At 33.6% G+C, this 71821-nt stretch overlaps 7 protein-coding genes across 8 annotated transcripts; 4 read left to right on the forward strand and 3 right to left on the reverse strand.

Annotated features, from left to right (window-relative positions):
* Nucleotides 1-3464: 3464 nt before the first annotated feature.
* On the reverse strand, nt 3465-14686 carry LOC130614517 (uncharacterized). Of its 2 annotated transcripts, none has more exons than XM_057435945.1 (4): nt 14017-14686; nt 5554-5827; nt 4678-4838; nt 3465-4546 (listed from the first exon to the last, which is right to left on the reverse strand). In XM_057435945.1, exons 1-4 carry the CDS (start codon nt 14195-14197, stop codon nt 4473-4475), a joined length of 690 nt encoding a protein of 229 aa, XP_057291928.1. In that variant the 5' UTR covers nt 14198-14686; the 3' UTR covers nt 3465-4472. The 2 variants fall into 2 exon arrangements, with proteins under 2 accessions (XP_057291928.1, XP_057291929.1); XM_057435946.1 differs by lacking the exon at nt 14017-14686 and adding an exon at nt 6680-7591.
* A 3446-nt stretch (nt 14687-18132) lies between these two features.
* LOC130613423 (P2X purinoceptor 7-like) lies at nt 18133-18906 on the forward strand. Its single transcript, XM_057434769.1, has 3 exons — nt 18133-18394; nt 18484-18616; nt 18690-18906. Exons 1-3 carry the CDS (start codon nt 18133-18135, stop codon nt 18904-18906), a joined length of 612 nt encoding a protein of 203 aa, XP_057290752.1.
* Nucleotides 18907-22589, reverse strand: LOC130614115 (uncharacterized). Its single transcript, XM_057435519.1, has 9 exons — nt 21920-22589; nt 21493-21754; nt 21306-21407; nt 21054-21213; nt 20719-20972; nt 20257-20636; nt 19951-20180; nt 19439-19881; nt 18907-19362 (listed from the first exon to the last, which is right to left on the reverse strand). The coding sequence occupies exons 1-7, from the start codon at nt 22253-22255 to the stop codon at nt 19980-19982; spliced, it is 1695 nt and encodes a 564-aa protein (XP_057291502.1). The 5' UTR covers nt 22256-22589; the 3' UTR covers nt 18907-19362; nt 19439-19881; nt 19951-19979.
* A 9971-nt stretch (nt 22590-32560) lies between these two features.
* On the forward strand, nt 32561-33847 carry LOC130613424 (uncharacterized). The gene has a single exon (XM_057434770.1). The coding sequence runs from the start codon at nt 32561-32563 to the stop codon at nt 33845-33847; it is 1287 nt and encodes a 428-aa protein (XP_057290753.1).
* An 8766-nt stretch (nt 33848-42613) lies between these two features.
* Nucleotides 42614-43900, forward strand: LOC130613425 (uncharacterized). Its single transcript, XM_057434771.1, has one exon. The coding sequence runs from the start codon at nt 42614-42616 to the stop codon at nt 43898-43900; it is 1287 nt and encodes a 428-aa protein (XP_057290754.1).
* An 849-nt stretch (nt 43901-44749) lies between these two features.
* Nucleotides 44750-47074, forward strand: LOC130614304 (tigger transposable element-derived protein 4-like). The gene is made up of 2 exons (XM_057435730.1): nt 44750-46187; nt 46314-47074. The coding sequence occupies exons 1-2, from the start codon at nt 45814-45816 to the stop codon at nt 46627-46629; spliced, it is 690 nt and encodes a 229-aa protein (XP_057291713.1). The 5' UTR covers nt 44750-45813; the 3' UTR covers nt 46630-47074.
* Nucleotides 47075-56187: 9113 nt separating this feature from the next.
* Nucleotides 56188-70756, reverse strand: LOC130613848 (kinesin-like protein KIFC3). Its single transcript, XM_057435198.1, has 14 exons — nt 70345-70756; nt 70207-70270; nt 67596-67684; nt 66270-66713; nt 63944-64165; nt 63436-63552; nt 62825-62989; nt 61881-62159; nt 61241-61528; nt 60812-60916; nt 60068-60310; nt 59324-59453; nt 58670-58867; nt 56188-58428 (listed from the first exon to the last, which is right to left on the reverse strand). Exons 1-14 carry the CDS (start codon nt 70408-70410, stop codon nt 58289-58291), a joined length of 2550 nt encoding a protein of 849 aa, XP_057291181.1. The 5' UTR covers nt 70411-70756; the 3' UTR covers nt 56188-58288.
* Between the last annotated feature and the right edge of the window lie 1065 nt (nt 70757-71821).

The raw sequence follows: 71821 nt of genomic DNA on the forward strand, positions 1-71821 counted from the left end.
ACTTTTCTAACAATTCATAACATTCACAAGCTGAAAGCTGCGCCGTACTTTTAGAGTCAAAATTTATGTTCCAGTATTAGACGCGTATACCTCCGTTAAAAGAAAAGGTATATATATGTACCATAAGAATTGCTAGTTGTAGGTTTTGCGATTAATTACGCGTTCACGCATTTTTGTTGAATAGCAGAATTTCATAAAAAAAATTATGTTTTACCCTTATTCAATTTCCCTGAGAGACGTAACTTGGGTTGACCGTAGCTGTGATAAATGCACTTGCTAAAAATGCTCACGCCGTGGACTCAAACACGGACTTTGTGATTACGAAGCGAACTCAGTTATTATTATTATTATTATTGTTATTCTAGCTTGCAGAGGACCGAACCACGGACCTTGAGATTATAAAGTGGACTTCATAACCAATAGGCCACGCGCCATTTAGTTCATAGTTATCATGCACTTACAAATCTTATTTTCTTTTTATATTTATTGTCACTTGTCACATTGACAACAACGCTGTAAATTTTAAATCATTTTCAAGATTTACAATCTTGCAACAAATTTTAAAAATGCAGTAAAAACTTTAAGTAAATTTAATTTTTTACAAAAGTTACTTTCGCGGACAGAAACCTTCGCGTTTGATTTTTGCAAAAATATATGCTTTTGAAAATTATAAATCAACAAAACGGAAAAGTGTTTCCACGCAAAGCTATGGATATTTTTCAAGACGCAAAAGTTTTTTAATCACAAAAAAGAACCATATAACGGGAAAATCTCAAAGTTATTTAATTCTCCTTTTATCATCAACTACAATAACATCTAGTATTTTCATTCTTTTTTAGTGCTACGAACATGCCTCGGATATCCTGTTTCCTTAAAACAGTAATGATTGCAGATTTTTGATTATACTAAAATACCTCATATTCGATTAACCGAATATAAATTGATTTCTTGGGTTTTAGCCTTTCGAGAAAGATTTTTAACGTAAGACCGTACCTTATTTTAAATTCGTGAAAGTTTTTTTCGCACAATTTGTTCCAAGCATTGCTAAATGCGATTTTTTTTTTACTAAAGATTTCTGCTCTTAAACTAGAACCAGTCACCAAGGTTTTATCTGGTAAAAATCTTGTCTATACTTTAAAAAACAGACTGAAAAAATATAATATTTTCACGTGGAGTAGAATCTCAATTTGTTATCACCAGGAAGGTAGTCAAGTCATCATAAAACATTGCCCGTTACCAATGCTAGGACTATATCATGTTACGTATGGGGAAATTGAGTAATATGAATTATACCTAGTTAATGCCTTAAGATCACAGGACCCATCAATAACAGTGTTACAAACACAAAGTGTTACAAACACGAAATTGTATAATCATGATGAAATAAATCATTTTAATTTAGTTCTTTAGTAAAGTTACCTCATCCAATACTAAGATATAACTAGTCCTTAATACTATTTTAAAACATGTAAACAATAAGAACTCATCACACACAAGAAGCAAAACCATTGATATTTTAACTTTTCGTTGCAGATCACACCAAGTTTGTCAATTAGATGTAATATACCAAACTCAATGTAATGGTGGATGCAGAATGTTTGATTTGGTTTATTTGTATGTAAAATTGGCTATAGATACAGTGTGTTTATTTTTGATTTGTTTTTCACTTGGAATCATCTACACAGCTGTATCTGTTTCCACAAACAATAAAGGTAAGAGAAAAAGTTCATCGAAATTACGTAAACAAAACAGCGCACAGATCATTTTTTTGAGCAAAGGTACTTAGAATGAATAACACAAATAACCACTTTTTTATTAATTCTTTCTCGGTAGTTTTATTAACTACTGCTTCAAATAATTCAATTCTTAACTCGAGTACCCTTATCAATAAATCTCAGACAGTAATTTTGTCAACGTCACTAAAAGCAAACTTTATCACAGTTCTTTTAATAATTTATTACCATACAAGAAATTACAAGACAATAAGTCAATGTCTCGCTCAAGCAAAACTTCTCAGATGCCATGTATCCACATTCTGCCAGATAAAAATAAAGAGCTCGATGAAAAAATCCTCTTTGGAGATATTCATTGTTTACATAAGTTTCTTTTTCGTTGTTATAAAAAGTTGAAGATATTGTGGAATACATTACCATCATGCTGAATGGCAAAGCGTGAAGTAAGCACAAATGGAAGATTAAAATAAAATGTAAAAAACACTTCTCATCATCGCACAAGATAATCAAGATAATGACAGTTTTAACAATGCGATACTATAGTGTTCAGCAGTTAAATTTGCAGGAACAAATTTGTAAAAATTATTACTTTGATTTTATGCTAATTAAACCTCTTATCTTCTTTTTCGTGGTGGAACGTGATACAGTATCTTAAACATATCATTCTTTATTACCCGTCCTCCCCCCCCCACAAAATAAAAAAAAAAATAATAATAATAAAAAAATAAAATATAAAAATAAAAGCAGTCAAAGAAATTCAATATTATTCGTTGATTTAACGTCATATCCATATGGTGCAGCTTAACTTTTTCAACTCAAATTATGTTTGCAAAATATCTAAGGTTTTTTATTATTTTTACAACGGGCTGTGTATGTTCCAGGCACTACAAGTTTATCTTCCAATTTCCTGTGAACAGTTGGAAGGTTGGATGGAAGACCTAGAACTTCTTCTGTAACATGGAGATAAAGATGAAACAGATGAAGTTAACACTAAGCCCCCTGTCTAAAAACCTTCAGAATTTAATAACGGTATTTTACTCAACAAAATTAAAATTTAACTTAACAATTAGTGTTATTTAGTGTCATACAGTCAGTTTATTGTCAGTATTACTTCTGAAATAAAAACTTATGTGCTGGTTTTACAAAGGTTAGCATGCGAGTTTAGTTCATGACCGCCTAAATTCATCACACAACAGATGTTGAAAAACAGATTAACGGACACAATACAAAGTTTATATTCACACTATAAACAATTTCACCCTGACAATTATTAGTTAGGAGAACGACATGACTGTATTGTATGTCGTTCTCCTTAAAATTATTTATTAATAGGAACACAATATAGTCACTCATAAAACATATCGTGTCCCAGATTGAACAAGCAGTTAGCAGACCAAAATTCAAGGCTATAAAACAGCGCAATAATTAAAATCGAATTGAAGATGTAATTACTACATTCTAACGTGCAGTGTTAAGCAACAAACATGCACTATATAGAGGTCTGTCTACACTACGTAAAAATAAAATCCGCACACTCGCCAGTTCCTATAATAATAGTCGTACTCTGTCTGTTTCTGCGCAAAATGGTACCTCAAGTAGCAGGAAACGCAAAATACGGTAGATAAAGGACGGGCTGACGTGACGTTTTAATTTCCGTTAAGAATATTACAAAACACCACTGTTCATATTCATTGATTAAAACAGATTTGCAAATAATATTACAAAGCAAGGGTAAGCATTATGCGGGTGCCTTTGATCAGAAAATGTGTATTAATCTCTAGTATAATTCGCATCTACTAAATTGTATGTTTTACTAAACCTCCTATATAGTTTTATTTCGTACAAGCTGTATTTGTTTGTTTGTTTGTTTATTTTACATGTGACATGACCATATCACAGACATTTATTGCTAACATATTTTCATGATACAATTATAACTCATTAATTGTCATCAACAATGATAAAATGAACTTAATTAACGTAACGTGATTTCTATTTCTGCTCTGTGTAAATCATTCGTTACTAAATAAACCCCTGGTACGAGAATGCCGATACTTTTTATTCAAAAAATTTCTTTTTACTTGCAAGAAGCCAAAACAATATTATTTTTTTTTATGCTCACTTACAATATTAGCTATTTCCATGACGGCTGAAGTTATATGTTTACAACTTGTGATTTTATGACTCATTGATTGATGTCAACAACGATGATGAAGTGAATTTAATTATTGTAACGTGATTTTTATTTTTGCATCACAAAGTGCAGCGTTATTAAAATTACGCAATTAAAAATGGCTTATGTAAAATAGTTTCTATCGATATAATTCACACGGTCTTAAATGTTTCTAGCGTTTTCTTATTTTCGTGTATACTAAATAAATTGTAACGTAGCAGACAAAAAACTGCAAGTTCACAAATTAATAAGTTGTTTTTATTATTCCCAACTATCAGGACATTTAAACATTCAAGTTTTCTTCGTTACAAAACAAGAGTTTTCTTCGACAAACCAGTTGAATGTGACATATCTTTTTTCTTTATTTAAAGGAAGTTTTCCAGCAGTGCTACCATTATGCGTTTTTCCATCGTAGGAGTAAATGCTGCTCGACTTTATCACAAGTAGTCTTTGCGTTTAATTGTCACATATTTCTGAATACGAAGGTGGAGGGTCATCCAGGAGAGTTAGATTTATTGGTGTGTTGGTGTTTTGGTATTTTGGTTGGTCATTTGTCCCTGTATGCGTTACGCCACAATTTCTGTCTCGGTATAGGGTGGCAATGATGGAAAATCAATATTTACCTGTTGTTGTAAATGATCTAAAAGCAATAATCATAAATAATGAAATGCCTTAAAAATTTATCATTTCTTTTCGCAACAACTTCATTCAAGGTTTAAGCAGGTAAAAGTAAAATTGTACATAAAACTGTTACTACGGTAAACATTTTACCATTTGTTGCTGTTTCTTTACGTAAGAGCTTTCCTAAAGTGACACTGTATGATAATGCAAGCATTGACAGTACCATCTCAACTATTCCACAAATTACCAAAGCTGAATAAAATACGATCCCTTCATTTCGGTCCTTTAACCAGGTTCCACGTTGGTAATAACTAAAAATGTCAACAAATTACTCTCATTATATTCAGCAACCCTATTTCGACTTGGAAAACCAACTGGTCTTGGAGAAAGAAATCTTGGAGAAAGATATGCTTACTTTTAATATTCAATCAGTTTATTGTCTTTATCAAAATCCAGAAATTATGACCTTTCTATTTTGCTAAAACTACTTATTTTAGTATTGTTCTGAAAGGTAAAAAGAGCTTATGTCATTTTTTTATCAGTCTAGTGTCGAATGTTATCGAACAGAAAATATAAATTTTGATACAAAAACCTATATACTGTTTACATTTTACAGAGATTATAGTCTTCCCGATTTTTTAACTTTAAACATATAAACGAGGAAACTTTCTCACATAATTTCATAGAAAAATAAGAATTTCACTTCAAAAGGATCATATTTTGAATTATTTAAAGAAAAAATACATCAGTTGAAAATAATGTAGTTGTAGCCAATGAAACTGATTTTGTGAAATTTTTGATGACACCATCTGAAATATCTTCCTAATTTTTTTCTCAACTTTAATTGATCTGCGAAATACTAACTCCCTACTAAAGTCAGTAGCGTTGTAGCTAAACGGAAAGATACTCAGAGAGAACCAAATGGTCACCCCAAATCTCTTTACCCGCCTACCACCTCCCCCTGCGCTATTTAACCCCAAGGAACTGTGTTAACAGCAAATTGATCATAAAGTCAAATAATCTAACCTTACACCTGGAGCAGCAACACAAGCAACAATACATGACTCCAATGCGGTTATTATGTTTAATACGATATAAAGTTTTAATAATCTCAATAGATATAACCTTGAACCATTATTCAGCATTCTACGACATTTTGTTAGACATTGTCCCAACACTGCTGTTACCAATATACAAACACCAACAAAAAAAGGCAAGTGGCCAAAAACATTGTCCAGTACAAAATAAAGAACGATGCCAATGGATAGTGACGTCACACTGGTTACAACTTTAAAATAGGCTTAAAGATAAAAATAAAATAATAACAATAAAGTTATGTTTTACAAAATAATTTTTAAATGTGTATTATTAGATTTAAAGAGGATAGAACTGAGTATCAGGTATAATTTGTGGAACTTTCAATCCAAAATCTGGACAAACATTAATATACTACTTCTACACAACTTCTCTAAATTCCTTTACAAGATATTAACTATATTTTTTTTATGGCAGGTTATATGTTTCAAGTGAGATAGATTATAAAATCATCACAGGGTTTTGATTCTTATTTATCATATTTTTATACTATAAATCATATGAAATTGAAGTGAAGTCAAATGTTGCAACCTTAAAATGTCCCATATTAATCAGGAATATACAATCATTTTGAGTTTTACAATCAAAAGCTAACTTAAACACAATAATGTAAACATTGATGCAACAATGTATCTATTAAATCACAGAGGTATACACTTGCTATGAATTGCCGAAGGCTTTGTATTTGCAAAACGTCTAACAGGAGGTTGGCACAATCTACATTTTACTCAATGAGCGCTGGACACTATGCAATGATCAAGATGTTTGTTTGAATTGAGAAAGTTTTGCATTTTTAAACCTTCTAACACCAAACAAGTAAATATTTGTAAATAGAGAACGGCAAAAGACACAAAATAATACCACAAGCAACGTTTTTTATTTGGTCTCGGCTTATTTAGATAGAACGTTTAAGTAATGGATTTGCACGTAAAAAAATAACATTACCTCAGTAAAATTTACCAATCACAATATTGTGATTAGAAATGTTAATAAAACCAGAGTGAAATCTTTGCACATTGAAGCAAGAAATAAAAAATTAGAAATTGGAAATACTTACAAAAATTAACAATGTATTCTAGCAATTTATGAGCAGTGTTAGGACATGAAATTCGCCTACTAAATATATGTGGCATGTTCCACGATAAACAGCACTTTCTCTAATGTGATAAACTGTATAAGCAAATTCTTATATGCGTCAATGTTAAGCTATAAATAATTAGTGTTACCACATTTTTGTTGTCTTCAAATTACTTCCTACTTATCTATATATTAATGGGTTTGATTGGTTTATTTTAGTATATACTTTTGTTTAATCAACCACTTGGTTTAAATTAGTTATTCTGTGTCCTACTTAGATTCAATGTCTTTTTTTTTACTTCCTGCTCAAACGACTGCTATCTTTTACCAAAACTTAGCTTGAATAACTTCTTTCCCAGTTCCTATTGCATTATCAGCAATAAGAGAAACATAAAGACCTGTTAATATCCTGTCAATATGACAACAGGTATTGACAATCAAATTAAAGGATGTTTCTTGTTCCGTTCTATTCCGTTCCGATGGGCTTTGCTCTTAAGTGGAAATCTAGCTTAATCAGATAAGATATATTGATCGAATGTAGATAAGACTTCTTATTTATATCATATTTATCAATGCAAAAATCGTACGTTCATTCATTAGACTAATGGAAGCAGCTGGTATAGATCTTTTATAAAGCTACCTTTGATACGGGAGTTAGGCTAAGTATGAATATAATTTTTTTTTAGCAAATAAAAGGTCTTTAGAAAGTGGTTGTTTATACCTATGGTAAACAAAACTGGCTTGCCGCGTTGTTAGCTACCGGTGTCTACCATTTTGGTTTTTTGCTTGCAGTTGCGCATTGTTGAATAAAGAAAGTCATGGACATTCCCTGGAAAGAACACTAGAGTAATTTTTTGTTTATAACTTTCGCATATATAAGTTTGACGACTGCAATAGTTATGAAAACGCTAACATATCACTTTATATCAAGCAATTTGTTTAAGGAAATGTAAGATAGAATTTTGAAAGTTGTTATATATCAATTGTTAATTTGCCAGGATTAAGAAATTCCATTATGAGCTGATCAACTTTTTACAGCTCTTTTTTTGATGATGTTTTGGTAAAGTTATCAAGTCATAGATTGACTATAAACTTTCAGATGCGACGAAAAGCGGAATTATATATATATTATGTATATATACTTTATATAATAAAAACTGAACGTAATATGCGAAATAGTATAAAATATAGTGAATGAGACACGTATATATTTATTGAATATATTTCAGCTCTTGCGAGTCTTCATCAGAAATCACTACTAGTCAACTAATCAATAGTTTTATTATATATTTTGGTACAAAAACATTTTCAATCAATTTTGTATGAACGTTGGTGACTTTTTTTTAAAGAAAAAAAGGAACCAAAAACAATGTTTAATATACCTATTTTTTTAAAAAAGATATTGTGGAATTTTTAAATGTCTTAGAGGGAACCACTGCGGACTATAAAGATGGAAATCTATTCAAGAATATAACGGATCTGATCGGTTCGGAAAATTGTGATATCTAGAATCAGATGGATAGATAAATCTCCTCAGGCAAAGTGAAAGTTGAAATTCTTTAAACCTTTCTTGCAGACAGGAACGTCAATTTTGTTAAAACACAAGATCAGAATAGCCAATCAAATAAAGTATTATTCTTGTTCTACTCAAATTCCTTATCTTTTTGAGTTGGCATTTCTCTTCAGCAGATTCAATAATACGCATCTAAGAAGAAAGAAAATAGAGAGCAAATTTCTTTACTGAAGTAAATTATTGTAGACGTCGGCAGGGTATACTTTGGTGGCCCGCGCGTTTATAGTTCCATGATACGAACGTTGAACGAACTAAACTAGTACATTTATATCATTGTCTACCCATTCGATAAATTGATTATTTAGTTAACACTGACTGGACTTGAATGTTTTTTGCATTTAGCTATAGCGAGTAGCAGTTGAGGTTACCAGAGAAATTCGAATTCGTATTCCAAAACTTAATCTGAGTCTCGATTCATTTTTGTCGTTGTAGATCCGCAAAAGAAACGGTAAAACCCATATCTCAATGCCTTTGTTGATTATCAAAAATTAAATATTTAGCTAAAGTTTTAAATATGGACATTTGGTGCATTTTTGTAATCGACACTGATGTTAACAATCGTACTGTTACAAGTCCATTGACGTATCATATTAGAGTTTTTACTTGATCTTACTTTAACATGTGATAATTGTAGCTATACTTGAAGGAGCAAAAGGGTGTCTGTCTGTGTGTCTGTGTGTCTGTATGTCTGTCCGTCTGTCTGTGACGTGACGCAAAATGGTAGCTTAGCTGCGCAATAGCGAGAAGCACGCAATGCGGTATAAAAAGAACGGGCGAACCCGTGGATTTTCCACGGGCTAACGACTAGTACAGTTTTAATTTATCAATAGAAGTGAAAAACTGATTGGATTTTTATCTAGACGCCAACTAGAGGTACCTACTGAGAAAACTAAAGTGAAGCAGGTGTGTTGTTTAGAGTTTCTGGTAAAGAGTTAAATATATGTGTAACGATTCTTTAGCCGTGCTAACTTTCAGAACTCAACTTTTCCATAAAAAAATTAGTTCCTTGTTAGTTCCTTGTTGTGTCTTAAGCTTGAACAGGTTTTCCTTGCGCATATTTTTTTATGAGAATATACTCTGAATATGGTCAGAAGTTAAGAATATGTCAAAGCTTGATAGTTTGTTCCAAATCTAAAAATTTGTTTGATGCAATTTGATTATAAAAGTTTACTTTCCTACCGCATACATTAGGGAACGACAATTTTCAAACGGAAGAACTTTCGAATTTTTTTTGTCCGAAAAATATTTCCGTCTGAAATTTGTGTCTGCCGAAAGTTTTTTTGTCCAAAAGTTTTTGGTTCTTCTAATTTTTTTTAAAAAAGGACCAGTGCATAGAAACTATATATAGGGTAATCAGAAAGTAAATGAAAACTACAGCTTTTGATGAACTTATTATTTTCGTTATTTTAAGAACTAGGTTAGGCTCTTGAATCCTGAAGACCCTTGTACACTACAAATGCTTCTAGCCTTCTTTTTGTGTCATCCTTCGTAATGATTACTTTTGAAATTGGGATTAAATTTGTCCAAAAGACTTCCCCATTTTACTTTGTAAATCTTGTCCAACAATTTTTCTGCTGAAATAAAAAATTGCGTCCGAACGTTTTTCCGTCGAAGTTTTTCCGCTGAAAATTTTAATTTTAATATAGTAAACTGAACTACTTTATTCGTCCAAAGCAACAATAAAGGAGCCGTAACATATAGCAGAATTTCCCATTAGCTATAACAAATTATAGCAAGCTTATGTTATTAACTTTTTGTTCAAACGGCATGGGTGAGAAAACTTTTCCTCGGGTGACAAAACACCGTGTGGTAATTTTCTATTGTTTATATTGATAAGAATCTATTGTTTATTTTCGATAATTATGCCGAATCGACATAAACTTATCTCGCCTACCGAGAAAACTTCTGTTCATATGGGAAAATGCATTACCCGCTTACCGAGATCTCGATCATGCGCACCCGAGACCTCGGTAGGCGGGTAAATGTTTTTCCTCATATAAACGCAGCTAAAATTTGTAAGAGTTAGTTAACAACCCGAGATCTCGACTTGATATCATGCTGAAACATTTACCCGGTTCCCAAGGAAATATTTCCCATATGAACAGCCCCTAAGGCATTTTTTATTTTCAGGCCATAGTCATGCTAAGAATATATATTAAGAATAATGAGAATGATATTTGTTAAAACGTTAGGAATATTCAGGCTGAAACAAAAAAAAACACACTATTCTTATGTAAGTAGCATGAACCTCTTTGAGAAGAGTGTTTATACAGTTAACTCCCGGTAACTTGAACCTCCAACGGAGCAGAGAAAACAGTTCGACTTAACGAATGTTCGACTTAAGTGAAACTCCCGTTAATTCAAACTTAGACAAAAATGAGATAATAATTCGAGTCAAGGCCTGGTTCAATATGGAATTTATAGGAAAAAATATCGAAAATATCCCATTAGTACTTGTGACTTCGACTGAAATCGTTTCTTACGTCAAAGGGTTCCATATCTATAAAAGTGTTTGGAAACCAGGGCTTCAAGAAAATGTTTTGTGGTGATATTAAAACAAACAACTCTGTGGACAAATATGCTGTCGCTGTTAAAAAGAATGGAAAAGTGATTGTCCATTTGCCGTTAGGGAAAAACGGAAAGTTTTCTAAAATGATATTTTATTTTCTACATGTCAATCCCTATGGAAAATGCGTTATCAATATTATTGCAAAAGCAGTAAGTCATCCAAGTGCCTTGCATTATCCAACTGTCAGGACAAAAGTGCATGGTGAACATTTTTAAAAAACGGAACTTGTAATTTAAAAGAGGACTGTAACTTGTAAGGGAAGAACTTTTGTTACGTGTAAGAATTTATTTTTTTTCTAACCTTTTTTTCCACCTCTCCAGCCATCCATATATCGCTTTGAAATTTGCAAGATCAAAACTTTTAACAAATTGAAGAGCCATCTCTTTTATTATACTGCCAACAAAAGGAACATTTTGGCTCCTTTGTAAAGAGAACCAATTAAGAACAGCTTTTTCGAAATTTCTCGCTACAATACATACTAGTATTCATTTATCGAACATTTATTTTCTACTTAGACACTAAAAAGTTCGAGTTATCCGAAGAAATTAACCTAAGGGGGACCAAAAAATGGTTTGAAAAAACGAGTGTTCGAGTTATCCGGAGTGCCAGTTAACGAATAGTTTTTATAAGGGAGTATTAAGAAATGTCCAAGGAACCGTAGAAAACAGTTCGAGCAAATAACAGATTGAGTTAACCGGTGTTCGACTTACCGGAAGTCTACTGCAAGCTATTAAAAAGTAGTTTTCGTCGTACTGTTTTGAACACTATAGGGTGGGGGGAATATCTTAAAATTAACAAAATTTAAAAAAACTTAAATCAATGTTTACATCTGTCATTACGATCGTTTCAAACATATTTGATTCTTAAATTCGAAAACGCCGCAATGTTATCTCGCGCGGTACATTTGCGCTGTGTTCTTGATACGATAAAAGGACGATGATCTGACCTGTTATGCTCTAGCATGTGACTATATTACATTGCTAAATTTAACTTTATATCTGTGTCGTATGAAAAGATTTTCTGCATAATTGCATTAAATAGTTTCAACGTTGTCAACTTTGATTTTTACATCCTGGAATGTGTGCTTCTACCAACCAAACTTTGCGAAACTAAGCTTTACATAGCAGAGTAATAAAAATTTGAGATAAAAATGTATGCAAAAGGTCTGGAATGTTTTAATCATGATATTTATTTTACAAATATCAATGTGCGCAAAGTCACACAATACACCCTCTGGGAACTAACATGCACATAACTATCCTCGCCGAGACTCTTTTTTTCTTTTTTCTTATAACAATACCGTTATTAAGGTAGCTTGCCACCCTCGTAGAGATTCTACCAGGTACTATAGATTCCTTCGTTGCTCCATCCTAGCTCAGTGCAAGACACTCCAAAATCACAAGCCCGTTGCTGGATATATTGCTGGTTAAAGGGTTTATTTAGACGTCATAATCGTTCTGACCTAGTTAGTGATACGATAGAATCTTACGCATTTGAAACCATATATGGAACAGTTGCCAGCACGAAGCATAGGCAGCCAGAATGTAGATGCTCTATTGAGATTCCACAGGTCATGGTAGCGCAGTAGGTTGCAAAATTTAGTTAATCGGACCAGACACTAAAGGGATGGTTGCTCCACCTACTCACCAACGACGTGCTACCGGAATATAATTCATAGTCAACAAATATATCGGGAAGTTTTGTCTTGAAGATGGCAACATCTTGTACCGTAAGTCATATGCCTTAAGGCAGATATTTTCCAGAGGTTAGTGCGGACTTTGCCTTTTACTTATGCTATATCGATCCGACCCCTATGGCTTAATTTAGCAGTATAGTAACAATGACTCCGCCATTAGGAAGGTAGGTACCAATCTCAAAAAAAACTTTATCCGGATCCAGATAAGGAACGAGTTGTACAAAACCAAGGATATAGTGGCACATGTCAACAAGGAAGCTGATGGAAAGGTGATGGTCTTTGTACTTAGGAAAGGTATCTATAGGCTCCGTTTAGGATTCAAGGTAGTTATCAACCGCCCAGTCTGGGAACTTATTGGTCTACCTGAGCCTGGTGGTACGAGTTGGTTGTTTAATAAGTTGTTTAAAACCATATAGTTGTAGTACAGGGACAGATGTAGAATTCTTTTTATATAAGTCACAATTTTTGCGAAGCAAAAAAAGAGCAGCTGTTTGCATAGCAAACCGCTGCGCGCTAAAATAGCTAGGTGTTTTAGGGGTGCTGTAAGCTGTAAGCCCATCAAAGTTTTTACTTTTTACGGCATCCTCAAGCGTTAACAGGCTAAAATTTCAATTTAAAAGTCCAATTTTCTCTTGCTCTTCGACGTGTAAAACCACTTTTTTGCGTTGATTTTGGAAAAAAAAAATTTGTTGTATGAAGTTAGAGGAAAATAAAAACAACTGTATGAATTATATATTATCAGACTGTTTCGCCCAATATCAGGGCTCATCAGCTTGCCTAGGCAACATTCAATAACATTATATATTATTTGATGTGCCAGACAAGTACAGTCAGCTAGCGCTTTAATAAACAAGTTACTGTTAGCAGGAACAAGCTAAACCCGGGGTAAAGTGTGTGGAGGTGATATAAAACAAAATAAAATAACGTAATAGGTAGTTAAAAGTTGCCATAAATCTCCTGACAAGAGACTTCTAGAACAAATGGTATCGCCAGATCAAGCTGAATCTGTAAAAAGAAAAAAGAAGTAGCAGGGGTGGGGTGGAAAAGTATATATAGTGAAGTGCATAGTAAAGTAATAATGAACTAAAATTTATTTGGTAGAGACACAAGGCAGTTTTTTTGTGACCTGCGGTAACAAAATGATCAGGCTTAAAGGTGGTACTTGAGTCAACAATAAAACTACGGAAACAAAATAGAAATTTCAATGTCCTTAAAGAAGGAGTCGGATTTCTTGGTCTGATTATACAATCAAATAAAATTTTATCCCTTGAGTCACCACAATCCGGAAAATATGTATTAATGTTGGCCAATGACGACAAAGCAAATATGCAAAGTAAGCTACACCACTTCTAATTTTTACAGTTACCAATGGCTTCATTTTTTACCAACATAACAGAGCGCGAATAACCAGAGCAGCATTAAGAGCTTTGAAATATGTTACCATTTGCAAAACGCTATCAACAGATTTAAATATCTTACCTTTGTGTTCTTCAAATAACGACAACAAAACAGGCTGCCTACTGGAATATTCATAACACAGAAGTAACTCCAATAACGGTAAAATTCTGAGATCCTTAACCAACGAATTGTCACCAACAAGCAGGATGGAAGCAGAGCTGTACAAGCAATTTCCACTACTTTCAGAGCTTAATAAAAACATAAGTCTTGATCAAGAGCTTTGTCAAAGCTATAGCTCCCATTTTAAACTTCCATTTTTTGTGAAAAATCAAATGCTAACAAGCACTGTGGTGGAGAGTGACTGAAGTTTGTTTACAATTAAGTTTGGTTTAATTTAGCAAATCTCCTTATCAAAATATTATCTGACAAAACCTATTGTATAAATTTAATTGACCTTTTATGGTTTCCATACTCACTGTGTGGCAGACAGCTGCTAGCTACTTTAAAAGCAATGGAGCAAGCTGAATAATAAAAAGATTAAAAAATATCCATGGTTACATTAAGAACGAAAATTTTCAGACGGAAAACCTGTCGGATTTTTCGTTGTCAGAAAATTTTTCTGTACAAAATTTGTGTCTGCCGAAAGTTTTTCATTATTGAAGTTATTATTACGGTTTGTCTGTTCAGTATTCATATTACTGTGGAAAGTTTATCATTTCTTGAACATGATTGTTTAGTAGGCGACGTTTCGGGAGATCCTTCTCCCATCATCGGGCAAAGTAAAATGATGTTTAGCATGTATTTATATAATTGCAGAGGATCGAAATTCATAAAAATTAACCAATCAGAAACGAGCTGATAATTACAGTTAATTACTGTAATTACCATTTTCGGACCTAGATGTAGGTAACTACTTCTTCTGTAGGGCTGGTAACCAAATCTCAGGAAGTTGATATGAAATGCTGTTTATGTGTTTGTTACGTGCTACACTGTTGATGGTTTCTTTAATCTTCCTGGCCGTTGTTCTGGATTCTCAGTCAATGATTTTCTTCTCATCCCAATTAAACTGATGACTTCTGCTCCAGCTGTGGTCAGCAATTTCGTTTTTCTTCACATCTCCGTTTCTCACTGCGCGCATATGTTCTTGTACTCGTTGCTTAAACTTTCTTTTTGTTTCGCCTATGTACACTGCATCACAATCTTTACACGAGATTTCGTAAACAACATTGCATTGTTCTTCCAGGTTTATTTTGTCTTTTGGTTTAGACAAAGCGCTTCTTAGGGTGTCCATAAAATTGGATCCTGAAGACCCTTTCTTAGATCTTCATTGAATATATGTACACTATAAATGCTTCTAGCCTTCTTTTTGTGTCATTTTCCGTAATAATTACTTTTGAAATTTGGTTAAAATTTGTTTAAAAGGCTTACCCATACATTTTTTCATTTTATAAATCTTGTCCGAAAATTTTTCCCCTGAATTGAAAAATTGTGTCCGAAAGATTTTCCGCTGAAGTTTTCCCGCCAAAACAATTTCCGCCGAAAATTTTTGTTCTTAATGTACCTAAAAACTACACCCTTGCCACAAAGCTACAACTGCACACTTGTTAAGGTCTTTTTGTAAAATCTGTGGAAGATAAACTTCAGCATTATAATTTCTCAATATATTGTTGTTATCGATTGAGTTCAATATATCTTCGTTTGAAAACAAAGGAAGGTTACTTATTTTATTACAATATTTCAAATATTTATTTTGTATATAACGCAAGTCATTCTTTTGCATAACTAGACGGACTAGCTCAAACATGATCTGTGCAGCAATGTTTTAACAGAAAGAATAAAATTAAGGGCCAACATATAACCTTGATCAAGAGTGGGAGAGTTCTAGGCCACTGTGAAGGGTCTGCAAGATAACATTACCCGCATCGGTTCTTCTATGCTTACATAATTTTATACTCGCCCAGAAGTGATAGTTTTTTCGATTGACCTGGAAATTAGGAATATCAACAACCAAATCAGCCGTTTTGACCAATCAAATCAACAAAAAATATACGAATTTCAGTCACTTTTTGACTTACATCGACAAAAACGGCGAAAGGCAGAAGACAAATACGCCATCCACAACATAGTACACAGACCACGTAAATTCGATAGAACGCCACACGCGCGTCATAGTCTAGGCGCAGAACAAGATGATATGTAGTATCGGTTGCTGGTTGAACGGCGTTTTGTTCTATATTTCACTTATCTACATTTTTAAAGTTTAAAAAGATGTCAGTCGCTTACCGGTTCTGACGTCCACTGGATCCGCCCTTAGTATTACTTCTTTTTGTTCGGTCATAATATGTTAAAAACCCGGGACCGAATAGGGTTAAACAAGGTAGATAATAATTAAAGAATTAAAGAAAGAAAATCCCAGTCCATTTTTTACCTTATATTCCTAAAAATCTATAAATTAACGTAAATAGTCCATTTGGCATATGTACTCCTTTTTTCTTGCCTGTTAGTGTATATGCGCGTGCATATACGGTACTACGTAAAGATTTTCAACTCATCTTTAGCTAGAAAAAAGGTGTAATATTTACAGTTGCGTCGTTTTACTTATAAGGTAAATAATAAGCTAATTATAAGGTAGTTAAGCTGTCCCCTTTTTGTAAACATTGGTCTCGGGTATTTTCATCAGTACAAAACGTTATATGTGTAATCTAAGCGCTTGTTATGCATGTGAGTGCAATCAAAGTACCGTGTACATAATTTTTTTTTATAAAAAAAAAATGTGCCATTTGGTTCGCTCTTCACAAATGACACCACTAAACAACGAAAGAGTTCGTTGCTATTTCCCGCAACCTATGCCGAGAATTAAGTTTATTATAGCAGAATTTATTGTCTTTCAATAATTAAAAGTGACTGCAATATCATAACAACAAAAAGTTCTCTATACTTGAACAACAGCTGTCACAAAACTGAGAAACAATACTGCATATTTTTCAAAAAACTTGATAAATAAGAAGTGTAATTTTTATTCCAATCTAAATGTTCACTTTTACCATGAATGTAGGAAAAGAGAAGGATACACAGCCACCAGATCTATTGTACTATGCGCGTGTACTCTATTCAATTCAATTTCAAAGGAATTGAATAAATTAGCTTAGGATTGTTTTTATAACAATAAACCCGATTTAATTTTTGTGTTATTCTTCACATTGCGCAGCGAATATTTTTTGCTCAGAATAAGAGATCCCGGATGTCCCTAACGTCAATGAAATTGTAGTATTTACTGTAGGGGAAAGCCCTATCAGTAAGAGGAAACTCCTGCTAAATTGTCAGTGATTATTTTTAATGATCGTTCTTGTTAAAAATATACCGACAAACGCAAAAAACACTGGATCTAGTATACGCACACATGTTTAATTTTTTTGTTATACAATAAAAAATTGAATAGAATTTTTTCTCGTTGTTTATCCTTCTCTTTTCGTACATCCATGCTTTTACAGAGATTTTCGAAAATATTTTTCGGTTGGATATTGTTTGGCAAACGATATTATCGCTACCAAGTAATGGTTTCTTTATCCTATTTCAATTCTTTTATTTCCTTTGTAAAACGCAATAAGCTCGGGTAATAATCTATGATGCTATTAAATGATGACCTCTGTCACGTACGTCCATATTTTTCAGTAATATCCTCGTAAACAATCATTACAGGGTAATAACTGGACATGTAGAACTATCTTGTCGGTAAGAAAATAGGCAGAAAAGGTGAGTGAAAAATTATTTTTAAAACGAGGCTACTCTTAGAAAGCTCGGCTATATAAAGGGTTTGACCTTAAAGGGACTGTCCGGTGAAAAATTATTTTAAAATATTATTTGTAATTTAAAATCATGGCATAGAAAATACCTTTCTTTTTTGATATTATTCACTTAATCACATATATAAACAAACCTTTTTATCGTAGATGTTGTTAAAGCATGGCTTCGTCTCGTTGCTGCAAATGCGCGCAAAACGGCCTGGGTTAAAAATTTAATATGCGTAATTATGCATGTGACGTAGAACAGTGGTAAAAAACAGACTATGTAGCGAAAGTGTGTAGCGTTTTCAGTACAAAATATGAACCCCCCTAGAAGTTAACTGTTTAGAAACTTATTTAAAAAAACTTTTAATTTTAAACTCTTCTCTACAAATTATGAAATACGATTATTAATATGTCTTCGTCGAACAAAAATTTCACGGTATTAGGATTTCAGTATGAACCAGAAAGATCAGATTCCGAAATAGCTTCACAGCCTAGGCGGGTTTTTAATGATGCTTTTGATGATCAGGCAGACTTCGATCCTCAGCAAAATCCTAGATTGTGTAAGCCTGTTACTGATTGGTGTCGTTGTGGTAAATGTGAGAGGATGCCGACAGAGAAAGAGTGTGTTTGCTGTGTTGAAATCGATGCCATAAAATACTTCAATCTTAATGGTAGCGATTTATTTTTATATATTTCCAAAAATAATAAGGGGAGTTTATATTTCCAGACTTTTTTCTAACTTCATGATAATTATTTTAAGATCAGGAATGCATCACACAGCATCCACATTTTAACTACATCGTGTTGTTGAAAGATGTGTTATGGACAGCGTTAGTCGCGCTATATGACCAGGAAAGTCGCGGTTTACCTGAGCGTGACCATGTACCAAATAGGTAATCTATTTAATCTCTCCTGCGTTACTAAAAATTCGACGATTGACTTAACTTATTTTGCTAAAAATTTTAGGACGTACCGTTACGGTGCTTATCGACAGTTTTGCTGGTTTATCCACAACAAACTTGGGCGAGGTGTACGACGTGTCATACCAGCGTGTGCAGTTTGTAAGATCAGGGAGGAGTATCCTAGTGTAGATGGACGATACACTGGGTTTAAGGGTGACGCAGAAGGGGGAGAACTGGTTGAAATGGATTTCTCTTGGATAGCGGAGATAGAAGACGAATAGTTATTATATACACTACTTGTACATATTTACAAAAGTCATACACATTTTTTTCGTATAAGAATTTGTTTTTTAAGAAACGTAGTAATAGATTTTTTTGTGCAAATTTAAGAAACGTTAGAAGAAGTATTCATCGGATTGCTTAAAAATTAAAAACGTGTATTAGAAATTTTATATTTACAATTTTATACGTTTATATTTGGTCGATTTTTCGATAATTTCTTCGCGAGGTGGCCTGTCATCGGGAGTAATCTTTAACGACAGTTGGCGTTTCATCCGATTTCTTTCGTAAACTTTTTTTTTACATTCGGCGCGTTTCATTATTTTTTGCAGGATATAGTGTAAGTAGCCATAATCCTTATCAACTTTCACAATTTTGGATACAAATCTTTTGATCGGTTTGGAATACGCGACTTTGAAAAGTGGTTTCCGAATTCCTTCTTCGTTAACTCAGTGTTTCTAAAGATTATCAGAGCACATACAAAATATTGCATATTTAATATCAAAAACATAAAATTTGCAATGTTTTATATACCTGTTCTCTGTTGATGTTGTGGTTGTGATCTAAAATAGCGAGTTGGGTACCAGCGAGCATCTTTTCCATTTTAAAAAAGGTTGACTTTGGCAAGTACCTAATTTTCAGTGAATGAAAAACTTCCAAGAGGGTAGTGTTGATTTGCTCCGTAAGCTTTTCAAGATCTTTTACAAGGCAAGGCTGTGTCACAATTTTAACCAATTTGTTGTGAGCTTGAGAACCCATCACAAGCCACTTTTTTCTTTCTGTCTCTTCCTCATTTAATCTTGGATGGTCGCAAGCTTTGTATGTCTTGTTGTGGGTAAAGGTATGTCTGTTGACAGAGTGGTGAATTATCGACGTAAATCTTTCAACTAACTCTTTTCCACTACCATTACAATTATGGATTGACCAGTACAGGTGGTTGACCACTGCAGGTGCCCAGCTTGCAAGTATGTTTAAGTCTATGAAGAAATAATTTAATAAAATCCGCACATTGAGATCTTAATCACTCTACAACAAAAGTAACATACCTTTCTTTTTTGAAGCCTTTATTAACTTTTTAACGAGTCCCCTTCCCAATGTGCCAAGGATCGAACTGATGAATAATTTTTGTAAATCTTGGGTCGGTCCTCATTAGCTTCTTTATGGAGGGATGCCTATCAGTGGAAATCACACGTATTGGAAGTTCCATGTCTTCTTGAAGTTCTTGGATACATCTGATAAAGCCTTCTTTTTCCATTGCTTGTGAGCTGGTTACCTCCTAAATGTAAGAAGAAGTTAAAAGCCGATGAGATAGAAATATATATTTAGGAACACTCAAACGTAAAGAAATTTACCTTTACGTGTACTATGCTGAAATTTAATATTTTGTTTGTCTGGCAGTCCATCGCCGATACGGTACTGTAGGTGGCGTTGTGACCAGGTGTATCACATTGACCGTCAACGGCAAGTTCTAGCTGCCGATTTTCATTTGTAATTTCACGTGACAGTATCTCTTTTTCTTTTCGCCAAGCATGATCTACCTCTGGGTAAACAAAGTTGCCACGATGCTCGTAGTACATGGTTTTGGAAATTAATTGCAAGTTTAATATGTTTGCAAATTTTAACATTTTGTTATATGTTATTCCAGCTAGGTCAATAGCAGCGGTTAAGTGTAAATTACCAGCTCCTTTGGTGCAATTTAGTTTCGGTTGACCAGACCAGTTGTAGTTACAACCTAAAATTCAACAATTAAATTAGAACCTAGGAGGGAGCTACAGGCTATTTTTCAGAATCGAACAATAAATGTTTTACTTAACCTTTTACACACTGTATCTTGTACGTTAGCCGACTGCCAGTATTCTTAACTTCGCTAATGCTTTCACTGTCTATGATGGAACCACACTTTATGCAATACTTAATCAGCTCTTTGATACATGTTTCGTACACCAAGTAAGTTTTTTGCTTGCATGGCTCCATGTTTCGATGTTCAATACGTTCTTGTTCTTGTTCTTCGTCTTCTCCTTCATCCATCTCTTGACTAATTGAATAATTAGGGTCACTTTTATCAGCCCTGAAATAAGGAATATGCAAAAAATAGATTCATAAATACGACTTTATGGAAGTGGTTGGAAATTTATTTTTGTTTTGTTACCTCTCAAGAGATTTGACTAGCCATTCATCATCCTCACTCTCATTGTCGCCATCGGAAATTACGTCCTCGTCCAAATCGTGTCCCTCGTGTGAAAATTCAGAAGTTGGTGGTTCAATTAAATTCGACAATCCCAGCATTTCCAATGTGTTGCTTATATTACCTGAAGTATTAAATGAAGAAAAACGATATAAACAGTTTCTTCATTAATAATTTTTTCATTGTAAATTCGTGCACGTATAAGAAAATATTTACCTTTGTGTAGGATATTAAATGTACTGTTCAGAGCTGCTGCTGCGCTTTGTAGGTTCACGTCATCCAAATCGGAATTAAATGAGGAATCAGTACAATTTGAATCTGAAAACATATACATTCTTAAAAATTACAAAATAATTTGCCACTTCGGTTAAGCATGAAAATAAAATAAAGTCGAAAGCCATACCGTTATCTGTGTCCGTTTCATTTTCAGTTTGACAAGAAGCATGTACAACAGCTACTTGGGTTTGCGTTTGCGCATCTGCTACAGAACACGACGTTTGTGTACATGTACTTCGTACTGACGTATTTTTATATTGGGTTGCACTCGTTTGTGTTTTTGGTATGGCCTGTATTCCAATTGATAATTTGGATTCAACTTCAAATTCAACTTCATTATCGATTAAACATAATTGCTCAGAATCTTCAACCAAGGCTGACTTCACCAACTAATAACGATCGAACGAAGTAATAAAAAGGAATGGGAACGAAGATGATATACTCGAGAAATGTTAAGAAGATTCAAGGCTTTGTCAATACCAATAGCAAAATACGAGGAAATTAAGAATAATTTTCAAGATTAACATTCTTATAAAAAAAACGGATTTGCTTACGTCTTTAGATTGACTTCGTTTGGCTCGCGATGTGGAGGATGTACGTTCCTTAGGGGCAGTCTTATGACAAAAAATTGTCGGCACAGAATTTGGAATCAACCGCCGTTTGCAAGGACGATCTTTATAAAATAATTCATTCTGAAGTTTCCAGCTTGGGTCAAAGCAGGTTTCTTCAAAATGGTCAGAGCATAGAAATACTTTAGCTGGCAGCTTTGTTCTGTTAATTGCGGCAATCCAGGCTTTGCTAACTTCAGGATTCTTAGGCATTAGAAAGAAGCTTTTATCTTTGTTTGACTTAATGTTGTTTTTACAACCGTACGCGGAACAGTAGGCCATACTAACAGCAAGTTTTTCGACCTTTCTCCGTTCAGAGTTGTTTCACAAAAAGAAACAAAAATGTTATTTAGTTTGCTTTCGAGGGGAAATTGCGTAATGTCGCGCTGAAGCGGCCTCTTTTACATTTTGATCTTTAAATTTTATCTTCAGCGAAGCGCCTTTAGCGAATAATAACAGAACCTGTGAAATCTGATAAATTATTTATAACACATTTCCGAATATATGCTACACGGGGGTATTAACTGACTTAAAAAATAATAAACGAAAATAAAATAAGTCAATAAGATTTTTTGTTCTGGTCTATCCTTTAACGGGCTAGCGCGTTTTGTTTTGATTTTCTCACCATTGTGCTACATCAGGGGAAACATGTGTGTTTAGCCTCTCATTCATGCTGAATTATTCAAACAAAATGGCGATCCAAAGGTGATGCTTCACGAGGGAATTGAAAAAAAGAAAACAACTTACATAAGCGTATAAATATATTATGTTTTAAAAGATGCAGATATTCTTTAGTAATAAGTACATATTAGTTGATATAATAAAACTTATTTTTTTACCGGACAGTCCCTACTTTCAGCTCGCAATTGAGGCACGTAACAAACAGAAATATGTAGGAAATTAGGTAATTTTTTCTACTTTTTGCTAAGAAACTTAGGGATAAGAATCATTTATCGACCTCTTTAATTGAGTTTGACATAATTAGGAAATTCGGGATTTTGTGTTATTAACCGTATACAAAAGTGCCGCATATGTACCGAGTCCCTGGCAGATACTATGACTAGAATACACAGCAAATAGAAGAAACGACAAGTATGCAAATCAATTTGAAGAAAGAGCTAAAAAACATACCATTGTGTAAAGTTAAAATTTTCTGCTGTGTATAACAAAGGAAGTTTCTATCATCACGTTAGTGATAGGAAACGAATATAAAATTAAAGTGTATTTATATTTTGTCGATTATTAAAATTACAAACGCTCTTATATTGTGAAGCATAGTGTCGGTAAATCAGTTCAAAATTCTTTATGTTCTCCAAAAATAATCGCATTTTTTACAGCATAAAATATCTGGAATTTAAAGAATTTAACCGCATCTATTTTCGCGTACCTTAAACAAGCAGATGCTTGACATTTTAAGTCCTTTTTCTGAACAATGACAAACATTTTTAATTTTCTGGTATAAAATGATAAAAATTTCACTGTAATTGCCGATGCAACGTCAAATTTGTTTTAAGCCAATAGTCGGCACTCCAACGTCAGTACAATATAAATCTGTGGCAGGTTCAATATCAACGCAACAACAACAACATCTGTATTTGAAGTCGAAGAAGAACAGAATTGAAGATAAAACCAGAAGCAAACATTGGATGAGGGTAAAAATAAAGTACACAACGAACAACCCATATTCTACTTTAAATGCAGATTCATCTATATTATAGTAACTCACACTGAAAAGAATATCATCATAACCACGCGACACGCCAATTGATCCAAAAATACTTCGATATTCTCCTAAAAAGACACACAAAAAACAAATCCCAACAAACCACCATAGCATCATCCACAAGTCCAACCAGAACTTCACTTTGTAGTAACAACTTCTCTTCGTATGCTTACCAAATATACCAAGAATGGGATTTATCATAAGTAGGATATTCGTAATTACAGGTAAACCTGGCACTGCTTTTATAAACACACGTATGCTCTCCTGGTTGGCTCCAGGTATCCACAGGTACAGCGCGCTAACGAATGCTGATAAAATACATAAACAAATTTGTATATAATTTAAATACACTTGATATTTTCCCATCTTTCATACATTTATGTTCTTTCAAGATTCTTGATAACTTTATTAAATGTAAATATGTAAATTTTCATTTATATAACCAAGCATGGATTCTAATTGTAGCAATCACGCCACTTTTTCCATCTGTGGTTACACAGTATGGTTTAGTCTACACGTCTCTTAAAAACGCTATCATCCAATTTTTTACAAAATTAGACAAATGAAATGAAGTTTAATTAAAATAATAATTTAGCTCTGATCTAAGTATTCAAGTGAGATTCGGCTTCCGTAAATTTCCTACTTCAAAGACCCATTGTGAAGGCCAAAATAGTGATTAATAGTGCTAAAGGTGTTAGGGGAGTGGTGGGCACTTGAATACTTCGATCAGAGCTAAATTATTATTTTAATTAAACTTCATTTAATTTGTCTAATTTATGTAAACTAGTCGATAGCCCGTGGAAAAATCCAGGGGTGCGCCCATCCTTTTTATACCACTTAAGCTTACCCCAGTGTCGAAACGCCGGGGTAAGCCAAAGTCAAGGTGCGATCTGACGTTTAACACTCTGTGGAGCTCTTAATAAGAGCCGTAAACTGTGCCACGCGATCAGGTGGAGCGCTTTAGTACAGGTATACAGTATTTCGTAAATTAAGTACACCATTATAGTCTTGCGACTGTAACATATTTTTCAAAAAATATTCCCTGCAACGATAGCTGAAATAAAAACACAGTTTACAAACAACAGTCGGGACCCCATCATAGCAAAAACAATCAGTCAATATTATTTTAAATGTTTGTGAAAGGTTGTGAAAGGTAAAGAATTTATCGTGACACTGGGCTAAGCGCTTACCACAGTTAAACCGTGTTGCACATGCATATAGGAATAATACGCCTTTGGAAAAAACTTCTCACAGACTCTGTTTAAAAAAACACAACAGGGCTGTGCGGTTAGTCCAGGTAAACATTGTTGCACATCCGTACAGGTGTGATTACCGAGAAAGTTTGAAAATGAATTGTCACATTGGGTTGACCCCTTAGTACAGGTAAACCACGTTGTAAATGCGCATGGGCTTAACAGCCTTTACCAAAAACAACAGTCTGTTGTTAACACTGGGCTAACTGCTTAGTATAGTTAAACAGAGTTGAACAGGCGTATAGGCGTAATACCCCTTTCCAAAAAAACTTCATTGCAACTTCGGTTTTAATGAAAACACTGGGAACAGCTCATTACCGGTTCAGCTAAAATAATCTGTCAGTCATTTTATTTGCACAAAAAGTTTTCAGGAAAAAATAACTTAGCTAACTGCATTTATAGCATAACACTTATTGTTTAACAATATTGTTGTAGCCAAACTGCATTTTTATACTCTTACTTCTAGCCAAAGATAGGAGCTAGCTAAATGGCTACAGTCTCAACACAAAAATAAATGGTGGAATAAGTAAGGTTCTAGCTAGCTAGCTAGCCTCAATCTTCGTTTCCTAGCCAAAAATCCTAAAACTGGTGCGTTTAAGATCTGTACGTGACTAAAAACATGACAATATATTTATCTTAACATTTTAGAACATACAAAAAACCAATATTACGAAAATAAAAAGCTTATAGAAGACACAAAGGTGAAACAGACTTATAAACAGCACTGAACTGACCTTCTTCTAAAAACTAAAATGGCCATCATGTTTCTTCGTTGGCATGTCTAGGCCGCGAAAGTCTTGATTGGTTTTTCAAAGAATCAGGCGTTTTGATTGGTAATCACGTGCGAGCGGTCAAAACAAAGTCAGTTAAACTGTCAGTAAAACCATCCTATTTGTTTTCGGTGGCTCCTGAGCGGAATCGGCGATAAAGGTCACGGCGGTAAATTATTATTAAAAAAGGCGCTTTTAAATAATGAATTTATTTTAATCACCTAATTTGTTTTTTAAATTAGAAGATTATCAATTAAATTAATTAAATTATGTAAGGAAATAAATTAATTTTTTGGGTTTAGTTCAATTAATTATAAAGTTTTCTATTAAACAATCCCCTGTTTTCTAAAAATTCGCGGAAAGATCAAAGGAATATCGGTAACCCTTTTGAACAGACAGACAGACGACGGCTAGTATGCAAATCAATTTTGAAAGAGCTAAAAAACATACCATTGTGTAAAGTTAAAATTTTCTGCTGTGTATAACAAAGGAAGTTTCTATCATCACGTTAGTGATAGGAAACGAATAAAAAATTAAAGTGTATTTATATTTTGTCGATTATTAAAATTACAAACGCTCTTACATTGTGAAGCATGGTGTCGGTAAATCAGTTCAAAATTCTTTATGTTCTCCAGAAATAATCGCATTTTTTACAGCATAAAGTATCTGGAATTTAAAGAATTTAACCGCATCTATTTTCGCGTACCTTAAACAAGCAGATGTTTAACATTTTAAGTCCTTCTTCTGAACAATGACAAACATTTTTAATTTTCTGTTTTAAAAATGATAAAAATTTCACTGTAATTGCCGATGCAACGTCAAATTTGTTTTAAGCCAATAGTCGGCACTCCAACGTCAGTACAATATAAATCTGTGGCAGGTTCAATATCAACGCAACAACAACAACATCTGTATTTGAAGTCGAAGAAGAACAGAATTGAAGATAAAACCAGAAGCAAACATTGGATGAGGGTAAAAATAAAGTACACAACGAACAACCCATATTCTAATTTAAATGCAGATTCATCTATATTATAGTAACTCACATTGAAAAAAATATTATCATAACCATAAAACTTGCCAATTGATCCAAAAATACTTCGATATTGTCCTAAAAAGACACACAAAAAATAAATCCCAACAAACCACCATAGCATCATCCACAAGTCCAACCAGAACTTCACTTTGTAGTAACAACTTCTCTTCGTATGCTCACCAAATATACCAAGAATTGGATTTATCATAAGTAGGATATTCGTAAATACAGGTAAACCTGGCACTGCTTTTATAAACACACGTATGCTCTCCTGGTTGGCTCCAGGTATCCACAGGTACAGCGCGCTAACGAATGCTGATAAAATACATAAACAAACTTGTATGTAATTTAAATACACTTGATATTTTCCCATCTTTCATACATTTATGTTCTTTCAAGATTCTTGATAACTTTATTAAATGTAAATATGTAAATTTTCATTTATATAACGAAGCATGGATTCTAATTGTAGCAATCACGCCACTTTTTTTATTAAAATAAAGTAGATGTCTCATATTACATTTCCGTGTTTGCATTGAATTATGGGATACCTTCTAAACTGTGACAATGGATATATAGGAAACCTCAAACTATTAATAATTGCGCCACTTAAGTAGACCTATTAACTCAAGAATACATTTTACTGTAAATTAATTTTACGTTTAAATTAAGAATGTGTAACAAACAGTACCACTTCATTAAACCAAATCTAAATAATGAAGTTGTATTAAAAAGATACCACTTTATAGTTCAGATTTGGTATAAATACACTACAAAGTCCTGGAAAGTCATACTAACTGTAACAAGATGCAGAAGCTGTATCTCGCTGCTAACAAGGTGAAGATTCACAATAGTTTATTATATTCTTTATTATACACCTGGGAAAACCAAAGTGGAGTATGCTACTTGGTCTATGACCACAAACCATGCTAAATTTTGAAGCCCATTAAATCACTCTGATTAATTGCTAAAAAGAACATTTTGGACCCAATGAAAACCTAAGATGTTTAGATGTAGTCACTAAGTTTGCGCTTATTTAAAGCAGCTTAATAGGGCGACCAGCGATATTTTTAGAAAAATTGTTTTTGCGGAACAGTAGTGTTTTTTATTTCTATTTTTGTAAACAATAGGCCTATTTTTCAACCTAATGTACCAGTAAACAAAGCAGATTCTTATAAACGCGTTATGCATTTTAACTACAAAAAATAAAGTGGCGGCGGCGGTTATCCGGATGAGTGTTAGGGTTGCTAAAAAAGCAAATCGAGGAAAACAGGTGAGTAGGGAAGCTTTAAATGAAGTGAGAGTAGTGTAGACTTACACCCTTTTTTGTAAGAATATGTTTTATAAGAATACCAGACAGGGATTTTTGGTTAAACACAATGGGCCTATTGTTTAAACAACAGAAAAATAAAGAATAATGACCAACCTGGTAAAAATATTGATATTTTTATACATAAAGTATGTAATAGATTTTAAATTAAATATATACGGCGAGTTGATTTGCCTTATCTATGATTTACATTGGCTGGTATAAAGATTGGAAGCTGAGAAATTTAAGGCTTTATTGCACCTAGTCAACGGCCTGGACGTTGTGTTCAGTATTTTGAAAAAAAAATAACACTTTGCACTCTTGAAGTTAATCCATATGCAAAAGAATTGTCCGCTGTCAGGAACCGCGAGCATTAACCAACGCGAACATAACATCATATCTATCTCAGTTAAGGTATACTTTTTTACAATTAGTTAAAAATATATACCTTTTACATAACCAAAGTAATGTTAATGTATACGTTTAAAAGCTTGTCACGGAAACTTTCACACCACAAGCAATAACATTTATTAAATTGATACGTTTTAAAATATGTCCTGTACGTCAATGTTCATTGTCTTTTCGCTAGTCTGTCCAAATTATTGTTTCTGTTTTCTGCTTTTTTGCGAACAGGAATTTTACTGCATTTTAAGCATGCTGAGATGCGAATGCGTAACCGGACAGTACGCAGAATGCTTTCTAATCGCCTAGTTTTTGTTATAAAAAATTGCATGGCTTTTGCATCGTTTATGAATTCAGAGACGAAGAAAAACTCCGTGACTCTGTTAGCGTCTGAAGCGTTAATGTCCGTTTCATCAATAAGAAATTTGACATCAGTAAAGCTGGCATCAATATTATTGTGATTTTCTTGTTTTTCAGTTATCATCATTTTCATTCCCTAATGTTATTAAATGTCGTTGTGTACTAATTCGCTTTTCAAATATTTGCACTTCTTTTTTGTTTGCATCGACCTTTATATCTTCAGATGAATAACCCCTTCGACATGCAGATTGTCCTGTAGATAACAGGACAATTTGCATGCATAAATTTATAACAATTTCGTCACGTGCTATCTTTTAGTCATCACTTCTCACATTAGTGGCACCTTTCCAACTATAACCCTGATAGCTTGCGCGCTTTGTATGTTTTTGTAACATATCAAGGAAGTAGTAACTCTTCCCAAAACTGTCTTTATTGAAAGAATTCTACTCTAGCTTCGTTACAATGTTTTTTTACTGCTTCCTCCAAGTTTCGGCATCAACATGTTCGCTATCGCCAATACCACTGATTGCGTATTGATAGGATTTGTTGGATTTCAGGCTCTGTCGGCTCCAATGGGTCACAAACAATATCCGGAAACGCATTTCAGGCCTCGTCAGGAATGGCGTGCGATCGCACGCGCACACGCCCACACACGCCATGTTTGAATGTTCCTGTGCGATCTTCGCACGCCAAAAAAAAACACTTAATACCTCAGGCGTGCGCTAATCGCACACCAAAATAAATAATGTTCTCTTCAATGAAGGCGCACAGGAATAATATACATTGCCGATCGCGAGTAAAGCTACACATCTTTGAGAGTACGAATACAAATAAATGCAAGTAAAATAATTCAGAGTGAGAGTACAATGCGAGTGCGAGTAAAATAAATAAGAGTAATCAATAATTAAACTACTCGCAAGTAAATATTAAAAAAATATATGTTACTCGCGAGTTATATTAAAGAAAAACATAGACATTAATTTTAAATACACTATTTAATTTTTTTTTAATTTAGTTGCTCTTTTGAAATTAATAAATAAATTTTAAAGTTCAACTTTTCCGTCTTTTACAGTTCAACTTTTCCGTCTTTTTTTCCGTCTTGTTCTTTCGCAGAAATCACTTCAAGCATGTTCTTTCGCAAGCACAGAGTCAGCATGATATCTAATTATAGTTATGGTGATCAATTGCCACATGCAGACTTTGCTTTCTGAATATATTTCAACAAACATTGCTTTACAACTCAGACAACAATCTGTATAGTTTTAAAACATCGCCATAGAAACAGGACGTCACAAAGCTTGTTATTGTTTTGTTTAGGGAGGAATGTTTTAAGATCGAAGCAACAATAATAACGTGAGGGATTTTTTTATAAAGAAACAGTTTAATGTTTAATGATATATTTTTTTTGAAAAATATAAAAATAAAAAATATTTACCTCTAAAAAAATATTTACAAAAAAGTTATTAACTGAAAGAGTTTTATGACTGTAACTTGCATGTTTTATAATTTTTCTTCGTTCTGTTGCTACGTCGTATACTTTTTTTTTCAAAAATAATGAATAATGAACGCATCGCACATTTTAGTTTCGTCCCAACAAATTACCTGCTTTTCAAAACATGGCAAAATTAGTGTTGCCGTATGCGAGTTCTATGATTATTCGAAAAAAAAAAATGGAACAAAAATGAGCACACGCCATCGCACGCCATTGAAAATTATGCCGTGAGAACAACGCACGCCTCAAAATTATTAAGAAGTATCATGACGTGCGAAGCTCGCACGCCAGCATTTTTCTTCCTGACGAGGCCTGCATTTAAATGGGTATAAAATCAGAAAAGTTAAGAAAGATTTTAAATTAAACATTTCAAAGCCACCTCACACCTAGTGCTTAAATCATTCTATGACCACAAGCAAAAACAAAAGTCTACTGTCAAAAAACTTTGGGATCGAGTAGGGATAACCAACTTTATAAAGCTGAAGATCCTTTATTGCAATTGGAAATCGTCGGTAATTAATTAATTTATGATAAAGTAGAAAACAGAAGGGATTATGTAATCCTCTCTCTTTCAATACCCTTTTCTACGTTTAATTAATTGTGTTTATTATTACTGATATTGAACTTATTTACCCAGGAAAGCCTCTTCACTTTCTTTTGAATACTGCTATTAACGAGTGTCCTGCGAAGGGGGGTGTCACAGTGCTCTCATTTGAGGGGAAAAATTCGTGCAAACACATCAATCCCTCAACTAGACAACCGCCTGAGATATCAATCCTGTTCTTATGATGAGCGCTAAGCAAAAAGGATAGATTCGCACTTTTATAATCTCTGGCATGACTAGCCGGGGTTTGAATCCAAGACATCCTGCACTGAAAGTAAATGCTCTACTACAAAGGGATTTAACCCAAACCTGACCTAAAATAAGTTCTGTGCAAGTTTCAATACACTTAAGATAAGTTTTCTCTAGCATAATAGCCGTATTTTGTCTGTTGGCCAATACCAGGTCGTAATTATATGTCCAGGAAAAGCGTTTAAATATTATGTATGGTGTCCGTGTTTCTTAATTTGACTAATTGGGATAAAATAACAGACACTAAAAAATCCCAATCAAACATTAAGATTTTAGGACAAATAACATTTTGTTCAGGCACACACATAAAAAATGTAATAGTATAATATCATATATAGAACATAATAATATTAAAAAAATCTGGACAACGGTTGCCATAATGGCAGAGCTTTAATATTTTAAAATCAAATTATTAGTTTGAAAAATTTAAAGGCATAATCTATAAAATCTGATAAACAAACTACTAAATCTAACAAAATCTATAGATATATGCATCAGTAAATGTTAATGATAGCAAGTTTTTCTGCAACTGCAAGCCAAAACACCTTGTGGTTTACTGGTTGTAACATATGAGAAGGACTTTTCCTTTAATCATTTACAAGTACGTCCTTTATTTTTCCAGTTAGGATCTCCATCAAATTTGTCCTTTTTTAACTTAAAATATATAATTGATCAAATACGTAATCTAAAAATGCAATTATAGTTCAAGAAATAACCAGTGACATGCTGGTAAAACAGACAAATATCATTTGTGAACAACTACTGTAAAAATGCGTACGTACTATAAATCGTCAATCTTATACTCCATTGTACGCTTTGCTTTCGACTTACCCCTTTTCTGAGGGTACAGATAACTCCTCGAAAAATCAACTTAAAATTTTTTTGCAGAAGAGATGCATAAAAACACTTCAATAATTTTCTAAGGCGTAGATATGGACGCCCTTTGAAGATCCCCTTCCCCTTGTACACTTTGATACGCTTTTAGACTACCTCTCCGCCTTCTTTTTCTTTGAGCATGCTAGCTACATTACTTTTTGTGAAGCATATCAGTGAGTAAGTTTTTTAACTAACATTCATCTTATCAGCTATTTCACTCACCGAAAAACTCTTTTAATATCTCTACATTACTATTATTATAATCGAGTTATTTTTAACAAGGTCAATTTTAGTTAATTTTTTTTAGATGTTAATCTAATTTACATTGTCTATCAAAACAGATTGTACAAACTTTAGTCTGCTTGTAAAATCTGTTGCAGAGTAAAGTGGACGTATTGCAAAATAATTGTTTGTTAGATAACTGTAAATTCACGAAACGTGCATCCGAGAATGGCAGAACCAACGCATGAAAAATGGCTAGGTCAACGAAGAAAGACTGTCTTTGTCATCAACATGATCACATTTCTAGCTGGCTTGGATTACAACATCATTATGTCCACTTTTGTCTTCTACCTTAAAGATTTAGTAAAAACAGATCGTCCACACTTATGCTATGCCATCTTGCTAGGCGTTTTCTCCGTCAGTGCAACTTTAACAGGAGGGTTTGGCGGTCGCTATGTTGATCGAACTAGAAATTTAAAAATATATACCAACGCAGTGCTAGCGTTAATTTTAATTGGTAATCTTTTATATTCTGTTTACCTTCATCCAGCATTTTTGATTATTGGACGGTTGCTTGCAGGTGTGGGAGATCCATTTATGAGTGTATGTGCCGGAGAATTAGTTCGCCTATATAGTAGAGAAGAAGCAACAAGTGCGATTTGGGTTATGACGACAGCATATGCCATGGGGTTTACTGTTGGTCCTGCTTTTGGAATTATATTTAAAGGAGTTAATTTCAAAATAGGATCGTTTATTGTTACCTACTTGAATTTCATTGGAATATTTGTTGCAGGGGTGACATTCGTTACACTTGTAATGTCAAATATGCTTTTACCTAACAAACTTCTTGAACTAAAGGATTTAGTAAAAAATATGCCAGAGAAAAGTAGCAAAATAGCAAACTGTGATACTGATAAAAAGGGTCTCACAAGAGATGAGATAGTAGCTCCAAAAGAAAATAATAATCATGTAGAAACTTTGCCAACCAAACAGGTTTTCTCAAACTGCATTGCTATGTACAGCAGCTTTAGCTTGGATATGTTGTTTCCACTTCTAGTCGATGATATACTAAAATGGAGTCAGTTTGCTTTAAGCGCCATGCTTGTCACAAGCTCAGTTTCTTACTTTTTCATATTATGCACGTTGGTTAAGATCTGTACTACTGATAAACGAACATACTACACAATTATTTTTTGTTTATGTTGTATGTTAATCAATTTCAGCGTGATATTCGAACTGAAGGTATTAGCACGCGATGTTAGAAGAGATATAATTTTAATGGTGGGATTTGTTATAGCATACACGCTTGTTTGGCTACCAATACAGGTCCTTTTGAAAAGCATGGTAGCAAAATTAATTCCGCCAAAGATTCAAAGTTTTTCACAAGGCTTGATCGCAGGTATAATGAGACTTGCCATGATAATTCCTGCATTTACCACTCCACTTTTAATGCCTTGGATACATATTTGGGCTCTCACGTTGTTTGTTATTGTTACCATCAATATAATGGTATTCATTATGAGAAGAAAATCGTTGGCAAACATTAGAGTTATTTCTGTAAATAATAATAAATTATAATCTTAATAGGAACTTGTCAATTACATTTTAATGTTTTTCTCGGTGAACAATGGCGTAGGGAAACTAAGGACGTTCATAAACTCTGAAATTAGAAAGCATATCTTCAGTCACAAAGAAATTATTATCCAATTCTATAATATTTCTCGCGTCCTCTCCACCATCCGCCATCATAAAAAACGGCGAAAGAAAAAACAAACGAGATTTGGCGCTAAGAAAATCGTGCACCGCGGTCATATAATTATGCGAAAATAACAAAGGAAAACGGCTAATAATATAATTTAGGCGCGAGATATCAAACTTTTTGTTTACAGAATTCGATCAAGGCAAAATATAGCAATCTTTATGTGTTTCAATAGAAATTGCTTTCCTTCGGAAAACGCTTTTTTTATAAAATTTCTATCTGCTTTTAGTAAGTAACAACTTATAAACGACTTGTTTAAAGCAATGTAATAAAAAAGAACTGGGACTTAAAGAAAACGTTATCACAAAAAGGAACTTGGATGCATTTTAAATTTTATAACAGGTTGGCTCTGTCTCAGCTGGGCTATTTTTCGACTCTGTAATTAAGGGGCGAGAAAGTGGTCTGAAATAGTGTCAAATTTTCTAACTCAGTCTCAAGTTCCTCAATTACTAGAGTTTATCAGCTCATATTTGGGACGAAAAGTCGAGTCAAAAAAGTTGAGTCAAAAATCCCTTCATAATTGCAAAAAAAAATTTTCATAACTAAGAATATTCTAGTATAAGTTTTTTTTTTTAATTCTTGGGTCGCGTTTAAACTTTTTTTTGTGCGAAATGATAAAAAAATAATTCTACAAGCGTGAATAAACAGCCTAGCGTGAGGCACCCTTTTTTATACAAGAACGTTTTACAACTCACGAGGTTCAAATCCTACAAAAAACGAAAGGACTTATAAACAACATTTCAGCCTGAAATGGGCTAATAAAAAAAAGAGTCATGTAAGAAAGTCATGTAAGTTTCATATGGCAAGCTTGATTTCAATTGGCGCGAAAACCAAACGGAGAGATAAACTCGTGACTTTAAAGTTATCAAGTAAACAGTCAACACGCAACAAGTTAACAACACTTGAGCCTAAAAGAAAGGGAAGCTGAGGTAGTTTCGATAAATATTTTGTGTTGCTTATAAATATAAGCGTGCATTCATAATATACTGAGATTTCTATGTTTTTAAAGGTTTGTGGAAGTTTAAATTAGAAACATGCAAACAGAAGCGCGTTTATTCTTTCATCGCAGATATTATCTTGAGATCACATGACCCTAATGGGCTTCCTTACCTTTTTGTGTCACATAACATAAATAAGGTTTCAACTGTTTTAACTGCATCTTTTCAACCTCGTTCCCAGCGCCTGTTGTCTCTTTTTATATCCTGAGGCGAGACTAAGATGACCTTGGAGGGGGCCTCGTCACGTGACCCTTAAATGCATAGTTTTTCTGGATGTAATATTTAATGAGATTTGTCCCAATGTATCAAAGTTTTTTATATGACCTTAACCTTGCAGAGCTCGGCGTTTTTTGTCACAATGCGTCTGTATCAAAAAAGCATTCTTAATTCATAGCATTTTTCTTCCATTTTGCAGTTACAGTTGAACTCATGTAATTCGAACTCCTATAATTCGAAAACTCACTTAATTCGAACAGATTCTGTGGCCCTCTCAGAATTTACCTTGAAAACCTTACAAGAAAACTCCTATAATTCGAACCCATGTAATTCGAAAAATCATGTAAATCGAACAGATTTTCCGGTCCCATCAAGAAATTTTAATCATGTAATTCGAATTTTCGAATTTTTTGAGTTTTTGAAGCTTACCAACTCGATAATTTGCAATCGAATGTTTTTTTTTTACATTCGATCGGAGCTCGTCCACTGCTTTTGGCTTCCATTTCTTATCAAGACAAGATGGGGAAAAGAAAGCATAAAGAACTCACTTTAAAAACAAAATATGAAGCTCTCCGTGACTTGGAGGATGGTATGTCCAATAAAGACGCATCCATCAAGTACTCCGTTCCAAGCAGCACCTTGTCAACATGGAAGAACAATAAAGAGAAGATATTCCTTGCTTTCAAAAACTCGTCACTAAAACGTCAGAGAGTTAAGACTGACAAGTACGAAAAATTGAATGAATCGTTGTTGACTTGGTTTACCTCAATGCGTGGTAACAACATCCCAATTAATGGACCAATTTTAATCGAGAAAGCTCGTGAATTTGCGACAGCATTCAACTATGAAGATTTTTCAGCATCGAACGGATGGTTGAGAGGCTGGAAGGAGAGGTAATATACTTACTCTATTATGTTCCAACAGGGTTTATTCTAATATGACAAGTATGCAAATCAATTTGAAAGAGCTAAAAAACATACCATTGTGTAAAGTTAAAATTTTCTGCTGTGTATAACAAAGGAAGTTTCTATCATCACGTTAGTGATAGAAAACGAATAAAAAATTAAAGTGTATTTATACTTTGTCGATTATTAAAATTACAAACGCTCTTATATTGTGAAGCATGGTGTCGGTAAATCAGTTCAAAATTCTTTATGTTCTCCAGAAATAATCGCATTTTTTACAGCATAAAATATCTGGAATTTAAAGAATTTAACCGCATCTATTTTCGCGTACCTTAAACAAGCAGATGCTTGACATTTTAAGTCCTTCTTCTGAACAATGACAAACATTTTTAATTTTCTGTTTTAAAAATGATAAAAATTTCACTGTAATTGCCGATGCAACGTCAAATTTGTTTTAAGCCAATAGTCGGCACTCCAACGTCAGTACAATATAAATCTGTGGCAGGTTCAATATCAACGCAACAACAACAACATCTGTATTTGAAGTCGAAGAAGAACAGAATTGAAGATAAAACCAGAAGCAAACATTGGATGAGGGTAAAAATAAAGTACACAACGAACAACCCATATTCTAATTTAAATGCAGATTCATCTATATTATAGTAACTCACATTGAAAAAAATATTATCATAACCATGAAACTTGCCAATTGATCCAAAAATACTTCGATATTGTCCTAAAAAGACACACAAATAACAAATCCCAACAAACCACCATAGCATCATCCACAAGTCCAACCAGAACTTTACTTTGTAGTAACAACTTCTCTTCGTATGCTCACCAAATATACCAAGAATTGGATTTATCATAAGTAGGATATTCGTAAATACAGGTAAACCTGGCACTGCTTTTATAATCACACGTATGCTCTCCTGGTTGGCTCCAGGTATCCACAGGTACAGCGCGCTAACGAATGCTGATAAAATACATAAATAAACTTGTATATAATTTAAATACACTTGATATTTTCCCATCTTTCATACATTTATGTTCTTTCAAGATTCTTGATAACTTTATTAAATGTAAATATGTAAATTTTCATTTATATAACGAAGCATGGATTCTAATTGTAGCAATCACGCCACTTTTTTTATTAAAATAAAGTAGATGTCTCATATTACGTTTCCGTGTTTGCATTGAATTATGGGATACCTTCTAAACTGTGACAATGGATATATAGGAAACCTCAAACTATTAATAATTGCGCCACTTAAGTAGACCTATTAACTCAAGAATACATTTTACTGTAAATTAATTTTACGTTTAAATTAAGAATGTGTAACAAACAGTACCACTTCATTAAACCAAATCTAAATAATGAAGTTGTATTAAAAAGATACCACTTTATAGTTCAGATTTGGTATAAATACACTACAAAGTCCTGGAAAGTCATACTACCTGTAACAAGATGCAGAAGCTGTATCTCGCTGCTAACAAGGTGAAGATTCACAATAGTTTATTATATTCTTTATTATACACCTGGGAAAACCAAAGTGGAGTATGCTACTTGGTCTATGACCACAAACCATGCTAAATTTTGAAGCCCATTAAATCACTCTGATTAATTGCTAAAAAGAACATTTTGGACCCAATGAAAACCTAAGATGTTTAGATGTAGTCACTAAGTTTGCGCTTATTTAAAGCAGCTTAATAGGGCGACCAGCGATATTTTTAGAAAAATTGTTTTTGCGGAACAGTAGTGTTTTTTATTTCTATTTTTGTAAACAATAGGCCTATTTTTCAACCTAATGTACCAGTAAACAAAGCAGATTCTTATAAACGCGTTATGCATTTTAACTACAAAAAATAAAGTGGCGGCGGCGGTTATCCGGATGAGTGTTAGGGTTGCTAAAAAAGCAAATCGAGGAAAACAGGTGAGTAGGGAAGCTTTAAATGAAGTGAGAGTAGTGTAGACTTACACCCTTTTTTGTAAGAATATGTTTTATAAGAATACCAGACAGGGATTTTTGGTTAAACACAATGGGCCTATTGTTTAAACAACAGAAAAATAAAGAATAATGACCAACCTGGTAAAAATATTGATATTTTTATACATAAAGTATGTAATAGATTTTAAATTAAATATATACGGCGAGTTGATTTGCCTTATCTATGATTTACATTGGCTGGTATAAAGATTGGAAGCTGAGAAATTTAAGGCTTTATTGCACCTAGTCAACGGCCTGGACGTTGTGTTCAGTATTTTGAAAAAAAAATAACACTTTGCACTCTTGAAGTTAATCCATATGCAAAAGAATTGTCCGCTGTCAGGAACCGCGAGCATTAACCAACGCGAACATAACATCATATCTATCTCAGTTAAGGTATACTTTTTTACAATTAGTTAAAAATATATACCTTTTACATAACCAAAGTAATGTTAATGTATACGTTTAAAAGCTTGTCACGGAAACTTTCACACCACAAGCAATAACATTTATTAAATTGATACGTTTTAAAATATGTCCTGTACGTCAATGTTCATTGTCTTTTCGCTAGTCTGTCCAAATTATTGTTTCTGTTTTCTGCTTTTTTGCGAACAGGAATTTTACTGCATTTTAAGCATGCTGAGATGCGAATGCGTAACCGGACAGTACGCAGAATGCTTTCTAATCGCCTAGTTTTTGTTATAAAAAATTGCATGGCTTTTGCATCGTTTATGAATTCAGAGACGAAGAAAAACTCCGTGACTCTGTTAGCGTCTGAAGCGTTAATGTCCGTTTCATCAATAAGAAATTTGACATCAGTAAAGCTGGCATCAATATTATTGTGATTTTCTTGTTTTTCAGTTATCATCATTTTCATTCCCTAATGTTATTAAATGTCGTTGTGTACTAATTCGCTTTTCAAATATTTGCACTTCTTTTTTGTTTGCATCGACCTTTATATCTTCAGATGAATAACCCCTTCGACATGCAGATTGTCCTGTAGATAACAGGACAATTTGCATGCATAAATTTATAACAATTTCGTCACGTGCTATCTTTTAGTCATCACTTCTCACATTAGTGGCACCTTTCCAACTATAACCCTGATAGCTTGCGCGCTTTGTATGTTTTTGTAACATATCAAGGAAGTAGTAACTCTTCCCAAAACTGTCTTTATTGAAAGAATTCTACTCTAGCTTCGTTACAATGTTTTTTTACTGCTTCCTCCAAGTTTCGGCATCAACATGTTCGCTATCGCCAATACCACTGATTGCGTATTGATAGGATTTGTTGGATTTCAGGCTCTGTCGGCTCCAATGGGTCACAAACAATATCCGGAAACGCATTTCAGGCCTCGTCAGGAATGGCGTGCGATCGCACGCGCACACGCCCACACACGCCATGTTTGAATGTTCCTGTGCGATCTTCGCACGCCAAAAAAAAACACTTAATACCTCAGGCGTGCGCTAATCGCACACCAAAATAAATAATGTTCTCTTCAATGAAGGCGCACAGGAATAATATACATTGCCGATCGCGAGTAAAGCTACACATCTTTGAGAGTACGAATACAAATAAATGCAAGTAAAATAATTCAGAGTGAGAGTACAATGCGAGTGCGAGTAAAATAAATAAGAGTAATCAATAATTAAACTACTCGCAAGTAAATATTAAAAAAATATATGTTACTCGCGAGTTATATTAAAGAAAAACATAGACATTAATTTTAAATACACTATTTAATTTTTTTTTAATTTAGTTGCTCTTTTGAAATTAATAAATAAATTTTAAAGTTCAACTTTTCCGTCTTTTACAGTTCAACTTTTCCGTCTTTTTTTCCGTCTTGTTCTTTCGCAGAAATCACTTCAAGCATGTTCTTTCGCAAGCACAGAGTCAGCATGATATCTAATTATAGTTATGGTGATCAATTGCCACATGCAGACTTTGCTTTCTGAATATATTTCAACAAACATTGCTTTACAACTCAGACAACAATCTGTATAGTTTTAAAACATCGCCATAGAAACAGGACGTCACAAAGCTTGTTATTGTTTTGTTTAGGGAGGAATGTTTTAAGATCGAAGCAACAATAATAACGTGAGGGATTTTTTTATAAAGAAACAGTTTAATGTTTAATGATATATTTTTTTTGAAAAATATAAAAATAAAAAATATTTACCTCTAAAAAAATATTTACAAAAAAGTTATTAACTGAAAGAGTTTTATGACTGTAACTTGCATGTTTTATAATTTTTCTTCGTTCTGTTGCTACGTCGTATACTTTTTTTTTCAAAAATAATGAATAATGAACGCATCGCACATTTTAGTTTCGTCCCAACAAATTACCTGCTTTTCAAAACATGGCAAAATTAGTGTTGCCGTATGCGAGTTCTATGATTATTCGAAAAAAAAAAATGGAACAAAAATGAGCACACGCCATCGCACGCCATTGAAAATTATGCCGTGAGAACAACGCACGCCTCAAAATTATTAAGAAGTATCATGACGTGCGAAGCTCGCACGCCAGCATTTTTCTTCCTGACGAGGCCTGCATTTAAATGGGTATAAAATCAGAAAAGTTAAGAAAGATTTTAAATTAAACATTTCAAAGCCACCTCACACCTAGTGCTTAAATCATTCTATGACCACAAGCAAAAACAAAAGTCTACTGTCAAAAAACTTTGGGATCGAGTAGGGATAACCAACTTTATAAAGCTGAAGATCCTTTATTGCAATTGGAAATCGTCGGTAATTAATTAATTTATGATAAAGTAGAAAACAGAAGGGATTATGTAATCCTCTCTCTTTCAATACCCTTTTCTACGTTTAATTAATTGTGTTTATTATTACTGATATTGAACTTATTTACCCAGGAAAGCCTCTTCACTTTCTTTTGAATACTGCTATTAACGAGTGTCCTGCGAAGGGGGGTGTCACAGTGCTCTCATTTGAGGGGAAAAATTCGTGCAAACACATCAATCCCTCAACTAGACAACCGCCTGAGATATCAATCCTGTTCTTATGATGAGCGCTAAGCAAAAAGGATAGATTCGCACTTTTATAATCTCTGGCATGACTAGCCGGGGTTTGAATCCAAGACATCCTGCACTGAAAGTAAATGCTCTACTACAAAGGGATTTAACCCAAACCTGACCTAAAATAAGTTCTGTGCAAGTTTCAATACACTTAAGATAAGTTTTCTCTAGCATAATAGCCGTATTTTGTCTGTTGGCCAATACCAGGTCGTAATTATATGTCCAGGAAAAGCGTTTAAATATTATGTATGGTGTCCGTGTTTCTTAATTTGACTAATTGGGATAAAATAACAGACACTAAAAAATCCCAATCAAACATTAAGATTTTAGGACAAATAACATTTTGTTCAGGCACACACATAAAAAATGTAATAGTATAATATCATATATAGAACATAATAATATTAAAAAAATCTGGACAACGGTTGCCATAATGGCAGAGCTTTAATATTTTAAAATCAAATTATTAGTTTGAAAAATTTAAAGGCATAATCTATAAAATCTGATAAACAAACTACTAAATCTAACAAAATCTATAGATATATGCATCAGTAAATGTTAATGATAGCAAGTTTTTCTGCAACTGCAAGCCAAAACACCTTGTGGTTTACTGGTTGTAACATATGAGAAGGACTTTTCCTTTAATCATTTACAAGTACGTCCTTTATTTTTCCAGTTAGGATCTCCATCAAATTTGTCCTTTTTTAACTTAAAATATATAATTGATCAAATACGTAATCTAAAAATGCAATTATAGTTCAAGAAATAACCAGTGACATGCTGGTAAAACAGACAAATATCATTTGTGAACAACTACTGTAAAAATGCGTACGTACTATAAATCGTCAATCTTATACTCCATTGTACGCTTTGCTTTCGACTTACCCCTTTTCTGAGGGTACAGATAACTCCTCGAAAAATCAACTTAAAATTTTTTTGCAGAAGAGATGCATAAAAACACTTCAATAATTTTCTAAGGCGTAGATATGGACGCCCTTTGAAGATCCCCTTCCCCTTGTACACTTTGATACGCTTTTAGACTACCTCTCCGCCTTCTTTTTCTTTGAGCATGCTAGCTACATTACTTTTTGTGAAGCATATCAGTGAGTAAGTTTTTTAACTAACATTCATCTTATCAGCTATTTCACTCACCGAAAAACTCTTTTAATATCTCTACATTACTATTATTATAATCGAGTTATTTTTAACAAGGTCAATTTTAGTTAATTTTTTTTAGATGTTAATCTAATTTACATTGTCTATCAAAACAGATTGTACAAACTTTAGTCTGCTTGTAAAATCTGTTGCAGAGTAAAGTGGACGTATTGCAAAATAATTGTTTGTTAGATAACTGTAAATTCACGAAACGTGCATCCGAGAATGGCAGAACCAACGCATGAAAAATGGCTAGGTCAACGAAGAAAGACTGTCTTTGTCATCAACATGATCACATTTCTAGCTGGCTTGGATTACAACATCATTATGTCCACTTTTGTCTTCTACCTTAAAGATTTAGTAAAAACAGATCGTCCACACTTATGCTATGCCATCTTGCTAGGCGTTTTCTCCGTCAGTGCAACTTTAACAGGAGGGTTTGGCGGTCGCTATGTTGATCGAACTAGAAATTTAAAAATATATACCAACGCAGTGCTAGCGTTAATTTTAATTGGTAATCTTTTATATTCTGTTTACCTTCATCCAGCATTTTTGATTATTGGACGGTTGCTTGCAGGTGTGGGAGATCCATTTATGAGTGTATGTGCCGGAGAATTAGTTCGCCTATATAGTAGAGAAGAAGCAACAAGTGCGATTTGGGTTATGACGACAGCATATGCCATGGGGTTTACTGTTGGTCCTGCTTTTGGAATTATATTTAAAGGAGTTAATTTCAAAATAGGATCGTTTATTGTTACCTACTTGAATTTCATTGGAATATTTGTTGCAGGGGTGACATTCGTTACACTTGTAATGTCAAATATGCTTTTACCTAACAAACTTCTTGAACTAAAGGATTTAGTAAAAAATATGCCAGAGAAAAGTAGCAAAATAGCAAACTGTGATACTGATAAAAAGGGTCTCACAAGAGATGAGATAGTAGCTCCAAAAGAAAATAATAATCATGTAGAAACTTTGCCAACCAAACAGGTTTTCTCAAACTGCATTGCTATGTACAGCAGCTTTAGCTTGGATATGTTGTTTCCACTTCTAGTCGATGATATACTAAAATGGAGTCAGTTTGCTTTAAGCGCCATGCTTGTCACAAGCTCAGTTTCTTACTTTTTCATATTATGCACGTTGGTTAAGATCTGTACTACTGATAAACGAACATACTACACAATTATTTTTTGTTTATGTTGTATGTTAATCAATTTCAGCGTGATATTCGAACTGAAGGTATTAGCACGCGATGTTAGAAGAGATATAATTTTAATGGTGGGATTTGTTATAGCATACACGCTTGTTTGGCTACCAATACAGGTCCTTTTGAAAAGCATGGTAGCAAAATTAATTCCGCCAAAGATTCAAAGTTTTTCACAAGGCTTGATCGCAGGTATAATGAGACTTGCCATGATAATTCCTGCATTTACCACTCCACTTTTAATGCCTTGGATACATATTTGGGCTCTCACGTTGTTTGTTATTGTTACCATCAATATAATGGTATTCATTATGAGAAGAAAATCGTTGGCAAACATTAGAGTTATTTCTGTAAATAATAATAAATTATAATCTTAATAGGAACTTGTCAATTACATTTTAATGTTTTTCTCGGTGAACAATGGCGTAGGGAAACTAAGGACGTTCATAAACTCTGAAATTAGAAAGCATATCTTCAGTCACAAAGAAATTATTATCCAATTCTATAATATTTCTCGCGTCCTCTCCACCATCCGCCATCATAAAAAACGGCGAAAGAAAAAACAAACGAGATTTGGCGCTAAGAAAATCGTGCACCGCGGTCATATAATTATGCGAAAATAACAAAGGAAAACGGCTAATAATATAATTTAGGCGCGAGATATCAAACTTTTTGTTTACAGAATTCGATCAAGGCAAAATATAGCAATCTTTATGTGTTTCAATAGAAATTGCTTTCCTTCGGAAAACGCTTTTTTTATAAAATTTCTATCTGCTTTTAGTAAGTAACAACTTATAAACGACTTGTTTAAAGCAATGTAATAAAAAAGAACTGGGACTTAAAGAAAACGTTATCACAAAAAGGAACTTGGATGCATTTTAAATTTTATAACAGGTTGGCTCTGTCTCAGCTGGGCTATTTTTCGACTCTGTAATTAAGGGGCGAGAAAGTGGTCTGAAATAGTGTCAAATTTTCTAACTCAGTCTCAAGTTCCTCAATTACTAGAGTTTATCAGCTCATATTTGGGACGAAAAGTCGAGTCAAAAAAGTTGAGTCAAAAATCCCTTCATAATTGCAAAAAAAAATTTTCATAACTAAGAATATTCTAGTATAAGTTTTTTTTTTTAATTCTTGGGTCGCGTTTAAACTTTTTTTTGTGCGAAATGATAAAAAAATAATTCTACAAGCGTGAATAAACAGCCTAGCGTGAGGCACCCTTTTTTATACAAGAACGTTTTACAACTCACGAGGTTCAAATCCTACAAAAAACGAAAGGACTTATAAACAACATTTCAGCCTGAAATGGGCTAATAAAAAAAAGAGTCATGTAAGAAAGTCATGTAAGTTTCATATGGCAAGCTTGATTTCAATTGGCGCGAAAACCAAACGGAGAGATAAACTCGTGACTTTAAAGTTATCAAGTAAACAGTCAACACGCAACAAGTTAACAACACTTGAGCCTAAAAGAAAGGGAAGCTGAGGTAGTTTCGATAAATATTTTGTGTTGCTTATAAATATAAGCGTGCATTCATAATATACTGAGATTTCTATGTTTTTAAAGGTTTGTGGAAGTTTAAATTAGAAACATGCAAACAGAAGCGCGTTTATTCTTTCATCGCAGATATTATCTTGAGATCACATGACCCTAATGGGCTTCCTTACCTTTTTGTGTCACATAACATAAATAAGGTTTCAACTGTTTTAACTGCATCTTTTCAACCTCGTTCCCAGCGCCTGTTGTCTCTTTTTATATCCTGAGGCGAGACTAAGATGACCTTGGAGGGGGCCTCGTCACGTGACCCTTAAATGCATAGTTTTTCTGGATGTAATATTTAATGAGATTTGTCCCAATGTATCAAAGTTTTTTATATGACCTTAACCTTGCAGAGCTCGGCGTTTTTTGTCACAATGCGTCTGTATCAAAAAAGCATTCTTAATTCATAGCATTTTTCTTCCATTTTGCAGTTACAGTTGAACTCATGTAATTCGAACTCCTATAATTCGAAAACTCACTTAATTCGAACAGATTCTGTGGCCCTCTCAGAATTTACCTTGAAAACCTTACAAGAAAACTCCTATAATTCGAACCCATGTAATTCGAAAAATCATGTAAATCGAACAGATTTTCCGGTCCCATCAAGAAATTTTAATCATGTAATTCGAATTTTCGAATTTTTTGAGTTTTTGAAGCTTACCAACTCGATAATTTGCAATCGAATGTTTTTTTTTACATTCGATTGGAGCTCGTCCACTGCTTTTGGCTTCCATTTCTTATCAAGACAAGATGGGGAAAAGAAAGCATAAAGAACTCACTTTAAAAACAAAATATGAAGCTCTCCGTGACTTGGAGGATGGTATGTCCAATAAAGACGCATCCATCAAGTACTCCGTTCCAAGCAGCACCTTGTCAACATGGAAGAACAATAAAGAGAAGATATTCCTTGCTTTCAAAAACTCGTCACTAAAACGTCAGAGAGTTAAGACTGACAAGTACGAAAAATTGAATGAATCGTTGTTGACTTGGTTTACCTCAATGCGTGGTAACAACATCCCAATTAATGGACCAATTTTAATCGAGAAAGCTCGTGAATTTGCGACAGCATTCAACTATGAAGATTTTTCAGCATCGAACGGATGGTTGAGAGGCTGGAAGGAGAGGTAATATACTTACTCTATTATGTTCCAACAGGGTTTATTCTAATATGAATGCTTTCACTCCATGCACATAAGGATAAAAACTTCCGTAAGTTCGATATTTGCAACATGATCTTTTTTACTATTCAGATATGGAATCACATTCAAAGAAGTATCTGGGGAGTCCGCAAAAGTAACAAGTGAGATGACAGCACCTTGGGAAGAAACTACCCTACCAACTATATTGGCCAGATATGAATTAAAAGACATCTTCAATGCCGATGAATTCGGCCTATTCTACCAAGCGCTACCATTAAAGTCTTATCACTTCAAAGGAAAACGCTGTTCCGGCGGAAAGCACAGCAAAGTGCGCCTAACAGGAATGACTGCATCCAATGCTTTGGGCGAACGACTTCCAATGTTTGTGATTGGAAAGTCCGCGAAACCCAGATGTTTCAAAACGTGAGAAATCTACCCTGTCGGTATCGCTCGCAAAATAAATCCTGGATGGATGGAGTATTATTTGAAGAATGGGTTAGAGAATTAGATCGTAAATTCGAGTCACAAGGAAGGAAGATTGTTTTAATAGTCGACAACTGTCCCGCACACCAAAACATCACAGAGTTAAAGGCTGTAAATCTACAATTCCTGCCACCTAACACCACTTCTTGTACCCAACCTATGGATCAAGGAGTTATCAGGTAAAATTTCTTCAAAGTTACTCAATATTCTGTTGTTTGGAAATATTTATTTCCCATTCATTGTTTTGAAGCCATTCCAGTGTTGTCAAAGAAAAATGTTTGTTTGGTAACACTAGAATGTCTTCCAATTACTCTCTACCAAAACAAAACAAAATCAAAAATTTTTTTTGGCATTCTAAACTTAAGTAAAATGGCAAGAACTAATATTGCAGAAGTTGTTGAACCTAGGAGATGGAGAAGGCTTACAAATACCGTGCACGATTACATTTGAAGGAGAAGAAAAATACTTAGACATTCTTAAGAGAGAGTTGAATTCATGCCCCTTGTGAATGTAATTTTATTTTCTTAGAAGGAAAGAAATGTAATGATTCGAAGAAAAAACAATTGTTTCCAATTTATCGAATTATAATCCCCAGAGCTATCTCAAACAATGGATCTTAATTCATTCTAATAGACTTTCATTTTTTTTTGTTCAGGTCTTTGAAGGCAAAATACCGATCACTGGTAATTCGAAGGATCTTGAGAGCGTTAGACAAGAAGGCTGAACTACCGAAAACATCAATTCTTGAAGCCATGATAATGCTCAAGACGGCTTGGGATAGTGTGTCGAGTGAAACAATCATAAATTGCTTTCGAAAATCAGGTATCTCGGAGGTTGCAAGGAATGGTGCTATGGATGAGAATGACGATCCTTTCAAAGATACGGAAAGTGACAAGAGCGATTCAGACGACGAAAATGATGAAACGAATGTTGTAGAAGATTTGAATCAAGATCTAGACCGATTACGAAAGATTAGACCTGACATTGCACCTGACGATCTGGATGTCGAATCGTTCATTGATATAGATTTCAACGTTGTTACTAATGAATCACGCCCATTGTCTGTCAAAGAAATCGTGGATATGTATAAAAATCCGGAAGTAGAAGTCATCGATGATGGCTCTTCATACGACGAAAGTGCAGAGTGTCCTGATGATGAACCAATTCCACCCCCATCGCAAAATGAGATTGACGACGCAATCGAGACTCTCAAAAAGATGACCCTTTTCGAATCATCGAACGTCATCCCATTGATTCAGAAGATCTCCGAAGAGATTTTCAAGAAACGAGAGCAGAAAATGAAACAATCGACAATCAAAGACTTTTTCAAAAAATTATGAATTTAGTATTTCATTATTCTAACTCGAAAATACAAAAAATAGTTCGAAAGTTAACCTGGGAAAGACTTTTTTCATCGAATTAGGTCAAAAATATGAAAACTCATCTAGTTCGAAACTCATGTAATTCGAACAAAATTCTCGGTCCCTTGAGAATTCGAATTACATGAGTTCAACTGTATATTTAGCAACTGCTATAAAGTCCAAAAAGCTGGAGGAAATCTTACATGCGGATAAAAAATGGCTTCAAAAAAAAATTTAATTTCTGAGTCTTCTCATCCTTGCTTTTAAATTTTGTGGCCTTGACATTTCTAAAAATCTGCTTTTTCTAATGAGATGTTTTTAAAACACCATAAAGCTCTTTTATTTTTTACTTAACAAGCTCACATTTTATTTAATACAATTAGATATGTCTTTTTTGCTTAAAACGTTAATAATACGAAAGTTTTAATCAGGTTTGAAAATTAAAATTGACAAGTCCACATGTGCTCTAATATGTTGATTCAATAAATGAACCATATATCACTGAGTTAATAGTTTAAAAAGTATTGGTTAACAACTTTACCAAGAGTAAAGTATTGTGTTCTACCTTAGAAGAAAAAAAATGTTTGGGAAATAAATTTTTGAGGTATTATTTTGGGTCTTTTGGAACAAATTACGTTCCACGAAATCGCACTTTTTAGAGCTCATCAAATTCTGCGGCTGTTCGAAATACGCTTTTTGACACACACTTCTAGGTTTGTTGTTTTGCTTAGATGAAATATTCCAAATGCAAAACTAAGCGTAAAGATTAATTCAGTATTCTCGTCATAAGAACATCTAATCACAGATATCAGTAAAAAGATACAAAGCGTTTAATGGCATAATTCACTGGAATAATTTCAGGTTTAATCTTATCTGACCTATTTCTAATCAGTGTGTGTGAAAATGGCTAAATTCTAAAACTCAGAACGCATGATTTATTTATTATTTATTTAAAAATATTTATACAGGATGAGGACTTCACTAATTTGCAAATATATACATAAATGCAAAAAAACTGCTATCAATGTCCGTCCTGTCTGGGAATAAAAATGGAAAAAAGCAGTAAAAACAGTAAAAACGATAAAAACAAACAAAAAATTGATCAATTAGAAATGCAACAGTATGCATACAAGGTGTGAAGTGACTTCATGGGGGAGCTAAATAAGACATAGGCATAGTTTAAAACATTAATCCCACTTAGATAAACTTGAAGCAGACTGGACGGCACAGTGACTAAGATAGCCGCTGAGAGTGCACATCGCCCAATAGCTGGTATCGTCTATTAAGAGAAGTACCCTCTGAGCGCCTTCATAAAAAGAGACATTTTATCGATTTTTTGAATTTCAAGTGGCAGTGAATTATACAGTTTACCCCCTGCAAAATAGAAACTCTGCCGGGCGATTTCTAGTTTGACCCGAGGTAACCTGACAATGCAGCCGTTATTTCGTGTGTTATTGTCATGTTGTTGGCTGACAAAATAGTTGTCAAAATTTTCAGATGTTAGATCATTTAGTAGACACTTTTTAACGAGTACACAAATATTACGGTTGAAGAGTCCTGTGATGGATGGAATATTATCACTCCGGACAATCGATCTAGCACGGTTCTCAAGCGATTTTAATTTGTTGAGCTGTGTATTTGTGATAGGTATTCTCAATGCACTACTATAAGTAATTAAAGGTACAATCATCATCGAGAAAACATTGTGTGCGGCTTCAGCGGTAAGGCACGGTCGTAATCTTTGTAGTAGGCGTAAACGGCTGCTGGCGCTTTTATATGATCGGTCGAAGTTGTCATTAAGCATTAACTTGCTGTCGATTACTGTTCCCAGATACTTATACTGAGAAACGAAATTTATCGGATTTTCTTGATATACAACTTGTAGAGCCTTGTCATGTGCTTTCAAGCGTTTAGCCGTTCCGAACAACATGACTTCTGTTTTCCCTTTTTTTAAATTTATAATTAACTCATTTTTACGGAAATATACTGATAGTCTCTCAAGGTTTTGATTGAGAAGTTGTTCAATTCTAGTAACATCTTTATGAGCAACGTATATGACGGTGTCATCTGCGTACATTATAACTTTAGAATTTGAAATATGGTCTACAAAATCATCATAAAAAATTATAAAAAGCAGTGGTCCCAAAATGGAACCTTGTGGAACACCGCAGTAAATTGGCTCGTAGCTAGATCGAATATTGTTAATGTCTACTAACTGACTTCGATTAAATAAGTAGTCGGTAAACCATGCTAGCTCCTTGCCTTTAATTCCGTACGTGCGTAGCTTGTTTAATAATAATGAGTGTCCGATCGTATCAAAGGCTTTCGATAAATCTATATAAACTGCTCCAACTAACTTACCGCCATCTATTTCGCGACGAATACTGTCGCAAAATAAAGTAGAAGCAAGTTTCGTGGAGCGTTTACTTCGAAAACCATATTGACAGTCGTTCAGTAATTTCTCTTTTTCGAGATAGTTCATGAGTTCGTTATGAATAGCCTTCTCAAGAATTTTAGATAGCACCGGTAAAATTGAAATCGGGCGATAGTTTTCGGGAAGAGAAGAATCCCCAGATTTAAATATAGGTGCAACCTTCGCAACTTTCCAGGCTGATGGTACAGTTGAGGTGTTTATCGAAAGGTTTATTATGTGACTAAGAGGTTTTGAAATTAAAATAGCACAGTCTTTTAACATTCCGGGTGGTAACTCGTCTATACCGGTTGCTTTATTTCGTTTGAGTGATCAGAGTTCTTTCTCTACAAAAATCTTAGAAATATAACCGGTCATGAAAATTTTATTTGTTCGTAAAGAAAAAGGTTGTACGTATCTAAGGTTGTACGTATGTAAAATTCATAAGTTGAATTGACTTGGATTTAAGGGAGTGAACAGCTGTACTAAAAAACTTGCTGAAGTTGCTTACTTTACTTCTGCTTTCACTATCTTTTGACATTTGACACACTTTTTTCGGTTTGCTTGGGAATACTGATTTTATTGCATTCCAAAACTTTCTTGGATTTGACAGATTTTCGTTAATAAGATCACGCTGGTGGTTAGCCTTTGCTTTCAGTATATTATTGTTGCAACTATTTCTAATCTTTTTATATTTCTCTGCATCTTCTGTTTTACCTGATTTGCGAGCCTTGCGATGAAGTTTGTCACGGTTGTTCATTTGAGATTTTATTTTTGAAGTTAGCCATTTACAAGGTCGTGATTTAACTCTTTTTTCGATTAACGGGGCGTGTTTATCAAAAGAATCTCTTAGCTTCGAGTTAAAATACGTAACTGCAGAATTTACATCTCTGGCGTCGTATACAGGGCGCCAGTCAATTTCGGAGACGTCATTAAAAAGATTTTCAGGAACGTAGTTAGTGTAATTACGGCACTTCAGAGTTCGCATAGGATGCTTGATGTTGTGTATCCTACGTATTCCACCAACCATATCGTGATCGCTCAGCGAAGTAGGGAATACGTCAGTGCAGTGAACATTGTCGGGACAATTAGTAAAAAATAAATCAATTGTCGTTGATGACGTAGAAGACGTTCTCGTGGGTTTATTGATAAGTTGTTTAAAACCATGCACATTAATTGTAGATTTAAAATCTTTATTGACGTTTGTAACATTATAGTCCACATTGAAATCTCCCATGAGTATAGTTTCCTTATTTTCTTGATTGATACAATTTAAATGATCGTCAAATGTTTCGTTATATTTAGATGGTAAGTACTTTGAACCCTCTGGAGGGCGATAGAAACACCCTACTAAAATTGATTTCGATTTTTTAATAAAAATTTCAAGCCACAGAGACTCTAAAGTTGAATTTTCTAAATCCAGCCTTTGCTTAAAATTAATATTGTTTTTGACATAAACTACCACGCCTCCTCCTTTTCCAGATGTTCTGTTTCTTTTAACCAAAGTGTAACCAGACAGTTCATAAAGAGCATCATTGTCACTAAATCCTCGTTCAAAATATGTGTTTCAGACAAGGTTATAATGTCAATTTTTGAATCATGCTTGTGTACTAACGCTTCCAAGTGGGCAAAGTTTGAAAGTAACCCACGAGTATTTTGATGAACACATTTTAGACCTCTCTTACCACAAAATTCACCAAGGCTTTCCGGTCCAGGACATGTTTCTATGTCACCACACAAAAGTAGTAAAACTATAAACAAACTTTTGCGTCTTGTACAACTTACTGTTGGTCGAGGTTTTTGTTTACAAACATGGATTGAACTGAAAGTAAACGTTTCTCCAATCTCGTCGTAGTAGTCTTGAACATTAAGTGTTAAACTTATTCCATCTGGTTTCACAAATCTTGGTTTGAATACACAAAAACAACAATAAATTCCAACAATCAAACCAGCTAGAAAAAACGCGTGCGATCTCTTCGCCGCCATGTTACTAAGTTGAGATGAAAATCTTCTTACCTTTTTCAGTATTTTCTCAAAGTTTATGGGGTTCTTCTCTTCCTGAAAATGCCTGTGTAGTTTTGTTATGTTTTATGCGAAATTACCTTTTATCAGGTTGGTCTAAAAGTGCTTCTAACTTATTTTTTTACCAAAGTTATTGTACTTTGAATTTTCTTGAATTAGGCCGGGTAAATGTGCATTCAATGATGAAATGCTTCTAACGGTTAACCTACTGGCTTTTTATAATTTTTATCGTAACCACATATAGAGTAATAAAACGGGCTTGTAACCACAACCCGTTGTGAATAAACTAAAATATGTGATATACATATTTTGTAAAAAAAAATTATTTTTGTCATTATGTTAAAAAGTATTTTGTCTATAAAGGACACGGGGAACACTAGGTCTCTCAGCTAGTAATTTTTTTTAATGCCATTTTTTGTAATGTCATTCTCTGCTAGTCTTATCTTGATGGTTTGCTAGGTACCTAATTGTGCTAGCTAGCTACTTTTCTAGTTATTAAACTTTGCCAGCTATTGAAATATTTTTATTTAAGCATTATCACTTTGTGATATCATTTCTTGTACTTACATTGCTTAGTAATGCTTTTTATTAAATTTTTTACTTTAAAAAAAACATGCCACGGCTGTTTTCCGCTACTTTTTATGGACAGTTTTCTCCTGGTCGCCCCAAACTTGCCGCCTCGTGAAAATGTTCTATGTGACGCAGTAACTATGTGACACATCCGCGCCAATCAGGTTCTAATATCGGACCATCCTCCTCCAGAGCCATGTTCGTATCGCCGTCCTAATGTCAAAAAAACATACAAGATGCCTAACTGTAACATACTTTCAAAATATGCTCTTTCCTCCAAAATAAAGGAATTATGCTCCACTCTTTTCCTAAAACAACATATTACGGAGCCAACTCGTTTTACTGAAAATAGTAGCACTCTTATAGACTTGATACTTTCTAACAGTTCTTGTATTTCTAAAACTGGTGTCATGGATTTAGGCATCAGTGATCACAATTTAGTTTATGTGATCAGAAAATTCAAAAGGCCAAAATTTGAACCTAAAACATGCAAGGTTCGTAGCTACAAGAACTTCAGTGAAGAGGCTTTTCTGAAGGACCTCAGGTCATATTTTAATAATTATGATGACCTTGATGAAGCATGTGAGAAACTGAATAAAAATGTTAAAACAGTGGCTGACAAACATGCCCCTTTCAAAACACATAGATTTTCTGGCCGTGTTGAGGCATGGGTCACTGATGAATTAATAATAGCCATCAAAGAAAGAGACTTCTTGAAACGGAAAGCATCAAAAACAAAATTCATCATAGACTGGGAAGCTTTCAAACAAAAAAGGAACCAGGTAATAGGTCTCAAAAATCGACTTAAAAACGAGTACTATAATGACGTTTTGCGGGACTTTCAAAAACGGCCAAAACAACTTTGGAAAACCCTAAAAAAACTGGTTCCTGATAAGTCAGGCAATACTACCTCGATAAAACGAGTAGTCCAAAACGATGGTACAGAAACTTCTCACCCAAAAGAAATTTCCAACACATTCAATTCATTTTTTGTCAGTGTTGGTGCCAAACTAGCCTCTAAATTTTCTTCTGACACTACTAATGTTAATCCACCTGTTAGCGGACACGATTTTCGGTGGGCTCGTATTGAGACCAAAAGTGTCGAAAAAATAATTAGTTCACTAAAACTTAATAAAGCTACAGGCTTGGACGGAATTGTTTCACGACTGCTAAAAGCAGGTTCGTCAGTTTTAAGTATTTATTTATCAAGTCTTTTCAACAAATCTTTATTTACTGGTTATGTACCTAAATGTTGGAAGACTAAAAGGGTCTCGCCTATTTTTAAAATGGCAATAAAACAGATCCTACTAATTATCGGCCTATCTCCATTTTGCCAATTTTATGAAAATTTTTGAAAAGTTAGTGCATGGGCAAATGTCTCATTTTATTTCTGAGCACAACTTCCTGAATGACAGACAGTCCGGATTTCGAAAACTCTTTTCCACAGAAACTGCAGTAGTCGATGTCTCTGATTTTATTCTTACTGAGCTCGACCAACATAACTTTGTTTGTGCTGTGCTCATTGACCTTAAAAAAGCTTTTGACACTGTTGATCATAAAATTTTGTTAAAAAAACTATGGTGTTTTGGCATCAGAGATGCTGCCTTTGACTGGTTCGAGTCCTACTTAACGGGCCGAATGCAGCTGACTCTTGTAAACGACACAGGATCAGATCTGCTTCATGAAGACGCTTTTGGGGTGCCGCAGGGATCTGTGTTGGGGCCCCTGTTCTTTCTTTTGTATATTGATGACTTAAAATCTGTCATCAATTCAAACTACCACCATCTATATGCAGATGATACAATAATTATTTCGTCTCATAAAAACTTGGATACCCTTGTCTCCCAGGTCGAGTTAGAACTTTCGCAAGTCGACCTCTGGCTGAATAATAAAAAAATGACTATTAATACGGACAAAACTGAAACAATCTTTTTCGGCAACCACAGCCAGTTAAAAAAGTTGAGAACAAAACTATCAACTATATGGGTATTCCTTTGAAGAGGAGCGAAAAAAGTTAAATATCTTGGGGTAACATTTGATCAAAAAATGCAATGGGAAAAGCACATTAATGACATAAATAGAAAAATACTAATTAAATATTCTAAAATTAGAACCATTGCATCCTGTTTAACACCTCACACAAAAAACCTTTTAATTAATGCACTTGTCATGCCATATTTCAACTACTGCTCCTCGGCATGGGCTTGTGCCACCCAAGGTAGATTGGGAAAACTAGAAAAACGATTAAAATGTGTCCGTACCTTTCTTGGGAAAGAGAGGGAATATTCAATGAATAATTTACTCATCAAAAACGATACCATATTAGTTTTCAAAGCCATGAATCACATTGCTCCTGATTACATGCGCTCAAATTTCCTTTTGACAAAAACTGTCATAATCATCAAACAAGAGGAGCTTCAAAAAACAGGTTCACACTTCCCTTGGTCAACACGGAATTTGGCAAAAAAGCCTTCCCATTTAGAGCTGCAAAAGTGTGGAATAATCTTCCAGACCAAGTGACCTGTGATGGAAGTCTGCTTTCGTTTAAGACTTCCATCTCTAATGTATTTGGCAAATTCTAATGGAGATCACTTTTTAACTTTTTAATTTTTGTTTTTTATTCTTTTTCTTTTCAATTTTCACAGATTATAAATGTTACTATGTTTGATTGAGCTGAGGCAGTCTAAGGTTTATCATTTTTTGTTTCTTTTTTGTTCTAGTGGCCCCCAGTGGAAACAATCCACTAACTATAGATTTTTGTGATTTTCTGGGCTAGCCACTTTAAATATTTATTATTATTATTATTTTTATGCCCTGGGGACAAGTTTGGCATTTTTCGTGTCTCTCTTGATTTTTAAACATATTTAAACGCAGGTCCAAGGTACGTTTTGTAAACTGCGATTTAATAGGCTGGAAGAATGTCAGACTTGAACAATATTTTGAAAAAAAAATTGTAAACAATAGAAAAATTGTATAGATTTGAATAGGTACAGAATTTTAGTTGTGTTTTCTCTTCAACAGCCCATCCTTTCCTGAGCTTGCTATAAAGAATATCCGCCCTTAGGAGGTTTAGCTGTAAATGAAAGCGTCGCAGTTCTCTTTGTATTCCCTGCAACAAAAGAAACTTGTTGTTTTCAAGGGTTGGTAGCCATGTCAAGATAATCCAAAAAAAAAGAAAAAATTTACTTTAAACGGAATCCTTTTTATTTGAATAAATCGTGAATGATATTCGAAAAGTATAAGTGCTATTTACATTTAGAAAGCTTAAAGCTCTATCTACATTCACAACTGAACTTCACAAGAAAATAACCTAAACAACTGGGATGCTTCAGCAGAAAACTTACTTAAAAAGTATGAAAATATTGCTTTAGAATTGCTACACTTTCAGCAACACAAATCTATTTTAACCTTTAGGTTTTTATGAAAATGTTTCTGTAAGATCACTTCATTTTACACATAGAAGACCCAACAGACAAACAACAAATTTTATACATATTTAACACACACCAATAAATTATCGTTACAAATTGTGATTGGTCAAAAATATGATTGACAGATTTAATGCTAATCAAAAGTAGTTGCATCCAATGATTGGCTATGTAGATTTCAAAAGAAACAATAGTATAAAAAAGTAGCTGGGTGGCTTTGTAAACTAATTGATATTTTTCAAAACACTATTGATCAACGGAATTTTTTGAACATATAAGCTGATGAGAATTTGTTGATCCCATTAACTACAGGTTTAGGTGCTGCTTATATGAGAGACGGCGGGACGGGACAATTGCCGGGATAAATTCAGCCCGAACTGGGATTGAATTTATCCTAAACGCACTTCCACAACAGGTCAGAAATATTGCAAATTGAGCCTTGTTTTATAGTTTTAACATCTATTATTCCTTAAATGGAAATTGGCAAGTTCTCCAGATCATTTTAGAGCTATATATTTGACGGATATAGCAGAATCTAATTTCGCGAAAACTTTAGAAAAGTACCAGAAAATAATATAGAAATTATGAAATTGGATATTCCCACATTAAATTTAAAATAATTCAGCATTACTGTGACCTCTAAGATCGACCATAACACAGTGCTCCAATTTTTTTTATTGACATTTTTAACCTGGTCAGTTTGACCAAGCATGAGGAGACGCAAATTAAGGTCGAGGTAAATATTCTAAAAACCACTAAATAATTTTACTAATTTAAAATTAAAATTTATGTATCTCAACATTCAACAGAAGTGACGTCACGTAAAGCCAGGAAATTCATAATTTTATATTCAGTAATATTAAATACACAGCTTCTAAATTCACACACATACATAAAGAACTCGTTTGACGCATGTTTTCCCTTTAGTGACACGACCAAGCATTTTTGTTTGTTTAGTTAATTAGTTTTATTAAGGTTACCGTTTCATTTTTCTCCAAAATTTACATTCGAAATTTCACTCAAACCAATTATTCATAATAAACAGGTTGTCTACCCATTTTTTTAATGAGGATTACTGTATATAATTTCTTACATATCACCATGGAAATGCTGCGTTGACTACTTTAAGGGATTTTCGCAATTTTGGCCCCTTTTCGCGAAAATTTCTGCCCCGTAAGAAATTTAACCTGAAAATCTTCTAAAAGTCGTTAAAGTTTTTTCCAAATTTTAAAAGCCGAAAACTCTTAAATAACGAGGGCTACGAGGACAAAGGTAGAAATAATAGAATCACAACGAAAAAAAATAATCAGCCCAAAATGGCTTTAAAATTCAACTCTAAAAATGGCTCCAAAGCCCGACTTAATGTGGGGAAATCAGCTAAAAATCGAAAAACGGAAGGGGTTGAATACCTTAGTATCAGAAATTTCAAATTTCAAGATAAAAAACGAAGAGAAGAGTAAATCAATTTTTTTATTGAAATTTATTGTCATAAGTTTTTGTTTCTAAAAATGAAGATTTTGGAAAATTCAGGAAAGTTTTCTTTGTAAAATTTCTTCCAGAAGTAGAATTCGCGAAAATTAACTTCGTGAAATTTCGCAATTTTTTATCCTCGCGAAAATTTCCGCCCTTAAAGTACACACCATTCTTAAAAATATTCAAACATTAAGAATAATATCAATGACTGGGAGGTTACTTGTAAGGGGGGACATCTCCCATTACTACTTAGAGCAGTTTTAACACGAATTTATCGTATAATTTGGAAAAACAAGTGTGCTATAATAAAATCTATTAAAATATTATTCACTTGTGTTTTTACTTTTCAACTTTCCTTGTAGCTTGTCCCAATTCTACAGATCGTACTCGTTGAGCGAAATTTAAACTGCATATGGTTTCTGAAACGTTTTTTTCCACGGGAGAAACCTGTACCACCATCAATGTTTTTGAATCGCCACCTGAGATAAAAAACAAGTCAATACACTTCATAACAGGTACAATATGCTAATTATGATACTGATAGCAGTTTTTAACTTAAAGCGCATTTATTGTTTCGGTAAAGTATTCTTAATTTTATGTTCCGTAAAATCCTATACACAGCTTTTTCTGTGGGTATTGAGTTTAGGTCCTGTGGGAGTTATGGCTTTTGCTGCAACTCCGGATGGCGAACCAGCACATTTAATATAAAAAAGCACTCACCCAGACAGTCTTGCAATAAATAGGTTAACTTCGTGTTGCGGTATGGTACATGTTGTTGTTTATTTTTTAACGAATGTATGACATCACCGAGAGACAGAAGTGATTTGTTGATGTTTTGTGCTTCCTTCAAACGCAACCCTTCTGATCCCGATTTTGAGATGCGCTCACTGCCTGCCAAATCAACAAGATTCAATTTTCCTGAAAATTGCGAAAAAATAAAATTTTAACAACACAGCCAACAATCGAAAAAATAATGGCAAACATGAACTATTTTTTATGTGGTGTTAAACCCAATATACAACACATTACCGCGGGTGGCAAAGTTTGTTTCCCAATGGTCTTAACGCGAACCGAAAGAACTTTAAACTTGAAGTAGCGTTAGCAACAAAATATGGCGACAAACATTTTATTTACTTTTCCCACTTATGCATTCCATAAGGGTTAGTCAAGTAATAGGGAACGGACATTCTGATATTTCCTTACTATTTTTTCATTATTCCAAATGAAATATGGCACGCAAGTCAGGACAGGGCGAATCAATTGCAGAGCACATTTCCTGCTTAGCGGGCCCAGGTCTAGTCAAATGACCAAACCAAAATCGATAAAACTAGATCAGTGACAAAGGAAAACAGACAAACTTGTAGTGGTTCTAACCTGTTATTTTCGTGTTTGTGTTAATGTTGTGACCGATCACTGAAACAGTCAGGATAGAATGTGATCGACTTGAACGTTCATTCATATCTGTACAGGCCGTTATTCTGTTACGATGGCCCAGATTGATCACCTAAAAACGGGCAATGAAATACATTATGTCTATTAAAACATAATTCTTATTCTGTGTTACTTCGTCCTGATAAGACTTGATGTCCCATCTTGCGTAATTACAATTGGCTTGAGCATGTTGTGTAACATTTTAATTTAAAAAATTACTGTAGGTCACTTTGTGAGTTAGCTAGATACAGGCCATTATAATGCTTGACAACCAGAAAGAACGACAAAATAAGATACAATGGTCCAAATAAACGATATCTACTCTGCTTTTAACAGGGCGTTTTCTGCCCATCGCTCATCGTTCGTACGCTCTAGTTTCTTAAAATTTATAACGGATGTTTTGACTTCTTAGGGTCTCACACAAAATTTGCGTTTTGTATTAAAATGTGCGTGTCATTTAATTCGAAAGAGATCCTCTGGAAAAGGCACCTATTTGTTAAGGTTTATAAGCGCCCGTATTATTACAAGTGCTCCTGTTTTAATGAGGAAAGGGAGAATTTGAATCATCTGGTACTGGCTGTGACATTTCAAGAACAAAAAGAGCAGAAAAACAAACAAACAAGAACAAAAACAAACAAATAAAAAAGAAGAAAACAAAAAAAAACAAAAACAAACAAACAAACAAACCTCGTTAACTTCGTCGACACAAGTAACTTTGACATGAGTCATATTAGGGACATGGATACCATCTTTACTTTGTTTAATATCTAACTTGGTCGTCGGTTCTGTGCTCAACAAATCCCGTAACATTTCATTATATATTTCCATAAAACTGACTAAAATAGTATACTCCCAGTCAAGTTGCTCCTCAGTCTCTTTAAACAACAACATCAATGCTTGTTGGTTGATGCCAGGATTAGTTTTCGTACCCTACAAAATAAATTTCCGTTTTACAATTGACAACTAACTTTCCAGTGATTGGCAACTAATAGCCACAAAAAATGTGTTGATTTTTTTGTAGGTCGCATCAAAATTAAGTTTCACGATTGATTTTGGAAGTGGGTCTTACAGCTACAAATTTCTTTTTTTAAAAAAAAGAGATAAGAAAAGCTTGGATATTGGGAGAAATTTCGCTTTTTTTAAGGAGATTTTCCTGCGACTAAGAAAATTCATGTAAAAAATTAAAAGATAATTTCTTAAAATAACAGAAATTGTAGCCAGTACACAAGCATATAACTTTCTAGAGTCACAGTCGATGTAGTAAAAATTCCTTTGTTTTAAATTGATTAGTAAAAAAAAGTACAAAGTAAGGAAAATTTAAGGATCTTTTTTTTACTTCAAGGTTATTTAAAGAAATTTTCTATCATCCCCTCTCTCCCTCTCTCCTAAAGCTGGAACCAAAAAAACAAAATTGTGTAAACACGAGTTTACCTCCATGGTGTACGTTTTACCACTCCCTGTTTGTCCATATGCAAATATACAAACATTGTAACCATCCAAACAAGATGTGATTAGTGATTGCACATGGTTAAACACCTGGAAAGTAATTAGATGATACATTTGAATAAGTAAATAAATAAATAAATAAATAAAGAAGTAAATAAATAAATAAATAAATAAATAAATAAATAAATAAATAAATAAATAAATAAAAAACAGTCAATCATAGCCAATTAACCCAACTCGAAAATTTTTTTGTGTGGAAATTGATACGAAAGTATACATCGCTGATGAGCCGTTTTTGCTGCATCTGTTTCAGACGGTACGAAAAAAGGAAAAAATGCATTAGTTTTCTGATTTCATTTTATGACTCTTCGAACTAAAGCTGAAATACCATAAACAAATAACAAACCCATTTACCTCGGTTTGTGATGCTTCAGGTTTAAACACTCGATCCATTTCAAACTTTCGCATCGTATTCTTATGATTAACATAAACAATCGCAGAATCGTCATCATTAAAACTAGTTACGTTAACACAGTCTGCGCCATCTTCGCGAATGATGGGGCGCACGCGACACAACACGCGAATGTTTCCTTTCAATTCAATTAATGTATTATGCAGTTTCTTTCGTAATTGTATTTCTTTTTTATACTTATGGACAAGTATTTGCGACTTCCGGTTTGTATCGTCAACAGCTTTCAACAACTATGAGAAATAACAGATGAAGCTATACAAATACTTAAAGAAAACACGTGATAATATGGGCTAAGCAAAGAATGATTTAGCTGTTTCTTCCGAGGAATGTTTACAGAACTTCTTTATAAGACAATGCGAGTTACCGCAACAACAACAACACATGAAAATTACGTAGAAATCCCCCCTTTACAAAATCAAAATTTTCCAATGACCACGAAATTCATAAGATCACACAGACCTAAACATTAAGGTAAAAGTGACAAGAAATCTTCCAATACCCAAAAAAATTTCTATGTAACAAACAAGATTCCGATTAACATTTTCTGCCTAACTTTTCCGAGAGATTGTAAGCCCTTAATACCTGTGTCTTGATGTGAATTAAACTGGGTTGAATCGCATTCTGCATTTGCACAATATCCATCTGCAGCTGTATTTTAAAAAGCTTGACATCATTCAATTCCTTCAAGAGAGTATACACAGCTTGTTTTAACTTATCGTAGGTCGTTTTCATGCCACTGTATTTCTCTTCAGTTTTTAAAATAGCTGTTTTTACTTGAGCTGCAGTTTGAGTTTTGAAAGTTGCTTCTCGATGCTGGAACTCTGTTGCTGCAAGTTCCAACTCGCTCTGTTTGTTGTTAATCTGGAATGAGGAAAAAGAAGTGTTAAATTGTGAACATGCACAGCGAGATATTCTTCAATGCTCAGTGACGAGCTTGCTAAAATGATACATTATTGTTATTTTATTCGTCATACTGCAAAGCAAAGTAGAATTGTTTGGTTTAGTCTGCAAAATTTTGCCTTACCATTTCGGTCACGAAGGGAAGAATAATGAAAGCAAAGTATGAGAAATTGGCGGCGTGTTGGCAATGGAGAAAGCTGGGTTGATAATCAAAACATATTTAACAAAAGAGAACGTGAAAAATGACATTTATTTTATCACCAGTCTTACAAAAGACGCAAGTATATAGGCTTTGGAACGCCATTTTAGCTTCGATTATGAATCTCATACGTAGTTTTGTTGATTCATCCTCTTTTAGCCATAAATCCACTGCTCTATAAAGTCAGATTACAGTGGGCAGACAAATATAAGAGAAAGACTGGCTCCTTTTTCCAATACATAATATGGTAAAATTGTCGCAACCATTACAACCATCCTTTTTCCTGAAACATGGTTTCCAAAACTAATATTGCTGGTATTAATGCTTCCGGGAATTCTAACTATTTCATTGACCCGATTTGAACAAGGTTTTTTTTAATTCTCCTTTATCCTAAATGCAATTAAACTGCAAAAGTAAAACGTATCACCTCATCTTGAAGAGATTTTTTAATTTTCATTTCTTGTTCAAATCTTTTTTCCAGCATCTTAAAAGTTTCAATCTGTGTTTCTAAGTCTCTTATCCTCTCTTTATTACCATTTTCCCTTTTTTCAGATTGTTTCAATTTCGCTTTAAGATCTTCTGCTTTTTCCTCCTAAAGAAATACGCTTAAAGTATATACAATATGAAATACACACAACAATATATAGCAGTCCGGCATATATCAGCATGTGGCGGCATATGTAACATATACACATATAGTCTGTAGCAATTGTGGTAATGTTACAAAAAAATCATTATTAACAATGTCTACAATGGACAAGAAGAGACTGATGCACTCATTTTGTGTTGGATAAATGGCTGGCAGTTTCAACATTTTACGTCCGTTGTATTTATCGTCAAACTGCACCAGAGAAGCTCTAACTCAGTTTATTTTCTTCAAAATTGTCTTGAGTTCTCTTGAGTATTCTTGTTACGTTTAATTTAAATAAATTTAATTTTCCATGTGGTTTTTGATTTTCAAAACCTTTTTTTACTTTTCATTTTTCATTTCACTGACTTTTCCAGCGACGTTAAAAGCTTTTTCGTAACCAGTCTTACCATCTCAGCTACCTTTCTTTGCAACCTTCGAAAATCAAGTGATAGATTTTGTTTTTCGTTTCTAACCGACTCCAGTTGTTTTTCTTTGTCTTCGTCAAACACTTTTCGAACCTGCACCTGAAATAAACACAGTTGTTTATCCTTAAATGTTATAGTATCATAAGTAACTTTTTTTATATACATGTGAAAGAATCCAGTTACAGAAACCTTTTAAATTTATTATACTTCTTACCATAAACATTTTGTTGTTATTTCATGAAAATAATGTAAATGAAACGTTTTAAACGAAATAGACAACAGAAATATATAGTAATTTTTTTATCGATACGATAAAAAATTACTCAAACTACTATTTACTAGTATAAGTCAAATGTAATGTGTTCTAAAAGAATTTTGCCTTACTTATAAATCATTGTAAAAAATATAATCGGCTTTGCCATTCACAGACAAAAAGACAAGTTTTTGTATTAATATAAGAGATCATAATGTGAGAAGAAAATCTTCATACCTTTGGTGGCGTGCAGGACAGAATGGTGTATTTTGTTTCTAGATCTCGTAACTTTTTCTTCAATTTGATATTCTCAGATTCCACCTCTGACATTTCTGCAGAATGCGTTTCATCTTTTTGAGATAGTTTGTCTTGCAGTGTTTGTACCTCCTTCTGAAGTAATTCAATTTTTCCACGATTGACGGTTACATAAAAATTGTCCTTTTCCCCCAAGGCATGCAACTAGAAAATAAAAAGTTTTCCTTTCACACTTCACATTTCAAACATGCAGCATGAAACAAAATGAACAAGTTGTGTCTGACCAACCTGTATTACAGTTCAAACTGTTATGTCACAAGAACAATCTTTAAAGAACAGGCTCAGTATGTTCAGAATTTAAGAACAGGCTCAGGTATATGCTTAGATAACACCTTGGTGTGCTTATTTCAAAAAATAATTGTTTTATCCTTACATGTTCTTTTTTAATGATACAAAAATTAGAGATGTCCATAAAGTTTGAAACACGTCTCAACAATCCATGTTCCAAATTGCCTATTTTTATAAAACAAAGTGTTTTAGATGTGACTTTTATAAATATGCTTAAAATAATATATTATCTTTTCAACTCTGGTCCATAAGCTTTAGTTTAGGCTCTTATTTTTGTACAATTTGTACCTACATATTTCAATACTGTCAAAGAAAAATGAATTAGTGATAGATTAACCATTCACAATGTTTAGCTGTAATCCCTAGGTTCCTCAGTTTTTGATTTTGCTGGTTTTCTTGTATGTTTTCATAGCTCAAGGAGAGAAAAAAAAAATTCAAAATTCAAACAAAAGATTTAAAAGGCATACTGCTTACATATTTTAGTTATTAGGATTTTGTGTTGTTGGTAATGACATTTTGAAAAAGTATATATAAAAGTATAAATGGACACATTACATTACATTGCCTTTTTTCACAATGCCTTAGTATACCTATTGCAAACTTTACCATACCATCTATGCAAAATTAATTCATTTTAAAAAAGGACAGAAGGTATTCATGAAAATAAAACTTAAATCTAAATTTTGGGAAAACTTGTACTTTTCGTAAAAATGCGCAAATGCCAAAATGAAATAAATTAACCATTATATTGTTTCTTTATGACATGCATTTTTCTATGTACAAGTATTTGTTTCTTTTCTGCAGTTCTCTCAAACACTGTTCCTAATCGTCCATGATTCTCAAAAATCGATCTTTGCAAAAAAATCCTTGCAGTACTGGTATGCGAAAATTAGTAAAATCAGCAAAACATTTCTTTGTGTTTTCGTAAACTAAGTCATTCTATACTATTAATCCATAAAATAATTGCGAAAAATATATCGTAGAAAAATCTCTTGGAATAAGAAAGGCCAACTGAACAGAAGTGGTTCATATATGCAGCATGTGGAAGAATATGGACTAGTTTAGGGAGGAAATAGACAAGATTTAGGGTAATTACTTCCCTCTGATCCTACTTTCACAAAAAAGAATTGAAGCAAGAATTTATTGCAGCTCAGACTTGAACGTGGGGCACATAGATGGCTATGATAAACTCTAGCGATTTATGGATTTTGCATGCATGGATGTATTGACAGTTATTCTTGTCATCCAGAAAAATAATACCATTATTTGATCCTTTGTGACTGTGATATTTTCAGTGTTTTTTTTGTTCTAGTGTTTTTGAAATTAGAACATTTTATTGTATTATTTTCAAACAAAAAAAAAAAGATTTGGAAAGGTTTTTGTCCTTCTGCACAAGCAGAGGCTGCTAAACAATTGTCATTAAAGTGAGCTACAACTTAAATCAAATTGCATCCATTCCTTTTTGCAAGCGTGCCACTTACATCCATGTGCAATGTACAGTACTAGAACTATGGCACCTTAGGACCATACATCCATCCAAGTTTGGCGCCAATTCTCAAGTTCTGCAGAGAACTTTAAAAGAAGATCATTCATTTTTGAAAACCATACCCTAGACTATGTGTGTGAAATCATAAAAAAATATTACATTCATAGTGTTCTTTGTGATTACAGTGACATAAAATGTCCATTTTTAGACCTAAAATTTATGTCCCTGCAGCTATAACCTAAATCACGATAAAACATGCTTGCACACATTTTTATGGCATTTGAATGGCATGATAAAAGTAAGCACATGCACAGAATTCAAATATTGTACAAGATTGTTTTTGCTGTTGTATACTGTGTAAATTCGAAGTAAGAAAAAATCAGCATAGTTAAGTCGCAGAAAGAATCTTGTCCAGTACTTTTAAATCCCATTATCTTTTGAAAAATAAAAAACAATAAACAAATATTAATTTACCTTATTTGATTCTGACATTTTTTGGAAAAGATTCTTTTCTTTTTGAAGGAGCAGATAATCATCCTTTAATACATACTCCTCTTGAAGTGACTTTTTAAGAGCCTCCACTTCTTGTTGTTGTTTGGAAAGCTCTTGTTGACACTTGAGGTGTTTTTCAGTCAGCGCAACCTTAACTGTTTGCAATTCTCTAACTTGTTCTATAAGTGGTTGAATAGAGTTTGAAAAATTAAAAATTATTTCAGAATCTTCTCCTCCTTTCTCATCCATTAGGTCTTTTATTTCCATTTGCGCCTTGTCAACAAACTTTTGTAGGTTTACAATAGTTTTATCTTTTTCTTCCACCTTTGTTTCAAACGTTGTTTTGATGATCTTCATCTCGCTACGGTGAACTTCCTCAGCTTTCTCAAGCTTTTCCTTATATGCATTTAACTGTTGTGTTGTAGTCTAAAAAAATTTTAAGTTGCCTTTAAAGGGTCAAGGTGAAAAATGATGTTGGTTTTATATCGTAGTGCTTAGAAAGTTGTTAAAATTTTTTTGGTTATCATAATATTGTGTCAAATTTTGACAATTTTAATCATCAGTAATTTTGACCTGTTAAGGAATATACATTTAAACTTTATCAATGTATAAAGGTTAATTGACTAACAAAAAATTATGCCAATATGGCACTTGTTTGCTCCCGCCTAATATCATAAATTTTTACCAATGACCCACTAACCTCTCTGTGAGTTGGTTTGTAATATAAATTTATAGGTAAGCTTGTATAGGTCCTATGTTTATACTCGCCTCTACATTAAATGTATATTAGTCGTTAGCCCGTTCTATTTAAACTGCATTGCCTGCGTCTCGTTACTCGTGCAGCTAAGCTACCATTTTGCGTGACAGACAGAAAGACTTATACAGGTATTTTAATATAGATATTGATTAAAGTTTAAATGAATAAATCCATAAAAACAGGTCTAAAATTTCTGCAGATTGAAAATTTCAGAATTTGCTATTCCTTAAAGGCATCATCATTCTTTTGAAAACTTTTACATATGGACATCTTGAGAATGAGAGAGCATTTAAAAAATTTAAATGACTTGTTTTTAAATGTATAGCATTTTGAGCTCTTTAATATAAATGTGATGTTATTTTTCACACTAAGATTCATGTAAAAGGATTCCTGCGTTATATACAAATGACGGTATCGCAAAAGGTATATTTAATTGTGACATCCACATTTAACTGAAATAAAACTTCAAAAAAATTTATATCAGCATCTGTGTGAGAAATCTTTTATAATTTAAGTTCGAAAAGTTGATACATATCCAAAAATATTCTTACATTCAGGTTCCTTAGTAAATCCTCCTTATTCTGGTCCTTCCTTGCACTCTGACATTTTAAAACATTTAAATCAATCTGGAACTTTGATTCTAAAAATATAAAACATTAAAATTACAAACATACTATACTTCTAATGCTTGTATTACCAATTTGTAATGTGAAAATTTCTAGCTTAGGCTTGTTGCTTTACATCCTTATTATAATAATATCAATTTTTAATTTCTCATATATTTTACATTAAAGTAAAAATACATAATAAAAAGCACATCGTTGTTATTGTTTAATCAAACTTTTTCATTAACTTTAACCTCATTTGGTCCAATGTATATTTCGAACATACATTATAAACCGTCTCCCCCCCATAACATTTTATAGGCTTTTGCTAATGAAATTAAGTTTGGCACCATTTTGAAACAAAATGACAGCAAAATTTTTTTGCTTTATGTCAGCTTGAAATCTGTCCAAAATAACAATATACTTAAAATTTAATTATTTTAGTTCTAGAAGGAATTTCAACATTCTATTCTATTTTTTACCCATAAATCTGATTTATGGGTAAAAAGCAGATAAATCGAGTTGATTTAAAAGAGGTGTCTATGCATTATAGAATGATACACCTTGATGAAACAAAGTTGTGTTGAAAGTTATATGTTTTTATGATATTCTAACATATTATCTATATAATAATACGCCAGTTCCGTGTTTCTGTAACAGGCAAAGTGGATATGTTCATTTTCCTTTAATCTTACCGAAATTTTCTTTGAAGTAACCGAAAAATGCATGTCTAATATGCTAAATTTTCTGACGGTACGGCGCGACGTCAATAACACCACTTTAACGTCAATATCCTATATTAAATTAATGAAGTCGTTACAGTGCACCTAAAATTTAGAGGCCAAATAACTTGGAAACGAGGTGGTGACGTCAATGATTTTTCACCGCGTGGGTAACTAGGGACCACCTATGACTAATTTGGGTAATTTTTCCAAACCCGGTCCCCAAATCCGTTTCGGAATGGACGGGTTGATGACGTCATCAAAAAACCTTCAACCCTTAATATCTCTGCAACCGTTTGTCAAAAGTACATAATCCTATACATTTTCTTGGTCAGCGTTTCAAGATTTATACGATGTAGGCAACAGGTATACAAATTTCTAAAATAAATTTTTTAAGGTTTTGACGGGCCATTGCTGACGTCAGCAAATTTTTTAAACCTTTATATCTTCTTAACCGTTCGTCAATAGCACATGATCATATACATTTTCTTGATCAGCAGTTTAAGCTCTACACGATGGAGGCAACGTGAAAACAAGGTTCTTTTTTTTGTGGATCGGTTGCTGACTTCATTAAAATTCGAATGACGCTTCTTTTTCATATTTATCCTGCTTCAGTGGATTATTCCACGGGCTTTATCGTCTCTATTATTATTTATCTTATCCTATATTAATATAATGAAGCTATTACAGTGCACCTAAAACTTTGAGGCCAAATAACTTGGAAACGAGGTGGTGACGTCAATGATTTTTCACCGCGTGGGTAACTAGGGACCACCTAGGACAATTTTGGGTAATTTTCCCAAACCCGGGTCTGAATGGACGAGTTGATAACGTCATCAAAAAACCTTCAAACTCTAATATCTCTGCAACTGTTTATCAAAAGTACATGATCCTATACATTTTCTTAATCAGCGTTTCAAGATCTATGCGATAAAGGCAACAGGTATACAAATTTCTAAAAAAATATTTTTAGGTTTTGACGGGCCGTTGCTGACGTCAGAAAATGTTTTAAACCCTTATACCTCATTAACCGCTCATCAAAAGCACATGATCATATACATTTTGTTGATCAGCGCTTTAAGCCCTACGCAATAGAGGCAACGTGAAAATAAGCTTCTGAAATTTTTTTGTGGATGGGTTGTTGACGTCATCAAAATTCAAATAACGCCTCTTTTTCATTTTTATCCTGGCTCAGTGGATTTTTCCACGGGCTTTATGGACTAGTATATTATATTATTTTTTATATTTTTCCATATAAGGATATCATATAGGATATAAAACTACTTTTAAATAATCGCCAATAGCTAAAGCTCTAAGAGGTATGGAACCTAATAATTTGATAAACAGGTGTCTAATAAATATAAAAACTCAGTAAGTATCAAAACAATAGAACGGAGCAAAAAAATTATCCTTGCCGAAGTAGGGTTAAACTAATCAGCTTTAGTTTCTAGAAATTTTAATAAGCATTTTTTGTAAAAAAAAAGTGTAAATCATCACATAGTCAAAGGCACCTAAAGAGGAAATTCTTGCCCACTTAAGTTCACCGAAAAATAAAGAGATAATACTTTAGAAAACGGATTTAAAAAACAAAAATTAGTGTTTAGCAAATTTAAGTAAAATATAGAGATGCTTACTTATTTAGAAAATTTTACAATTTAGGCCACAAGAATATAGTATATATTCATAATTACAAGAAGGGTTACTTTTTGGACATAAAAACATATAAATCAACAAGCTCAACTGAAAAGCAGAAAAGAAGAACTAAAATGCAGACAGAAGATATGGTCATATGTTTCCCATTTTTCTTGACAACTCTTTCAAAAAAAATTACATACCAAGAATTCCTAATCCTTTATTCTGTTGATCTTCTGTGTTAGGTGTTTTGGGGCTGTTAGATATCTAAAACATGACAAGCAATAATAAGCTCATGGATCAAATGCTACTACTGTAAAGTAGATAGCTTTAATACAAACCTGGCGTATTTTTGTAGGGCTCGCAGAAGACTCGTTGTCTGTTTCTAGTGGACGTTTGGAAGTCATTTTTGAAAATCGATATATATTTATATTTACTAAACATAATAAACATAACCTTTATGCATTACCTAGACAATATCTAGTGGTTACCAAATCTAGTGGTAAACATTTCCTTGGTAAAATTATTAAACAATTTTTTGAAAAATTAAACTTAATTTTAAGTAACTATAGCACAGGTCAAAAGCTTGCTCGCAAAACTTCCAATGTCTCATTTAAAATTAAACAAAAAATCTGGCGGTTTTAACCATTTCAACCAGTTATTTGTTAAATCATGAGACTTTTCTTAACAAAATAAGTCAAGGTGTTTTTGGGTAAATTTATTGCTAGAGGGTAAGCTTCATTATTAAAAGTGAAACAAACAAAAGGAACGATAATTAAAAACAAATAACATAAATTAGAGAGCTAAGTTGTCCAAAGTATTTAAAAAATTAATTCAACAAGGTCAAGGAAAGTTGATTATCTGTTTTGATTTTGCTCAAAACAATGCATTTCTGCTATTTTCAATCATTTTCCATTCCATCAGGCACATTTGCATTTCTAGAAAAATAAAATACCCAAGGGATTATGTGATAATGCTATCAGGCAAAACAACTTCCCTTAGCCTCAAAATGTTAAAGATTTTACAGGAATCACATACATGTGCAAAAAATACAAAAAATCGAGAGGCAATAAAATGTCAGGATATGGTTTTCATGTGCTGCACAGTTTAAACGAAAGCAACTGTACGCTTCCTTTGTTTCTGTATGCGACTTGCATAAAAAATTACTTTAATAATAGACCATTGTTAGAGAAAATGATTACATTGATTCAGTCTTGGTCATGATAGCCGTGCGATCGCACCCGCATGCCTCAGCACACGTCATGTGAAATTCGGGCGTGCTATTTATCAAACACCTTCTCCTACATCGTACACACGCCAAGCAGAATTGAGCTATTTTAGAGTAATCCCTTACCCAAACTTTACCGAATACATAATTGTTCTTCCGTGTTAAAATGTATCTCTACATTAAAATTGCTAACGTGAGATACATTTCAAATGTTTCAAAAATTCCGTCATTAACCTTGTATTGATCTCCTTAAGACAATGACAAATGGAAATGAAGTACAAGTCCTATTGACCTACCTTCCCATGGTGTACTTCTTAAGTTAATAGTTCTGTCCCAGCTAGCCCTCTATGTTTTAAGATAAGCTGATCAGGAAGTAAGTTGTACACGTGCTAGTTACGAACTGAAGGTCAGGGCATCATTAAGTTGAATATCGCAGAAGTCGCCGGTGACATGCTTTGAAAATGCTTGTCACAGGCACAGTTCAATGCAAAGCAAAACAGTATAGGAGACTCAATTTCTACAGCCTTTGCAGAACATCTATTCTCACAAAACTGAGGGCAGAGTTGACTTATTGCCTGCTGTATCGTGTG

This window comes from Hydractinia symbiolongicarpus, chromosome 11 (genome assembly GCF_029227915.1).
Source record: "Hydractinia symbiolongicarpus strain clone_291-10 chromosome 11, HSymV2.1, whole genome shotgun sequence".
Lineage (NCBI taxonomy): Eukaryota > Metazoa > Cnidaria > Hydrozoa > Anthoathecata > Hydractiniidae > Hydractinia > Hydractinia symbiolongicarpus.

Excerpts from the sequence above, each read along its gene's own strand:
- LOC130614517 (XM_057435945.1), bottom strand. The coding sequence starts at position 14,197 with ATGTTTTTATTAAGCTCTGAAAGTAGTGGAAATTGCTTGTACAGCTCT. Across the intron at positions 5,828-14,016 it reads GTTATTTGAAGAACACAAAG|CCTATTTTAAAGTTGTAACC; the intron begins GTAAGATATTTA and ends TTTATCTTTAAG. Across the intron at positions 4,839-5,553 it reads GTTGCTGCTCCAGGTGTAAG|TTATTACCAACGTGGAACCT; the intron begins GTTAGATTATTT and ends TGACATTTTTAG.
- LOC130613425 (XM_057434771.1), top strand. The coding sequence starts at position 42,614 with ATGATCACATTTCTAGCTGGCTTGGATTACAACATCATTATGTCCACT.
- LOC130613423 (XM_057434769.1), top strand. The coding sequence starts at position 18,133 with ATGTCTTCGTCGAACAAAAATTTCACGGTATTAGGATTTCAGTATGAA. Across the intron at positions 18,395-18,483 it reads AAAATACTTCAATCTTAATG|ATCAGGAATGCATCACACAG; the intron begins GTAGCGATTTAT and ends AATTATTTTAAG. Across the intron at positions 18,617-18,689 it reads CGTGACCATGTACCAAATAG|GACGTACCGTTACGGTGCTT; the intron begins GTAATCTATTTA and ends TAAAAATTTTAG.
- LOC130614115 (XM_057435519.1), bottom strand. The coding sequence starts at position 22,255 with ATGGCCTACTGTTCCGCGTACGGTTGTAAAAACAACATTAAGTCAAAC. Across the intron at positions 21,408-21,492 it reads TGAAACGGACACAGATAACG|ATTCAAATTGTACTGATTCC; the intron begins GTATGGCTTTCG and ends ATATGTTTTCAG. Across the intron at positions 20,181-20,256 it reads TCAGCATAGTACACGTAAAG|GAGGTAACCAGCTCACAAGC; the intron begins GTAAATTTCTTT and ends TCTTACATTTAG.
- LOC130613848 (XM_057435198.1), bottom strand. The coding sequence starts at position 70,410 with ATGACTTCCAAACGTCCACTAGAAACAGACAACGAGTCTTCTGCGAGC. Across the intron at positions 66,714-67,595 it reads ATTTACTAAGGAACCTGAAT|ACTACAACACAACAGTTAAA; the intron begins GTAAGAATATTT and ends AAATTTTTTTAG. Across the intron at positions 62,160-62,824 it reads AAAAATCTCTTCAAGATGAG|ATTAACAACAAACAGAGCGA; the intron begins GTGATACGTTTT and ends TCCTCATTCCAG.
- LOC130613424 (XM_057434770.1), top strand. The coding sequence starts at position 32,561 with ATGATCACATTTCTAGCTGGCTTGGATTACAACATCATTATGTCCACT.
- LOC130614304 (XM_057435730.1), top strand. The coding sequence starts at position 45,814 with ATGGGGAAAAGAAAGCATAAAGAACTCACTTTAAAAACAAAATATGAA. Across the intron at positions 46,188-46,313 it reads TTGAGAGGCTGGAAGGAGAG|ATATGGAATCACATTCAAAG; the intron begins GTAATATACTTA and ends TTTACTATTCAG.